A 72089-nucleotide genomic window follows, 5' to 3' on the forward strand; every position below is an offset into this window, starting at 1 on the left:
AACATGTACAGAAGTGTTTATGGGTATATGGTCTTGGGAGCTTGACTACAGAGGAACCCATACCTATGATCTTAAACTACAGGAATCAGATGCATATGGTCGAGAGAGCTTAACTACACAAGCTAGATACATATGGTCGGATGAGCTGTTAGAGCTGACAATAGAGTGTAGCCGTCTGGAGGTTGCCTGGTGGTGGTATACTGGCATGATCGAGTCTTGTGCAAGTGTCAACTGCCAAAAGGATCCGCGACTAAAGTTTGGAAATCGACGTGGCAGACACCCGCCGGCGGCAGGAATCATGACAAGAGCGAGCTGCCGGTGTCATAGGCGATTTGGACCGGGCAGCCGATCGGGGCCGGAGGTACTAATCGGCAGCTCTTTTACCCGCCGATTAGTTCCGAATTTTGTTGTGTGATGCGATCGTCACAGTCGATTTGTTCCGACCAGGCTTTGTTCCTTTTCAACCAATTGGCTCCTCCAAGTCAACCACACCCACAGAACAGATACAGTTGCCGATTTGAGAATCTCAAGTTGTTTAGAGAGTTGTATGCATTTTTTAGCATTCTTCCAATCAATTAAACATCCGGGGACGGCTGCTGTGTGGAGCCATGAAGCCCTATTCACAATGCGTGCTCCCTTTGTGCGCCTGTGCTATTCGGGGTGTGAACTTCGATATGTCCACCAATATGGCTGGTTTGTCTTGGTCTTCATAACCAAGCAAGAAATAGGATGGGATTGGCGACTAGGGTGATGGGGGGTACACACTGCTGCATGCTCTTCAAACCCCCAAAGTAATCAAATAGAAATCAATATGAATGTATCAATACAAGAAAACTAAGTCCAACAATAAGGCTGCCAAAAACACAGGAAACTCTCAGTGACACCTCATTGAGACACACACTATGCGCATATTTTTTTTTTTTTTTGGGGGGGGGGGTTGGGGCACGGGACCAGGGTAGTCGAAAAGGGAGGCAATATATGAAAATAAAAGGGAGAGAAAAAACGTAGAAAGAAGAGATCGCAAAAAATGGAGAAAAGTATATGAGAAAAAGGAAAAAAGGAAGAGGGAATAAAGGGGGGAAAAGGAAAATGAAAGGGGAAAAGAGCGGGAGATGAAATAATAATAATAATAAAAGAGCGTGCATGGGCGGGCCGGAATTTGAAGTTTGACCTAGCGAGGAGCAGAAATGATGCTCGACCTTTGGGGTGCCAATTTGATGTTTGACCGGGAGCGCATTCAAACTTAGGGGGCATCAACTTAACCCGTTATGAGGGGGCACCAAACTGACCTTAAGCTCGAGGGAGGGGGTGCTTTGGCGCGGATCCGGGGGGCACACCCGGCTCATGCCTACCCCCCCCCCCCCCCCTTTGAGAGCCACAAACAGTGGTCGAAAGTACCGTATATGTGCAAGTGCTTGCCTTTTTTTTTATTTGTGCTTGTCAAATTTTTCTGGACGAAAGTGCCCCCCTTGAAATTCCTGGATCTGCACCTGGCTGGCATTCAATAACACACATGTAGGCCCTATTTAAATATTGTGAATGAATTAATGACTCAAAATTGGTCGTATAGCTTCTCATTGGCGGCGGAAGCCAACAAATTTAGGGGGGGTCTACCTGGAATTTATGGTTGGACACAGGAAAATAATTTGACAGGCAAAAAAAAAAAATGGTAACAAACACAATTTCAGGGGGGACCATAACGATTTTGAACAATTTTAGGGCGGTCCACTTGAATTTAGGGGGGACGCAGGAAACAAAATTGAGAAGCAAAAAAAAAATTACTTAAAAAAAAAAAACCTAAAAAAAACACACCTCAAATGTTTAAAAACTAACGTTAGATTAGACCCTACTCCAAAAATGAGACGTGGTACAGTACGGTACATCGCATCGTGTACCGAGGGTATCGTCCGTAACGTACGAGGCTAAAATACCTCTTTTCTAGATCTACCTAGACCAATATTTTTAATTTTAGACCGAATTATATAAATAATTGTGATGAAATTACATTAAAAATCACACCAATATATTTCACCAAAGCAGATATTATAGAATATATTTACTACATTCGAACCTTTTGACGAATACGGAACCATACGGCGGCTTTCCGTTCGTCATGTTCGTATCGGCAAAAATTTCAACCAGTCTTTCCCGATCGGCTAGCGGTTTGGTACTGGCAGCCCAAATATACTAGCCGTTTTGGACTGGCGGGCCCCGGTCCAAATTTTCTACCACAGCGGTGGACCCCCACCTTTCCGCCAACGATTCCGTCACAATATATATATATATATATATATATACACACACACACACACACACATATATATATATATATATATATATATATATATATATATATATTATACAGTATATAGGTTTCCAAGAGTGCTTAATGACAAGTCAGCCATCAAAACTATCATGCAACATTTAACCGGCGGAAAACTATGGAATACTACTCACATTGGCAGGTAAGATGTATGCATTCTTGATAAAGGTTTTACCATACATCGTTCGTCTGTAAATCTGAAGCCGAAGAAGGCGTTCAATGAAATAGATGAAACCAGGCGCAATAAACCAGATCCAGAAATACTTGGAATGTAGGATGATCAAGGACCAGAAAACAATGCACAACTGATGGGTCCAGTAAAATACCTGGGTTGAATGATAGAGAAATTTATGGACGACACTTTAAAGGGATACTCCAGGTTGAGAATGTTTATATCTAAAAAAATCGGAGGAAATTAACGAAGTTATTGAATTAAAAAATTGAGCAATATTTTGTGAAAACAGTGACTATGCACGTCATCATAAATATTCATTAGGTGGGCTGATGGTGTCACATTCCCACTTTCCTTTTTCTTACGTCATTAGATGAAATTTAAATTGTTTCAATATGTGAATGATTTTGTCTTCCTTGTAATGAAATAGATTCCAGCAATGAATATCTAATGCACTAAATCAGTATATTCAATCCATTTTTTTTAGTTCTTGGCATAAATAAAATGAATAATCCTGATTTCATATAACAAAATACACAAGAACATTTAAGGATATGACATTATCGGTTTGCTTATTGAATGTCCATGAAGATATAGAACTTTTTCACCGGAACAATACAAATCTTTAAAATGCCATAGCTTTGTTTTTTATTGTCCGACTTTTTACATTTCATTTATTGAAGGGCCCTACTCACAAGCTCTGCTTTTTAGGGGCCCTCGAAACCCTCTCATATATGTTATTTATCTTTTGTGTATTATATGTTCCTTGATTTGTACTTATATGTCTGTTTTTTTAAATAAATTTAACTTGAACTTGAATTTTAATGACAATTTCAGTGTTTTGTTTGTCTGATTTTTCTGTATCTAAACATACTATTTTCACCCTGAAGTATCCCTTAATGCGGACCCTAGTTATTTAGTAATTTTATGCAATGATTAACCTTTCTGCTGACCTTATCATTTTCGATGTCTGTCGATATCAGTAAACATAATTTCTTGAGCAGAATAACATATATATACATAAAAGATTGAGCCGGATTCCATTTGAAAGTGTATTACAAATCAGGTCTTGGGCCATTTTTTACGATGCTTCAATACCTATTTTGATGAAATCGATGCGACCTAAATAGCAGTTTAAGCAAACTGGATTTGCTTACTGCCAGTTAAGGAGGTAATCTAGTATAAGCGTATCAAAATCTTACTTGGAAGTGTCCCTTTCTTCTGATAAACGGCATTGAACAGATGGTCATGATGATAAGTACGATGATGATCAGTATCCCTGTGATGATGCAGGAGCCTTCGACCAGACCAAGACCTGGGAAACGTCGGACGAAAACATCACGGGCCCAGTGAGGCGTAGGTCCACCTCTCTTCTCTACCTGATACAACAATGCTGTTTAAAAAGAAAAAAGTTCAAGAGCAGGAATATTGACAGAGTGGCATCATCTACAACTTGATGAACATAAAAAAGAAGTGTTAATATTATTAGAAACCTTATAGAGGAGGGTTTTCCTTTTAAAAATCGCAGCCAATATACCCCTCCCCATTTGGGACTGATATACTTTCTAAATATCCCCATTAATCATGATGTCAGATACGCATCAATCCTAACCATGATCTTTTTTAATTCCTTCAGGAACACTGATTAGAAGAACAAGACCAGTCATGGCAATCATGATAATGGTGCCAAATCAGGAAGCTTTAGCATGTCACACAAACAAAAATACATGTAAATAACATATTCGACTTCGCTGAAATTCGTTCTTAGCTATCGTTTAGAATGGACTCACCGAGGTTTGCAACGTGGGCAATCGTATGAACCGCAGACAAGATGATGATGATGAAGGATGCAACAATCTTATGACGAATCACGTGTTGATCAAGTGGAAGAACATTTGTTAAGAATGTCTTACGTAACGTGGTCAAGAGCTTCCGAAGCATCAGAACCAGAACAAAGCAGCAATTGAAGCTGAGACACCGTCCTGGAGTTGATATATATGATGTATTTAGTTTTTAGATACCCGGGGTACACAGTCATGAGAGTATGCACGGTGAATTATGTCTTCATACATCTTGGACGTGATGGTGAAAGAAGCAATATCGTCAGTTCTCATACTGGGTTTTACATGTTTATTGACCCTCTACATATCCAAGCAAACTTGGATGTAGAATCTGTAGAAATTATGTAAAATGCATTAGAATGGTATGGAACATGTATATTTTTTGTCAATTACAATTAGTCGAATGAAATACTAAAGAAGAATACAATATATGTTAATCAACCCGTGAATTTGTTTTACTTCACAAGAAAACTTTCCAGACATATCTGATATTGCTGAAGGTATTCAGGGACGGCAATATATAGTCTCGGGCGCTCTCTTTACATTACCAGAGGTTACAGCTCACACCCAAAACGTTTTTACATTTTAAACAAATGGACAACCATTTCAAAAACTAATTTGTGCAAAATGTTTGTGGAGTAAGCTTGAGGGTGCGTGCTGTTAATCTTCTATGAACCTACATATACTGTTTATATTGCACAAGATTTGGTCAGTACAACCAGGGACGTGAGAGCCCTCCTACGTCCCTGGTACAACCAATAAATTGTATCAAGTATCTCACTGCATTTTTTATGCTGTGTTTTGCAAAATTACCATGATTACATTACACATTTTAGATGAAGATACTTTTGTATGGGATCGATTAAATCAATTAGCTTTTTGCAAGGGTTGCAACTTTGGTTAATATTTCTACTACGCTTTTTTGTAATTGTTGGAGAAGGTCAATGACAGGTCAGATGGAGAGTCTTCCATTCTATTTCCTACCAAGGATATAAATTAAACGAGTTTATTATGGACAAGATATAATAATAATAATGGTATTTTATTCAAAGACTGTTCGCAGCAAGAGCTGAATTGTACAGAACTTTTACATTAAAAAAACAACATAAAACATAACAGTATCAAAATAGAATTATAAAAATACACAAAGCATGAAAAAATGTACTTTGGGGGTTAATATGAATCAACAGAATATTTTCAAATATAAGTAATTGCAGAGGTTTCAAAATTTGCTTAAGATATAGTACATGTATACGAGAAAGTGGATTGGAAGGATTTATGATGTAAGTGAATTGGATTGGATAAATTTGACTTGAGAATATCAATATTTCGAATTAGTAACGTATTCAGAGTATAAGGAGAAATGGAAGTGGGTAACAATGGGTAAATAATTAGAATAAAGTTTTATATACAGAGAGTTTTGTATACTTATTTCGTTTTACTGAAACATTACAGGTAGTCGCTGATTATTCTAATTCAATAATAATAATAAGTCACATTGCATGGTGAGATAGAGAAAGAATTGGAGAGAATGATGGATGAAGGGAAAGAGAGCGAGAGAAAGAGAAAGAGATGGAGATGGAGGGTGAGAAAGATAAAGAAGAAAGAGAGAGAGAGGAGATATGAAAAAAAAAGGATTTAGGAAGAGGTCATAATACAGATCACAACAAACTGATTGTCTTTTTTATCTAGGATTCATTCAATAAGCTAATTAGATATGGGATTGGACTAAGTTTGTACCTTTGTGTTCTGCATTTAATCTGATCGTAGGGAGCAATTCTTCGGAGTGATTTTGTGTTTAGTCTAGGATTAGGCAACCAGGATCTGAAGGTGGGTGAGTTTTGTAGGGACTTGGCAAATTTGATACACAAGTCCCGTCGTCTTAATTCGAGTGATTTCAGGTTTGTGATTTGTAGGGCATTCTCATAGGTGATGTACAGTGGGCCAAGAATAATTCGGAGAGATCGTTTCTGTATTCTTTCGATTTGTGCTCGCTGTTGGGTAGTCAGACCTGGGTGCCAAACTGGCACAGCATACTCCACCAAAGGCCTCACGTAACCAGTATAAATGGTCAGTAGATCACCCTGTTGGAGTTTAAAAGGTCTGAGCTGCCTCAACATGTAAATTCGCCTGTTAGCCTTAGCTATCATTGAACTAATGTGGTCATTCCATTTCAGGTCTGATTGGATAAGGATACCAAGTATTTTCATCACATTTACTTCGTTCAGGGTCTGGTTGCCTATTTCAACAATCAGTGGTGGGGGTGGATTCTTCCCAAAGTCCACTCTCATCACTTGACATTTACTGGCATTCAAGTTCATTTTATTTGTATTACACCATACATTTAGCTCATCAAGTGTGTCTTGTACCTCACTGGCTGCACCCCTCGTTTTCACTTCACCTAGTGTCATATCATCTACATATTTCCATAACTCCATTTTGGATGATGCTAGAGCATCGTTGATAAGAACTAGGAAGAGCACCGGGCCAAGCCGTGTACCTTGTGGTACACCTGCGCTCATAGGAGTAATGTCTGATATGACACCTTGGTAGCGGACGCACTGGGTACGACCAGTGAGGAAGTCTATGATCCATGGGATGATACATGGACGACAACAGAGATCAATAAGCTTCGAAATGACGATAGAATGGTCTACTCGGTCAAAAGCCTTTGAAAAGTCGGTTGTGACTAGTGTAACAGAAGTTGATAACTTATCGGTATGTTTGGCTAGGAAGTTCAAAATGTCAACAAGACAGTGGGTTGTTGATCTACCTGGCCTACTTCCAAACTGTTTCACATCAAGGACCGGTGATATATCAGTCATTAGCCACTTCGTGATGAACAATTCTGCAACCTTCGCGAAGTGGTCGGTGAGAGCTATGGGTCTCAGCTTGTCGATTCTGGCAGGTTGTTCTTTAGGAACTGGCACTACTATTGCCTGTTTCCATCTAGTAGGCACTACACCCTCCGCATACGAACTGTTCAGGATGCTGCATAATGGAGAACTGAGTTCACAGGCAAACATCTTGATCAATCTTGCAGGAATGCCATCTGGACCTGACGACTTTCCTGGTTTGATACGTTTAAGTTCACGATACACTTCCCACGGTTGGACAACAGGGGGCGCCGTTTGTGATGGGAGGAAGGTTGGTAATTTCGAAAGATCCAGTTGAGGAATGTCAGCAGCAACTTGAGAAAAGTGCCTGTTGATGGCGTTAGCTACCTTTACAGTTTCCAGCTGATTAATCCCTGGAGCTTGAATTATTTGACTGGACTTTTGTTGGGAGGTCATGACCTTGATATGTCTATACCAAGAAGCAGGGTCATCTGTCTTAAGTTGGGCAATACGATCATGGTAGAAACGAGCCTTTGCTACTTTGATGGATCTTATGACTCTGTTTCTGCAGGCTTTCCAGTCTTTCTCCGGGCCACTAGCAAAAAGGTGCTGACGTCTTGTTATGAGGGACTTGATCTCGGGTGTAACCCAAGGTTTATCCCTGACATGAATCTTTACCGTCTTCGAGGGCATGTACGCATCCATGGCTGAAAAGAGAGAGGAGTAAAAGGCCTCACATTTTTCTGATGCTGTCAAGGCGTCTGTAACACATGACCAGTCATTCGACGATATCCACTGGCCAAAAGCTGTCAGATCGGAGTCACGCATTGGTCTGACAACACGTATGGACATTTTGTTTGGCATATATTCACTTGTTGACGATGGTGTCCAAATGATAGAAATATGGTCGCTCATGCCAACAGGTGAGGTAATCACTGGTGAATCGTAGAACTTCGTCATATTCGTCAGTACCTTGTCGAGTATAGCTTCATCCCTCGTTGGTGAATTAACAACCTGGACAAGACTCGTGTTGGAGCAGATCACATCCGTATTAAGTCGGTTAAAATCGCCCATGATAGCAAAACCGGCATCTGGATGATGAGATGTCAACTCGTCAATAGTGCTGATGATGTGATCAACGAGCTCTTGCTCTTTGTCATTGTTGGGAGGTGAATATACAGCAGCGAGATACACTTCAGAAACATCTCTTGGAAGCCGAAAAGGGCGGATTTTACACCACACAACCTCTAAGTCTTCTGGGACGGGTATGGAAACAGTTCTCGGCTGCATGCCGTCACTAATGTACAGAGAGACACCCCCTCCTTTGCGATTAGTACGGCATTTTGAGAAATGTAAGAATCCATCCACATTGAAAGAGTTTGCTGTATCCGCTGTGAACCATGTCTCGGTAATGGCGCACACTTCCAGTTTGTTTATTTGGATCAAAGTTTCAAATTCGTCAAACTTGTTCGATAGAGACCTGAGATTAGACATGAAAATACGGGGGAAATCGTATTTTTCATGTTTCTTCTCTTTCTCATTTGTCACATGTAAGGGTGAGATGGATATCAAGTTCGATCGATCAATAGATGATCTCTTTTGGGAGGGATCTCTTAGTCCATCGTTTCGATAATTTACGCGAACGGGTATTTTTCGCAGTTTACGAGAGCCCCCTCTGCATCCTCGAGTTCTCGTAATCCCGTACTGCTTAGCAACCAACTTCGTTTGTGATGGCAACGGCACCTTTTGTTTGTTACGTAACCTATAAAGATCATTCACTGAGTACGTGAGGCGCCGAGGTAAGTCTATTGTCCGTTGCTCGATTAGAGTGGTCATTTTATCCTCAGTTTGACCAAACGACCTTCTTCCAAGTTCAAAGTCGTTTGAGAAGATAATACTCTTCGGTTTAACACACTGCAAACAGGTATACGTGGTAACAACACAAATGAAAAGCATCCAGAGTTTCATGAAACTTGAAAATACACCAAAAGCCATAGTTCAATATTGCACAAAAGTCAGTTCATAATGATTACAGATTCACATGCAACGAGACTTACTAGTACCTGAAAGAATAACTTTTCTTAGTCGTCTACGAAAGAAGAGAAATTTCAGCAACACAAATTGCTCTCTGCGCTAGGGAAACAGCGCCCTCTAAAAAATACCTGCACTTCTTGCAATGGCCAAAGCAGCTGGGTCCCTTGCATCCTTGACGCTCGCATAACCCTGGTATGCACCCCATCCTGCTAGTCCGACATTGATGATAACGAAGACGACCCAGAAGATGATGACGGAGAGGTGATTCTGGATTGTGCGATAACTGCAGCAAGTCTTTCTTGCTGGTTGCTGTTTGAGCTTCTTCTTTTTAGGATTAAGCCAATCGGCGGCGCTGTTAAGTGAAAAACAATTGAAGCGATTTTTCTTGCGACATTGGGTCACCAATATCGAATGTCATTGTGTAATATTTTTATATTATCTGGGCACTTAAAACTATAATTATAATTCTGGCATGGCCATATTACAACTTTCTTGCAAATAGGTTCATTATTGTGTAAAGTAACCGAGCACGTAGAAAACTTATATAACTTCTAATTTCTGCCTTCATCATAGGCCTTAAATATAGCTGAAATGGGCGTGATCTATAACTGAATGAAAACAATGTTTTGATAATTCGACTGGAACTATTAAATCGAGGATCCTCTCAACAATATTCACCGAACATTGCAGTATATCGGACCCACCTGAGACTAAGGTTAGCTGTAATTGCAGGGTATCGCTGTAGCTGTTGCGAAAGCTCCTCATAGCTCACTTGACCATTGCCATCGACATCGGCATAGTCGAAAAGTGTCTGGGTTAGTTCAGTCAAGGTTTCATCGCTAAGGGTCAACGCACTTTCAGTTGTGCAAAAGCGTATTACTGTCTTGAGCTTGTCGAAGTCTATGTACCCACTTCCTATTAAAGAATGTACGCATAATAATACACATCAGGTATTGAATATCTATTAATATCATTCCAAATATTTTAATACATGGGGAGACATCACTCAATATGCTTTACAATAAATCATTGTTCTTCGTCCCGTTTCACAATGGAGTTTTATTAAAAATTAATAATTTCTATAACAAACTTGCTTTCAGCCAATCGGATTGGTGTATTTCGGTAGCTAATTAACTTTAATGCAATTTTGGTATTCTAAGAGGTTTATAAAATGGGTTCCAGAATTACACAGAGGAGGGATACAAAAGATATTGAAAAAAGAATCGCGTAAGGGCTCTTTCAAGGTTCAGTGGCGCGATTCCAACATATTTTTATTCAGTGATTTGGCATTGATCTACGGGACACTTTTCATATTTTCCATTTGATTTCACACTCTTTCATTTTTATTTGTTTTATTCCAATGTTAATCTAGTGAGGATAATCCATCAAAGTGTATTCCAGACAACAATTGACTACAATGTCCTTCTTTGACGTAAAAACTTATATATCATGCAGAATCAGACAACATCGTATTCCTACCGTCTACGTCGTACACCCGGAAGAGAAAGTTGATTTTCTCTTCTTGAGTTCCATCGAACAGAAACCGGAGACCAGCTATGAGTTTATTCCGAGTGATACTCCCTGACTTGTCCGTGTCAATAAGCGCAAAGAACGACTGTAGATAGCAAAAGAAGAAACAGTCACGATTCATAAAATCCATTTATTTTTTACTTTACTCCTAATTTGCCAATATACACACTTGGAAAAAAAGTTTGTACCTTAACTTGATTACTGGCAGAAAGGTGGAGCCATCATGCGCCTCAAGTGAAAATTCTACAAAAAGCACACCGTCCCGAAAGTGCTATTGGATGTAGAGTGAGATAATTATTGCATTCAAACGGGTGGCAGTTTGTAACTCTGCACTCCTAAATGGTGCAAAATATAGCCTTTTAATGTAACCGTTAAGAATGCAAAATTCTTCTTGTGAAAAGAGAACAATATTATTCTGCACCATAAAAGGGTGCAAATGTAGCCTTTTAAATGACATCCTAATGTGCATTGTGTTTGTATATACATGTTTCAAACATTGATGTAAATTATAATCATTCATCCATACGTGCCCAGTATTAATTTTTAATGGAAATGCGACTAGTCACACGGATAGGACTGGGCAATTATTCCAAAGATTCCAAGCTGTACATGTGTTTCGCGCGCTAGGCATATTCCAGAGCAGGAGCACAAAATCTACACATCTCAAACGTTATTGCCTATATAAGGCAGTTTACCAGATAAACCAATGCAATGTTTCGCTCGCAACTTTCAGTCCGAGACCAACAGGGTAAACATCGCAATATTGCCCTCCCCGGGCCTTCTCCATTGGAATACTGTACAAAAACAAAGGGCAACATTTGCCATATTTCTGCTCTATTAGTTTGAATATCCATATCAAATGTTATCACAATTAATTTGAAATTCAAATCGCAACGAACCAAATAGTGTGAGACGGGCTTTAAGCAGAGCGCACACTTTGCGATCCGATGCGACGCGATTTTCTAATAATTCGCATATAGCTTCTAATGTGTAGGTTCCAAGAAGTAAAGTCATTTTATTTGATGTTTGACATTGTGTTAGGAATAATAAAATAATAATTTTGCTTTGCGACAAGTCATATGGTCGTAGTAAAGTCCAAATCTGTTTCACGTCGCAGCCGATGATGACGTCATTGCGATTTGAAATTCAGTTCGCTTTTATTCCTACAACTAGACTGAATTTCGATTTCAGTAGTCCTTACCACTATTCTCAACTCTGATCGCACAGATTTAATCGGCTTTAATGTTTATCTCAAATGTTATTACAATCTAAGATACTACAAGAGGAAGATCGGACACTTCGACGATTTTTTGAAACGCTCGATAAATGCTTAAGGGGAAGGGCGCCCAACAGCGTTGAGTAAGTAAACCTTCGCATATCGGCACGCGACTGTGGGGAAAATGAGAGAGGGGAGTTTGGAGAGGGCTCAAGGGTGGCACATGGGAATAGTTCCACGTTTTATTACCAAGAAACCTCTGAAATATATTCATCTCAAATTTTAGGGGGAAAAAATTGAATGAAATATATTTAAAATGTAAAAATCGTCTATTCCTTCACCCCTTCAGCATTTCTCTCATATGTTATGTACACAACCATCTCGCGATACGCAAGGGTAAAACAAGGTCGTTACTTACTCAACGCTGTAGGGCGCTCTTCCCGAGCGATTCATTACGCGGTCTATGTACTGTCCGATCTTCCCCTTGTAGTATCTTTGTTACAATTTCTTTGAAAATCGGATCGCATAGTGTGCGCCGAGATTATTATGTATGCGTGCGCCATGCATGATGCGCGATTGTGCGATGACAAATTACATCACAATTGCTTAGCAAGGATTACTTCGCCAAGTTCGTGAATAACCTGACATCAGAAGTAGTGATAAGCAAACGGGCATATAAATTGTTCCAAATAAAAGCTTGAATTGCATGATGTAGGTAATAATAATGACTGGTTCTCCTTTCAGGGAACATCAGTATATTTGTCACCCGCGACTATAGAAAATCTACATCAGCCTCAGGACTTGTCTCAAATTTGGGATGGGACCAGCTGCACACACGTCGTATCCTTGCACAAAGCACCATGCTCTATCAAATATACCACCAGCTTGTGAATATCCAGCTTCCACACTTCATAACCCAGGCTCCATACATCAGTAGAAGAGATCATATGCTAAAACTCTCTGTACCACAAGCAACGATTGATCCCGATTGATGCATACAAATTTTCATATTATCCCCGTACCATTCGTATCTGGAACCATCTACCAGCTAAAGCAGTTACTGCCCCATCAGTTGCTGTCTTCCGGGGGCTGCCCTTCCTGTCATCAGAGGGTTAAAGCCTCCTGTAGGTTCCAGGATGCTATAAGCACTAGGAGCATGATTTTTACTTGCACTTCACCAATTTTATTGTAAATAGAATTCCAACAAAATTGTCTGCACCATCACCTTCTGTCACAGCACATCCCATCCCAGTTTAGCTTGGAAGAGCTGCTTAAGGGATTATTCCTTCAAGGTTCAAGGTTCAAGGTTGCCCTCAAAAGAACCATATTTTCGCTTCATACATGTATATACGGTCTGAAAACCGTTTTATAGATAATGTGAAGCTCTTTTCAGCAATTGTTAGTAATTCATTTACTTAAGACTCTAATTGAATAAGTTTTGAAGTGCTGATAGATGTACACGGAGATAATGGAAAATATCGCATTTTTGAAAAACAGAAAAAAATGGCAAGAACGTGCTTTAAAAAAAAATTATACTTCAAACATTCAATAGCTTGATGAGTCGGACTGCGAGAAGCTGACACAGAAAACGTTTTATCAATGTACTATTACTGCGTAATAAAGTAAATCATGTATGCAACTTTGCCGTAGAAATTAATAAAATAATTAAAGAAATATTAGTATAAATTAATACTTGATAAAAAAAAACGTAGTCGACAGTTCTCCAATCATTCAATACAGATGGCGCTATGATCATGTTCAAACCATCACATATGAACTGGCGTAATAATCATTCTTTAGATTTAGATTTAGATTTATTTATTTCCGTTCAACAATTTGTTTTCAAGATATAATCAAAGTAACAATACATATTCAATATCGATAATACAGACATATCAATGAAATTTCGTAACAAATGTTGAATATAAATTAAACAAAATCTACAATTTGTTGCAATACTTTTATATATGAAAACAAATAGAAATGAACGGAGGGACTTGCCAAGAAAAGCAAAAGCTTGTAGAGAAGGCAAGCCCCTAAACTTAGCTTCAATACTAATTTTAAACAAACTATATATACTGTACAACTATATACAAAAATCGAGACGTACACAGGAGACAAACTTAAAACAAGTAATCCACAAATATCAAAATAAAACGAATAAGTGACAACCAAAAATAAGAGAAAGTAGTTCAAATAATAATAATTACAGTGGTAACACCCACAAAAAGTACTTACAAATTATAATAGGGAGGGAAAAGTGGCAAAGGAAAGAAAGAGGGAGATAAGGGAGGTGCAAATAAAAAGTGCAATTGAAAAGAGGAACATGGCAGGTGCACAGGTCGTAATGTATTGTATCATGTTGTAGTGTTGTTGTCTTTTTTAATAAGTAAAGTTTGACAAATTTATTGGTAGTTAAAGGTTAGGTTATTTTGTAGTTTTAGTTTAGGTTATGTGTTAGCTTGACTTGTTGGTGTTTCTTTCCTAAATTTACTTAAATTTTGGGCAACTTTCAGTATCTAACCAGGCGAGGCAGACTATAACTTTAAAAAAGAAAGCATAAAAACCTAGAAAAGGAAACAACAAAAACCCAAACAATACACAAGCATTAATGCTCCGAAATGCTCAATGAATATGATATCAACACAGAACCCTAATACCTTTCATCACAATTGGAGTGAAGAAAACATGCATTTAGGAATCTACAAAAATTTATGCGTACAGCGTATTTCATCAACTTTCCCGAAGGCGAAGTAAACTGTAATGTCTTTAGTGTTTTATTTTTTCCGTGGCTGTTTTTGTTTGTTATGTTGATCATGAAATCAATAAGATACCATTATGAATAGAAACACAATTATAAACTAGAATTGTAATTCGTCATGAAGACGAATTACGCGATCTGTCTCATGATCATGAATACGATCACCTTATCATTTCAGATCAATATATTCATCATGATGAAATCTGAACAGTTGGGCCTTTTCCGGAAATAATGTGTTGATAACTCTTAAAAAACGGGAAATAAGAAAGTTTTTTGTAAGATATAGGTAATAAACATATTATGAGAAAACAAAATTAATCTTTTTTTATTGTGCAATACTTTAACCTTTATACCTTGTAATGTTCATCAATGACCATGTGTGAAATGGTAAAAGAAAAAAATAAGAAAAAAAGAATTACTCAAGTTTTCACTGGGGCTCGAACCCGTGCACCCATGGCCGCTGGCGACGCAAGTCTGACGCCTAACCGATTGAGCTACACTATTTCCCACAGACTTTACTAGTAAGCAAATTACGAGAATCCTAAGTCCAATTTTGCAAGTAAAATGCGGGCATGATCCAAGCGGCAACATAGGCGATACAGCTACAGCATACTCAAAGCTCAGCGAAAACAGACAAGAAATAGGGGAGAAACGGCTCGCGAAATAAAGGAACGTAGAATCCAGTTTTGAGAAAAAAGTCATTTCCCATAGATATTGCACGCGAAATAGCGAAAATGACAGGCCTCTATAAATTGCCAATTTGATTAATCCGATTCTCAAAATGAAAAATTAAGCCAATATTTCAGAAAGAGTGTGACCTCAGCTACAACATATCGAAAACTGACGAAAATTTACCTATATTTACGGAGTTAAAGGAGAATGAAACCCTTGAAACCAGCTGAATCCATATCAAAGAGAAAAATCAAAGAAACATATTGTTGAAAGTTTGAGGAAGATTGAATGAATAATAAGAAAGTTATGAGCATTTTAATATTGAAATCACCAATGCCATGTAAATCCTCCCATTGGCAATGCGACCAAGATCTATGATGTCACACACGTACAACTTCCTCATTATTTTAGTACTTATTTCACTTATATTCTCACTTTTATAGAGTCTATCACAAGGTGAGGTGTTCTCTTTATGAGAGGACAAGTACAAAGGTTTCACAACATTATATCATTGATGAATCGTTTGTCATATGATTAGAATGAGCAAAAAGAGATGTTTTGGGGTACATTTTCAGTGTCCAAAAGGGGAGAGTTGTTCATCTGTGACATCATGGATCTTGGTCGCATTGCCAATGGGAGGATCTCCATAGCATTAGTGATCTCGACATTCAAATGCTCATAACTCTTCTATTGCTAGTCCTATTTTACTCAAACTTTGATTGATCTTATTCTTTGATTTTTCTGCTTTCACAAAAGCTAACTTGCTCCAAGAGTTTCATTCTCCTTTAAAGTCAAATTCGCATAAGTATAATGACGTCATAAGAAGCAAATTTGAAGTTTTGAGTTCCGACGCCATTTTGACGACGTCCTGATAACATATAGGGTCAAATATGAAATTAAATCATATCTCCCATATATAGGCCTACTCTATTCGAATATGAACAACAGACTTCTTGAAGAGCTAAAATGAATTTTGTATAGGCATGTTTTTGCACATATATTGCCTATGGTGGGCGCGCGCGCGTTCTGCAAATGTTGATTGTCGGATGAGGCTAATTGATTTATTACTGGTCCTAGAAGGTTGATCAAGATATCAAATTGCTCAGAATTATGTTACAAATGCACTGATAAAAAATAGATTCTATGTTGCGAAACGGCGTGACGCACAAAAACGTGCACGCATACGTGCACGAGCGCAAAGTTATGAATTGCTTACAATGAGCTAAAACGGCTAATCAGGTCAAACATGATTTTGAGTATTCTTTTTTATTTTGACGCGTGCGTCATGACCTCTGCATGACCTTTTCCCTGATGTTGAAATGATGTGAATATGATTGATTTTTGTCATAGATAATTAAGACATGAGTGATGATGGGATTTTCCAAAACGGCGCCTGACTGTTGGTGTTTCTAACAGACCTGACTCTTGCCGAATAGATATGACTTTAGAGAAAGTCTGGAATGCGTCGTTGACACTGCCAGTATCATCCCAAGTAGCCTGTGAACATTTATATCTTTGAACTCGTTTCAATCACATGGCATAATCATGATAATAGATCAGCATGAATGATAACATTATAAAGGAAATGGGTGGAGGAGTTTTGGGATTTTTTGCTAACAAGAAAAAGGTGAAAAAAAATAAAGAAATAAATAAATAATAAGTAAAAAAATAAAATTTCGTACGAAATTAATAGTTGATCTGTCAATTGACAGATCACCTAATGAAATAAAAATCCTAAAGGCTACTCGTCTTAGATCACTCGTCTTAGATCATTGCAGTGCAGGAACATTAACTCCTTAAAGCACTCATTACGAAAATGTCCCGTTAAAAGCTCTCCGAGTTAGCCCTGGCAAACTCGGAATTGAAACATTGACTTCTCTGCAGCACCCACAAGAAACCTTATCTTCCCCCAGACCGCAGAATGCCCTCGGGTGCGATAAGGGCTTGATAACCACAGAATATACAACTACTGAATTCCGACTGAGCTGCATGGTTGAATGAAACTCTCCTGTACCAAAAGTTGTCTCTTATAATGGAAAAGTTATTAACAAGAATTAGTATCCCAGAATAAGCTTTAAAGCATGTAAATTGAACAGGTAATAGATGAAATATACTCAAGAACCCTCTAAACACAGACATGATCAACTTACATTTCTAAGGGAGTAGCCAAAATGTGTTATTTACACAATAGCCCATCGCTGGTTCTTGGCTGTGGTTTTTAGTTTTACCGCAAGTGCAGATAAATCTGACTGGCTTGAATTTCTGGACATCATGATTCGTTTTCTTGTGAGTTATTTCATCTTCATTTTATGAATAGGACTTCTTAAATTGATAGCTATCCCAGATATAACTTTGAATGGCTGAAAAGGACCGAGTATAAGCCAAGATATGTTATATTCAGTGTATATGTCTCTCTGCTGAGCGTGCTGTCAACGCTCTTCATGTGTCCTTATCAAACGAACGCGTTTGGCCTCGTTTAAATTGAAACATTGACTTCCGAGTTTCCCATGTAGGCAATCTTCGGGAACTCGGAAGTCAGTGTTTCAATCTGAAAGACAGCAAACTCGTTATCATTGACTAGTCTAATTCATAGACCAGTATACTGTTCTATAAATGTATTTTTGGTTTCTTATGTAAATGAGAGTGGTGTAAATCTCTTCACAACTTTTAGGTTTAGCGTGGCGATGAAAATACTGATAAATAATATTTCTTAAAGTATGAAAAATTAGATCGCAATAGATATTAATGAGTGAGTAAGCACTCATTAATTGCACAGATGGAAAGTGGAGTCGATAGTGAAACAGATAGGAGAAGGGGGAAGAAGGGGGAAGAAGGAGGATCTGAGTCAGAAGGGAAGAAGAATTAAGAAGCAGAAGAGGAAGCAGAGGGAGAAGTAGATAAAGAAGAAAAAAGGGATCACGGACGACAAGCTTAAGAGTATAGAAGAAAGAGGAGAGAGGAAGAGAGAGTATGTTTATGGGATGGGGAGAGCCCGGGGGCGAGATGACAGGTAGGAGCAAAGAGAGAGAGCTAGATGATAAATCGCGCCTACAAAATGTCTGAGTACAAGACTATCCAACCTATTAAAGGGGTTTCATTGATGCGGTTAACTGTTGCCCACAAGGGACTACTTGTGTTTACTTTCTTCGATAAGCTTCTTGGAGTTGGAACTCTCCCCTCTTCCAAAGGCAATGACTCAAAGTTTAAACGAGAGGTTTTCGTCATGCTCGCAAAATGCACATAAAGCAATCATGACCACTAGCTCTGACTGCGTTCAGAGCTTCAGACACTTCAGGCAATTTGAATATTATTATCTGCATCAAATAGAGGAGCCAATATAGTTTTTAAAAAGTTTGGTTTGGAAGGAGAATCTCGAGACACGTGCACTCAACCAAATAATTAGTCAAATAAATGCGTGTCCAACCAAAGAAAATTTTCAATATCAACACAAAGTGTTAGAGATTTAAGCCATAAAATTGACAGAATTCAGTGGCTGTTCCAGGCGGGTGGACACATCCGATCTGTACAGACCCCCCCCCCCCCCCCTCTGCAAAATTTGGTTTAAAAGACATGGACTTCATTTTAACTGCGGAACGTCCATAAACAAATCGTTTCTCTTCAGATTTTTCGGAACAAACATGCACCCCCTTCGGAAACTCCAAAATCCGCCAACGATTAATTTTGATCTTGTTTTTAGACTGGACACATATCTACCGACGTATTGGTAAGTTTGGACAATGAAATTTAAGAGGGTGTGAATTAAACGTATAGCACATTTTCGTTCAAAACGAACGAATTGATTAGAGAGAAGTTTAAAAGGGGGACCATTGTAATTGTTTTAGTGAAATAATAACAATGAAGAGCACTGTAGCATGGTCTTTTAATTTCAGAAATATAGCCTGTAATCAGTGCTTCAGATGCAAGAGATATGATGACCATAGGCGGCGGAAGCGGGGGGGGGGGGACGGGGGGACCTGTCCCCCCTAAATTTGAGGTGGGGGGACGATCCCCCCCCCCTTAATTTTTAGTTGATAACCTTTTTTTTTTTTTTTTTTTTTTTTTTTGCTTGTCAAAAAATTTAGTTGGTCCCCCCCCTAAAATTTTGGTTGATAACTTTTTTTTTTTTTCCTTGTCAAAAATTTTTGGTGGTCCCCCCCTGAATTGTTTGGCTTCCGCCGCCACTGATGATGACAAGACATTGTAACAAATTCAGGTGAGTTGCACAAAATGTCACGTTTCGCGCATACCTTTTTGACTCTCAGTGCTTTCTTGAATTCATCCAAATCAATGAGGTTATCATCTCCTGCTATTTCTTGGAACTGCTGATCCAATTTCATTAGCCATTCATCATCTTTCCCTTGCCTTCTCGGGAAAAAAAATATAGAGAGAATTATCATCACCAAAATCTCATTATATTAATTAAAAGATAAACTTGTCACTTCAGCATAATTGTAAGTACCAATATTAATGGACGTTATTTATATTATTATTACGCTATTATTCATGATCAAAATTTCTTGGCGATGTGGCCCTCGAGGTAATAAATATTGCATCTTTGAAAATGACCACGGTGACCCCCCCCCCCCCCCTGTCAAACAAACACGCCATACTATATATATTATGTGTTTAAGAATAATTTCTCATTATCGCTATATACTTTTCTGATAGCTTGCAAATGTAAAAATAGAATGTACTTACGTCTCTGCCATTTTTCAGTGATCTGTAAAGTCCCTGGCTTTAAATGCCTTAATTGTGTAAAAAAGTAATACATGAATCCCTTTATGCCAAGCGGATAAGGAGGAATGATATCAGTGTTGAAGTAATTTTGTAAACAATTTCGTGTTTTAGACACAACCAATGAAATCGATGATCTGTTCATTGAACATTATTTGTTCCTACCCAAAGCTTCGTGGATAATCTTCAAGGCTAAGTCAAATACCTACTTACCTAGAGTAAATGGGAGGTACCACAAGGGGGTGGCGATCGTTCCCTTATATATTATTTTTCAACTGGAGGAATGAGGAGAAACCATTAAATAGGAAGAAAGGGGGGGAAAGAAATATATAATTCGATAATACGCCTAATTCATCTTAGAAAATTTGACTTTACCCCTAGGTCTCCGTGCACTCCTAAAAAAATGTACTGGCGTCGCCTCTGAAGAACCGCGTCACCCTCAGGAGAGGAACGGATATAATTGTAAGAGTTTAAAGGGGAACCCAGCCTTGGTCATGAAATATTATGTTGCAAAGGAGAAAACAAAATAAAGCATTAAGAAAGTTATGGCTGTTTTAAAATTGAGATCCCTAAGACTATGCAGATTTTGAATTAAAAACTGGGTAGGTAAATTTTGACAGGGGGCAAGGACAATTTTCCCTTAGGCTATGTACTTATTTATCAGGGATTTGTGATTTTCTCCAAAGTATCCATTCCCCTGGGGCAGTAATCTAAACATGACCCTAGTAGTATATTGTTTTAGGTCCTCATGAAAGAAAAATATAATTTGAAGTAACACTTCAAAATGACATTTTAGCCACATTATGTATTGGAGTACATGAAACAGTAGTCCTTGCCTTACATCACTATGACATCACATACGCGGTCAATTTGAAGTCTCCTTGGGTATAGTGATACCAATTTTTACAACCTTTTGGAAATTCATAACTTTCCTATTGTTTGTCCGATATTGTTCAAACTTTCACCTATTAGCTTGTCTGATTTTTCGTTTTCCTCTAAAACCAAGTTTTTATCTCGGTTGGATTCCCCTTTAAGAGAATCAGGTAAGAAGCTCACATCAATATGATGAATGATGTACGCATCAATGAAGATGCTACCCTGATCCCTTTGTGATAAGGCACTGAAGACAACATACTTTATAACCTACCAAATCCTGAAATCATGAAGTGTCAAATCTTCTCTTTGGGAAGCCAGTGACAGGGACAATCGTTGAAGTAGACGGGCGGCGGGGGTCACCACATTCAAAGAAGAAAATAGATCGGAATAAATAAGTTATTTCAACAATTATCTCATAAACATTATAAAGTTAGCCATCCTATTTAGTGACAAAACCCGGGTAACAGTACGTAGCACTTACATAGTACCATTCTCATTGTAAGTGCTACATGTATGTGATTTTTGCATCAATAGTTTCGTTCTTCGGCATTTTGGCTGATTATCGCTTTTATCATGAAAATGACGACATGGTCCATGCAATTAGTTGTTATGCAATTACAAGTACATTTATAATGTTTATCTCCCCTGTAATCCAATCTCGAAGTCTGCTCTACTCACCCTAAATCCTCTTCTCTGTACGTTTTTTTTATTTATTATTATTATCACTATTTAATACTTACGCTGTAATTAATTTATGTACAATTTGAGTGTCTTAGGGGGTGATGCAAGAAAATATTTGCAATCAATTGCAAATATTCTGTAGTAATTCTACAATCAATATACCAATTTTAACTGTCGCAAATCAGATTAAACTCCTTGTTTCAAGCAGCAGATTAGCAATCTATCACAAATTTGCAATTAATTGCGAGACATATGATTGATTTAGGGACTTGCAATTGGTCGCAAGTTTCTTGCAACACCCCATTAGTGGTCAGCGCTTCAACAAGCCTGGCATCACAACTGTTTTTTTTCTATTTTATTAATTTACACTATTTTCCTTTAAAGCCTGCACTCAATCATTCATACATTTTTGTTTTGTTCTTTCTACTAAAGAAATAATATGATATGAGTCTATTGTATTTCTATTGTATTGATATCACCTGTTTAAAACTGTAAGCTCATTGTTTGTGTTTTTTATACCTTTATACCGGATCTACTGGAAAAATACAGTTGTTTCTGCAGACAAGTTTCCAGGTCTATCTTGTATGTTGTCTTCCTATCTAGAGTATTAAATTTCTCATTCTGTGTCTGTGCCTGTGTGCTGTAACATGCAGTGAAAAAGGTCACTGTTCCCATGGGTGGACATAATGCAAGGAAGACCAAAACTTGTCTAGCTTCGTCTTGAAGCTATTGACTGTTGATGCTGTCACTACTTCAGATGGCAAAGAATTCCAATCATTGACCACTCTGACACTGAAAGTTTTCTGTCTCACATTCAGTCTACTCCTTTCCATAAACAGCTTGTATGGATGGCCACGTGTTGCTTGAGTTGTAGCTGATGTGAAGAATAGATCTCTATTCACATCATCAATGCCATGAATTATCTTATAGGTTTGTATCATGTCACCTCTTCTTAGTCTGTACATGATTGAAGGTAGTTTCATAGCACGAAGCCTTCTACCATATTCCATTTCCTTCAGGGTTGGTACTAGTTTGGTAGCTCGTCGCTGGACTTTTTCAATAGCCTTCAAGTCAGAAGCATATCTTGGGAACCATATTCCATTCGCGTATTCCAGAATAGGTCTCACAAGTGACTTGTATAACCTATTCACATTGTCTTTATCCCTGTACAAGAAAGTACGTCGAATTGTTGCAAGCACACGATTTGCTTTCAAGACTGCGCTGGCTACTTGGGAATGGAATTTCAGTTGAGAGTCCATAATGACTCCCAAGTCTCGTTCCTCTGAAACTTCTTCCAATACATCTCCATCTAGGTGATAATGATGATGATGACTCTGATGACCTACATGTATATGGAGGGATCTGCACTTTGTAGTATTAAACTGAAGCTGCCACTTCTTGGACCATTCAGTTAGATTGTCTAGGTCTGCTTGTAGCCTGTCACAGTCATCCTCAATTCTGATCTCTCTAAACAGTTTGGTGTCATCTGCATATATCTTTACTATGCTGTTTACTACCTCCGGTAGATCGTTGATAAATACAACAAAGACCATCGGTCCGAGAACACTACCTTGAGGCACGCCACTTCTAACAGGTAACCATTGTGATGATTTTCCATTGATGACAACTCTCTGCCTGCGGTGAGTCAAGAAACTATAAAGCCATTTCTCCAGACTACCTGCTATACCATAAGATCTGAGCTTGCTCATTAGTCGTTCATGTGGCACAGAGTCGAAAGCCTTACAGAAGTCAAGGTAGATGGCATCAATTTCACATCCTTTATCAAGAGAGGCAGTCCACAATTCCATGACTTCTAGCAGTTGTGTAATACAAGACCTTCCTGGAAGAAATCCATGTTGTGCATCACACAATAAATCATTCTGAATTAGTTGCTTGAGGATGGCGTCACGAACAACAGATTCCATTACCTTGCCGATAACTGAGGTCAGGCTTATCGGTCTGTAGTTTTCCACTGCATCCTTCTTTCCTTTCTTGTGAATAGGTGTGATGTTAGCATCTTTCCATGATTGTGGAAGACATCCTTCTTTCAGAGACTTTTTGAAGATTAGTGCAAGAGGAATGCAAATTGTTCCAGCAGTTTCTTTGAGAACTCTTGGGTGAAATCCATCAGGTCCAGCTGATTTTGTGCTCTTAAGCAGCTTCAGTTTGTTCTTTACAGTACTTATTGTTATGTCCAAGTCAGTTAACAGATTACCCTTGTGTCTAGCTTCTAACGTTGGAATCTGCTGCACATTTTCATCTGTGAATACGCTGCTAAAGAAGTGGTTGAAAAGTACTGCTTTTTCCTCATCATTCTCAGCAGCGATTCCACGTTTGTTTCTCATAATGCCAAAATTACTGCGACATCTCAGTGAGCTATTTGCATATTTCCAGAAAGCTTTGGGGTTGGACTTGATGTTAGTTGCAATGTCTTTTTCAAACTTCCTGCGAAGATTCCTTGTCATCTTTCGGAGTTTGGTGGCCTCTTCTCTTGATCGCAGATAGTCTACATCATCTCCACTTTCACGAAATCTTTTCCATAATCTATGCTTTTTCTTTTGCTGTCTGAGTGCTTCTTTTGTCATCCATAATTTCTTCTTCTTTAGTCTCATCCTTTTAGCTTTAGGGATGTGTTGGTCTATTGCTGTTTGATAGATTGTTGAGAATAGGTTCCATGACTCATCAATATTCATGGACTCAAGTTCACTGTACCAATCTATGTCAATGATGGTATCATTTATTGCCGGGTAGTCTCCTTTATGGTATCTAAAATTGTCCTCTTTTCTCACTATTTGTTCTGCATACAAGTTCACATCAATAAAGATGCATTGGTGATCACTTAAACCTAGGCCAGGCAAGTAGGATATATTGCCAATCATTCCTTCTTCATTGGTGATCAAAAGGTCCAGTATATGTGGTTGTTGTCCTGTCCGGTATCGTGTGTACTCATTTATATGCTGATGAAGGAAACAGTCACTGAGACAGTCTATGAACATCTGTTCGTGAGGATGATGGGATGACCAGTCTTCCCAGTTGATATTTGGGTAATTGAAGTCCCCCAAGATGATAAGGTGTGAAGGATTGCCATCTGTCACTTTACATAGCAAATCAGTTAAGATTTCTGTACTCGAAACATCTCTGTTTGGGGTAGGGCTGCGGTACATGCCCCCAAGAGTTAGGGAGTCCCTTCCTTTCAGTCTCAGATTTATCCATATACATTCACTGAAATTTGATTCAAAATTAATCTCCTTTACCAAACTTGCATAACGTTTATGCACATAGACTAGTACTCCTCTTACATTATCTTTATCCATGTTGAAAACAGGACAAAGTCTTCCAACTGGAAATTTTGTGCAGTTGGCTTGATTTCACAGTTTTTGGGTAAGCATTCACAGATGACGATAATATCTACTGTATATTGTTCCAACAGCAGGGAAAGTTCATCTAGTTTGTTGAGTAGACTGTCGCTATTGGTATACAAAATCTTTAATGGTCCATTATTAGAGTGAGTACCGCCTTTTCTGCGCTTCTCATCAGATTCTCCTTCTGTTTCTGCGTTAAAATCATCAGAGTCAGTTTCTCCTTCTGTTTCTGAATTATCATTTTCTCCATCTTCTGTACATGTACTTGTATCTGCATCATCTGAGATAGACTCTTCAGCATCTTTATCTACATTATCTGAGTCAATATCTCCTATTTCTGTATTGACAATATCACAGTCAATATCCTGATTTTCTGAAATTTTTTTGTCAGCATCTCCCACTTCTCTGTCTGTACCATAGACATCTACTGTACCTGCAGCATCTGAGTCTATTTCTCTCATTTCTGTGTTTGCAATGCCGGAGTCATTATATACAGTTTCTACAACTTTAGCAAATTTTGCTACAATTCCTCTATCAACACAAGCATACACATCATCTGAATTCACTCTATCTGCAGCAACTGAGTCTATTACTTTGATTTCTGTGTCTGCAATATCAGAGTCCATATCTCCATCCGAGTCGAATTTTCCAGTTTTTCTCTTTGCAGCATCAGTATCTACATGTATTCCTCCCTCTGTTTTGGCATCTGGACCCTCTAATTCTCCCTTCACTTCTGCATTTGATTCATCTAAACTGGCTTCTACCTCTGCTCCTTTTATTTGTGAAGATACTTCCAGGCATGAGGTCAGATTGTTTCTTTTCATTTCAAAATCACATAAATAAGCTGGAGAATTGCGATATCTATCTGCTTTTTCAAATACTGCACTACCAAGAGCATAGGTACTTAGTCACAGGCTATGTGCTCCACCCTCATCAAGAACATCAGAGCTAGACTCAGTAGTCATCTCACTGCCTAGTTTCCTACTATTACTCCTCAGAACTTCTGCACATTGTATATTGGAGTCAGTTTTAAGATCTGCACTTTTTTGTATGGCATGTAGTTGAGTGCTTTTCCCTAAGGCATCTGCTCCTCTTTCTGTTCTCTCACCGCCCTCTTGCCATCCACTAGGCACGCAATCATCTGACACATGCACTTCAATTTTTTGTTCATTAACTTCTTGAACCATTGCTTGTTTCCTATCTTGAGCATGTTCCTCACCTTCGCATGTATGCACTGATACAATTTTCTGACTATTTCCTTCTCCATTCACTTCTTGTCTAAACCCATTTTGGTTTTGCACAACACTTTCTTGGCCTTGCACTTGAAGACCCCCATCAGTTTTGTCAGTACCACCTTGTACATTTTCAGTTTGCATAGGAAGTTCTTGCAATTGAGTGCTTACTTGTTGGGTAGGCTTTTTGGATTGCTTGTTGGACTTCTTCCTGGACTGTATGATTTTGTCCAATATAATAACAATGTTTTGCTCGCCTGCCTCTCTCCTTCTTTTTAGCTCTGCACGGAGCTCCTTGTGCTGCAGTCTTTGTTGTAGGGTCCTATCCGGGTCTATATAAGCATTAGCCCACTTCTCAGAGTGACGCAGGTTTCTTGCCTGAGAGAGGATTTCCTCGCGGGATCCTTCAACTTCCACCAGAAGCAATCGAGGGTGATTTGCTCGGTTTTGGTTTATACCACCCAGCCTTACAGTTTTCTTGATTTCCACATCACCAATCTGCAGCTCTTCATTGATAATTGTTTGCATGATCTCTTTATCTTTCTGCTGTCTGATCTTGACATCTCTACTCTCACTTTCAGGAATGTTGTGGACGATGAGGTTATTACTCCTCTTTTCTCTATCAGCATATTCTTTAAGCAGACCCTCATGATCGATTTCTTTACGAGTTCCTTTGACAACTTCAGAGAAAAGCAAAGTCTTGTCCACTTGTGATGTTGATGGCTGCTTTTCTTCAAGTAAGTTTCCTTCCCTCTGGGCTACAGAGGTCTGCTTCTGATTATAAATTAACTTGTCACAGCTGATTTTTATTCCATCAACTTTTGTTTCCAAAGACAAGATGGCAGATTCAATGTTATATATATGCAAATTCTCCTCTCTTTCTGTTCTGTTGGAGACATCAGTCTGGGAGCTCCTGTGATTTTTGTCCAGGTTACAGTTTCTGAGCATTGCATTGACTTGATTTATGCATTTTCCACAGTACCAGTGCACATTGTTGAATTCCCCTATTTCATCAAACACTGCTTTTGAAAGATGAGAACATTTTCTGCAGTTCCAATTATCGCAGAAATTGCAGCCAACTAGAGCAGGTACAGAAGTTTTACATGTGCTACAGCTGAACTCAGAATTATTTACGATGGGATTCATACTCTTGAGTTTTGGTTGGGCTGGTACCTTCTTATCCTGATCCCTATCTGGGTTTGGTTTCGACTTTGGCTTAACCGCCCTTAATTCTCCCGTTTTCTTTTTTCGGTAAGTTTGACCGGGAAGATTTCCTTGCGAAATGTCATTTTCTGAGAATGTTGACATACTGTCACCCTCTTCACTAATCAAGCTTGCATTGGCGGCAGAGGTCTTTTTTGTCCTTGTTTTGTATTTGCCAGATGGCGAAAGTCTCTTTAAAAATGATGACATAGTGTACAGTAGCCTACTATCTATTTAGGCTGTAATGTAACTCACCATACAACTGGAAGTGATTCAGCTTTCAATCTAGTTTAAGGCAGGTATAACAACAAAAAGCAGTTTGAAGCAGTTTGAAGATGGGAGAAAGCAATATGGCAAATGATTTCACTGTGAGAATATTGTACACAGACAGTAGTTATACAGAAATATAATGTAGCAAATAGCACAATGACATTTCCACAGCAGCAAACTGAAGTGTAATTTATCCTTTTTTGATGAAAATCGCATCGACAATAACTAGTGAAGAATGCAATTTGCACATTGCTGGCATCAAGAATCAACTTGTGTTGTAATTTACAACAAACTGTTCAGATGCAGATCTACATGTATATGAGATCCATTCATCAATATCATGAACATGTAATACAAACAACAGAGTCTGTATCTGGGACCAGGATGAGCACAGTCCTCTGTGTAGATGAGAGTGACCTGAAATTAGGGCTCAAATTACCCCATTAGGAATTCACTATTCTCCTAAAAATTCCTGCCAAAGAGCCTTACTAATGCATGAAAACAAGTAGTAAGATATTACAATGTCACTAAGAGTAGGATTGCACAGGATTTTGATGAATTTTTTTTTCAAACAGATTCCACAACACAGCACAGCCACAGGCACACACTGATTTGCATTTCTTTTTTTCTTATGTGTATGTTGAAAATTGATAAAGGAATAAAAGAAACCAATACATTCAATTTCATATGACGAGGCCTACCGCCTGTTACAACAGATATAGAGTCATGACAGTATACACTTTTCGCTCAACGACGAAAACAGACATCTTCGACGCTATGGTTTTGGAAGAGAATTTCAGCTCGTCGGAAAAGACTGACCTGCAAATAATGCAATTTATATGACACGTGAAAATGTTGTTGTGATGTTGTAGATGCGAAACGCAGCAACGCGTAACGGGTCAGATGCATTGCTTTAAGCACAATCAATAGCTAGCCAAGCACAATATCATGCTTCAGCAATTGCTTTACTTCGTAGGCATACATAGGCGGCGGAAAGGGGGTAGGGGGACAAGTCCCTCTCCCTTAAATTTAAAAAGGAGGGGACGCCCCCCCCCCCTAAAAAGAGAAATAAAAAAGGAAAAGGAAAAGGAAGGAAGCAAGAAACGAATGAGGTAGAAATGAAGGAAGGAAGAAAGAAAGAATGACAAAAAGAAAGATTGAAAAAAAGCAGGAAAGATGAAACAAATAACAAGTGCACTGAACAGCTAAAACAATGAAATTTTCAAACCTCTATAAAATAGTGAAGAATGGCGGTTTTTACTATGAAAATACACAAATTTTGAACTTGTTCCCAATGCAATTTTGTTCAGAAAAACTTGACAGCCAACAGCCAAAATTATTTTCGCACCAAAATGAAGGAGATTATTAGGAAAGATTTCTCCGTGATAATAAGAACCAAATTTCAATAAACATCTCGGCGGTGACTCTAAGGAGATTTGTTAATTATCCTTCTGGGCATGTTACAAGAAATGTAAGGAATATTATTGAAAAGACTGGAAACGCAAAAATATTGAAATAAGTAGATTTAAGTCTGAAAATGCGCGCAAATGTCCAAGCTCACACTCTGCGCTTGCTCGCATTTCCTCATTATAAATCCCCCCAATTTTTCAAATTGACAATTTCAATTCAATTCGGTTATTGTTAATTATAAGACTTTGTTAAACAGTCCGGAGACAGGCACATACAAAGTTCACAGAATATAAAAATTATATGAAATAAACAAATAAGAAAAAAAAAAGTACGATTAAATATTGCATTTCAGGTATATATACATCGTCAGTGATGAATAAGTTTTTTCTTCAAATCTTATTGGTTGTCGTCTGGTCCTATATCTAAAAAACCAAAAATGTTCTAATTGGATTAACTTGGCAATTTTAGGAAATTGATTTCATATAAATATATACATTTTTTTATTTTACAACATGCCCTCTGGAGATATCACAATTATGAAGGTGCCTGGGGCTTTGCTTCCTCGACCTCACCCGCCAAAATCAGGAAGGGCCAATCGGGTGCAAAATCCTGTAAATGCGCCTGCCTTGTTAGATATCTCATCATGTTTGTAAGAAAAACTAAGATGTACTTAAAACTACAGATTTAAGTGTAGATTACCCCGTAAACAAAAAAATAAAAAAATAAAAAAGCTTTAAGCAGCCGACTGTCAAAATACGGGTGAAAATATTTTGTTCCGTCCCCCCTAAATGTGTATGCTTTTTCCGCCAATGTATGCATAGCCCTTTGCTTATGCTCGTACCCTTTTCTTTAATCCCTTCAGAAAGCAATTGCTAGCGGTTTGAACGATAGCAACGTAACGCTGGAGCAAACACGACTCACAGAAAAGGCAGGACTCGACATTGCTTGAAAATTGCTTGAATCCGCAAAAGCAATTGCTTCTTTTTTTATGCATCTGACCCATTGTCACACCAACGCATAGTGTAGCAGGAAATAAATGACACTGTGTCTGATGCATAAAAAGTATCAATTGCTTTTGCTAAGCTTTTGCTTGGCTTTTGCTTGTACCCGTATGCATGGGCGGAAATCCCATGGGGGGACAGGGGGACGTGTCCCCCCTACTCTAAATAGTAGGGGGGGACACAATATCAAATGTCCCCCTACTATTTTGTCTTTTATGATGGTAAGAAATGCATCATTCTAAATCGAAATAAAACATGTATTTTGGGACGAGATGACCGTACTTTTGGGATGATAACCTTTTTTTTGCTTGTCAAATTTTCCCGCCCTTGTCCCCATAGGCGGATCTAGGGGGCCGAGGCCCCCCCCCCCCCCCCCCCTATTGGCGGAGCAAAAAAGAAAAAAGGGAAAGAAAAAAAGGAAGGAAAAAGGAGGGAAAAGAGAGGAGGAAAAGAAGAGAAGGACGACGAGTGCATAAAATAAGATGAGGGGAAGACTTGGAAAATGAAAAGAATCTTTCGTGCCACTATATAAAATTTTCGCTTCGCGCTCGCATTGCCTGTTAGGTGATTTACATATCTTGTTCAATATGGAGCTCAAATATCAAGTTTGTAAGTCAATATACAAAACATATTTCACCTCGGAAATCGAGCTTTCATTATTTTGTGTGATTTACAAATTGATTTTAAAAAAGTGCTCTGTAAAATGTCAGTTTAATGGTTTAAATAATTTTATCAATATTTGCTGTTTGCGCTGCGCACTCGCAAATTTTGATTTATCAGGTAACTATTATTTTCGTGTATTCCATAAAGTTTCCAAAATGTCCCTTTTCAGGTCTGATTGTCAAGACGTATCAGCTAGCGCTGCACGCTGGCATTTTGATTGGTGAGTTATGTATTTTTCAATATTGATTATGCAACAAACTACTTAAAATCCCCTTTACATGACAGTTTATCAAAAATTTTAGCTCGCGATTTGCGCTCGCATTAATGGTTAAAAATATATCAACTGATGCATCCTATTCATAATTACAAAAGTGAAAAGTCCAGTTTTTATGCCATAATATCATCAGATTTCGCGCCCTCATTAGGCATTAATAAATATGATATTAATTTAATAGTTAAATTGTCCCTTTTGTTTCATTTCGCGCTTAGCAAGAGGAATAGGAAGATAGTCATCATTTTCATTACATGTCATAAGGATGTCCCTGTCCTATGTCAAAACTCAAAGTAATAATAATGAAAATTTTAGCTCTTTTTTTAAGTGCGATCCATATCCATCTTACAATTTTCCTACAAAATGCTTGAAATATAAAGCTGTAATTGACTTTTTTTTTCAGATCGGAATATCAAAGTTTCATGATTTTTATGATTAAAGATGTATTTAGAATGCCTAGATTCTTGGTCTAAATATGAAACACGCGCGCTCATGTTTATTCAAATACACAACTTGTTCTCTATTTAAATCATTATCCAGTTTCAGATCACAATATCAAAAAATTTCTGCTAGCGCTTTGTGGTCGCATTATTAATGTAGGAAAACCCCCTATAACCCATCCTTTTCATGATTTACAAAACATTGATTTTGATTAATTTATATTATTTAAACACGGTAAAAAGCCCTCGATCAGCCTATGGCTGTTTACAAAACATGAACAGAGTGGCCCATTTTTAGTCTAAATCTCGATTTTTTTTCTGCTTGCGCTTCGCGCTCGCATCAATTGTTGAATTATATAGCTACCCTGTTCACGATTACAAAAATTGATTAACATTTTTCATTCTTTCTTTAGAAATTTTCAAAAATTGTCAGCTCGCGCTTCGCGCTCGCATTTTTTGATTGTTGAAATATGTAACGCCTTCATGGCTAATTGCAAGCAGTCCTTAACAGGTACCTTTTCAACAGGTACCAGTTCAAACCGTATATAAAAATTTTCTGCTCGCGCTTTGCGCTCGCATTATTAATACTCATCCTTTTCATGATTTACAAAACATGAATAGAGTGTCTCGTTCAGTATATATTATAGGACTAAATCTCGAAATTTTCCGCTCGCGCTTCGCGCTCGCATCAATTGTCTTCTTATATACCTATTCTGCTTGAGTTACAAAAAGCGCTTAGAATTTATATTCTTTAGGTGAAAATGTAAAAATAAAATCAGCTCGCGCTTCGCGCTCGCATTATTTGATTGTTAAATGCTAACTGCACGCAGTCTTTAACAGGTATCTTATCCATCAGTTCATTTCTGCTCGCGCATTGCGTTCGTAGTAATTTTTTCAGGATAACAAACATTGCCCACAATGTTCAAATTTTAGGAAAAAATACATAAAATTTCCAAAAAAATAGCTCGCGCTCGCATCATATAAATAAGATATTATATATGAATTTATAAGAATAAAGCTAAAAAGTGACTAATGAGGACTACCCCTTCAAAGAAACAAACAAATCATCTTCGAGCTGCCGATCGGGGAAAATATGGCTGAAACAAAATTCCGCCCCCCTCCTATTGGCGAAGGCTGGATCCGCCCCTGTGTCCCCCCTACCTTTTGGGAGAGATTTCCACCCCTGCCCGTATGCATAAAAATGAGCGAGCAAATGCTTTTGCTAGTAAGTTCAAGCAACCGCTGACTTCTAGAATGTCATCGGCGCTTTAGCGATTGCTAAACAGAGTACAAAAGTATAAGCACTAAGCGAGCATTTTGGCTTGTGCGTTTAAGCACTTGGGTTTTTTTCAAGCTTCGTCAGAGCAACTTGAGTGCTTGCTTGATCAGGGTATTTGCGTGTTTTTAATATTGTTTATGCACTTAAGAGAGAACCCCAATGTGTAACCTACATGTATTTGTTTTCTTCCAAATAAGCACACACCAAATGCCACATGCATAAATTCATCAAAAATAAACGAGTTAGTTTGTCATCACATCTGAGGAAAAGATGTAAAGAAGCGGTAATTTGCACTGCCACACCTTTGTGTTCAATCGAGTCCTTTTCTGTGAGTTGTGTTCGCACCAGTGCAGCGTGACGTCGCTATTGTTCAAACCGCTAGCGAACCCTTTCTTAAAGGGATGATCCGGGCTGAAAATATTTATGTCTTAATACATAGAGTAGAATTCACTGAGCAAAATGCCGAAAATTTCATTAAAATCGGATAACAAATAATAAAGTTATTGAAGTTTAAATTTTAGCAATATTTTGTGAAAACAGTCGTCATGAATATTCATTAGGTGGGCTGATGATGTCACATCCCCACTTTCCGTGTTCTTATGTTAGTACACAAAATCATATTTTGTTCATTATTTCATACTTGTGTGATTAATTTGTCTCCCTTATAATGAAATAAGTTGCAGCAATAAATATCTAATGCACTAAATCAGTTGTCAATCCAATTTTTCTTGTTCTTGGAGGAAAACAATTGAATAAACCTAATTTCATATAATAAAATACAAAAGAACAATAACTTTGTTATTTGTTATCCGATTTTGATGAAATGTTCGGCATTTTGCTTAGTGGATTCTACTCTATTTATTAGGCTATAAATACTTTCAGACTGGACCATCCCTTTAAGTTACAAATTGATGCAGAGGTTCGAGGTTTGAGCACCGGTCACGTATTTCGGATGGTGACGTTAAAGGTCGGTCCCAGACGTAAATAATCATATCTGATTGATCCACGTCTGACAAAACTCAAATACACACACACATCCCTTTAAGGCCAGAAAAGTGTTCAAGCACTAACAAAGGGTTATGCATATGAAATAAAGCAATTGCTGAAGCATGATCTTTTGCTTGGATAGATATTGCTTGTGCTTGAAGCAATTGCTACTTTTTATGCATCTGACCAATTGGCGAAGTTATTCTAGAAATAAAATCGACTTAACGATACAATGAACTAAAAGTTTATTGAAACAGTGCTTACTTTTAATATATCAATCATTACATTATTATTTTATTACAAATGCCATAAATTTCCTTTAATATGAAGCTCAATCAAATTCTCGATTTTTTCTTTTGAAAAGAAAAAAAAATGTTTAAACCACTTGGTGACGCTATCTTTAAAGTCCATGAATAATGTTGTAACATCATTTACGAATAAAAAAGTGTTCCCCTGATAAACCCCTTTGCTACTATGGAGCTTAATAATAATAATAATAAATGTTATTTGTAATGCGCCAAATCCACTCTGGAGAGTACCCAAGGCGCAGTAAAAGAAAGAGAGAGAGAGAGAATAGTACAAATACAGATATAAATTAGAGAACAATTAAGAATAGGAAGCATTGAACAGACGCGTCTTAAGGCAGCGTTTAAATGTGTCAATGGAAGTGCAGTCACGGATAACCAGGGGAAGGTCAAAATAATCTACAAGCGTCCTAACACAGTATAAGACATAATACATAAAGATACACAACAATTGCAAAAACAAACAGAAAAGTGAGAGCTATGTGGAAGGGCCACCAGCAGGCGCACACAACCACCAACAAAGGAAAACACACAAAAAAAGACTCTTCACCGAAATTCAATTCCAATATGATATCAGTGGAATAATTGTAATCCGACAATATTATTCAGTCGAGAGGCAAAACACGGAACAGAATGAAGAAAAACAAAATAAATAAAAAAATACCTATTTATAAGAGAAATGGAAATAAGATTGTGATATATGGGTCTGATAAACAAAAATAACAGACAACAGACTCAATTTGACACTAAAAGGGGGGGGGGTGATTCCCAACCTATTGTTGTTTCACTTTTCCTATCTTTTCCCAACACAATTATTTCTATTGTTGTCGATGTTTTCAGGAGTCGGGTTTTAATCCACTCTGACTCATTCAGTATTAATTTCAAGGATGGTTTTAGCTTTGAATGTGCTTTCTTTCCCGTTTTTTTTTACTTTTCAACTTTATTTTGTTTATCATTATTTTTACAATGGGGGCATTTTGACACTTCCTCAGACATAAACATGATAGAAAAAATATATCTGTTCATGGGCACACAGTTTGCGAAACTCGCCTCTTAAAGAAATCATTGCAATAAAGAAATCAAAGAAATCATAGTACCCTTTTCAGATGTTGCTGTTTTCTTGTTTTGTAACCGGAAATTATTTGTGATGATTTTAGGCCTTTATGTATAAATTAATTAATTCTACTGAATCATTTATATACATGTACTTTCATTATTTGTCATTATTCTGTTTTGTCTTATCTATTTGTTATCCTTGGGGAACTTTGCCCTTCTTCATTTCAAATCTGACCAATTACAGGGTCGGACAGCATTTTATGTCATAATATCAATTTTAAATTAGTAAATGGACCCTTTATGCGTGTGAAGATTTCCATTTATTCTCTTCCTACTTACGTTGTTTACTACAGCATGACTCCATTTTAATATATCGTTGTTCTGTAAATCTTCTATATACCAAGTAGGTTTTAATACACACACCTAACAGATCACAAATGGTTGAAGGGAAACGATAGGAAGGGTTGTCAAAAGATATATTAATCATCGATATCAACAATGAAAACGTGGCTTTGATGACCTTTGTAAAATTGTTCTTGTATATTATAAGGATTTAAATCCGCTTCCGAAGGACGCAAGTCAATCGAGTCCTGACAATAAGATTTAGAACATGAAGAAAGGCAGAAATGAGACTTCGGAGTGAGTGAATTATAAATCCGATTTAAAAGGAAATGAAAAACTTGGAGCAAGTTAGCTTATGTAAAAGCAAAACATCCAGAGAATAAGTTCGACGAAAATTATGAGCATTTGTATGTTTAGCTATATGGAGGCCTTTTTTTTTGTTAATTCGTATGACATGAAACACAATTTAATGTTCTGTTACACGTTCTCTCATTTAAAAAAAAAGAAAACCTGGGGCCCGTTGCATAAATCTTTTGCCATAAAAAAAACTCTGGCAAATAAACGAAAACTCTGGCAAACAAAATTATGCCATTGAAAATTCCACATTACAAAACTCTGGCAAAAAAAGTTTTATGCAACGGGCCCCTGATCTTGCAATAGACTAGACATGGAATATGTACATCAAGTGAATCAAGTCAAGGTTGCACATTTGTGGCATCACGCTATTGGTTTCATTCTCGATTGAGAGGATCTGTGATCTTAATACCAATCTTCAACAAACTTGATCTGTTTCTGTGTTTGTTTTTTTCTCTTCTATGTCTGTCCAGTGGTTTCCAGGAATTCATTCTCCTGTATGAAAAAGGACCTTCAGGGAGACGCTATGGGTCATCGTGTGACTGTCAGAGACGTCATTTTACCAATTGGAGTAATACCTGGGTGGAGAGTGGCATACGTGGATTAATGTATCATCAAAGAGAGCTAGACCGCGAGGAGATTCGAACACAAGATTCTCTGTAGGCCTATTGTTGCATGCTTAAAGGACAAGTCCACCCCAACAAAAAGCTGATTTGAATAGAATGAGAAAAATCGAACAAGCATAACGCTGAAAATTTTATCAAAATCGGATGTAAAATAAGAAAGTAACAACATTTTCAAGTTTCGCTCAATTTCTCAAAACAGTTCTATGCATATCCTGTTCGGTATGCAAATGAGGGGACCGCTGACATCACCTACTCACTATTTCTTGTGTATTTTATTATATGAAATATTTTGATTTTCCCGTCATTGTCATGTGAAACAAAGTTTCATTCCTCCCTGAACACGTGGAATTCCATTATTTAACATTTTGTGGTTTAAGCAAGGGGGTCCTAATTGTCAAATTCGTAAAAATTGAAATATTGTCTAATTCAAACAATAAAAAACAAAAGAAATAATGAGTGAGTGACATCATCGACTCTCTCATTTGCATATCACTGAATTGAGCATAGAACTGTTTTGTGAAAAATAAGCGAAACTTTAAAAGGTCATAACTTTCTTATTTTACATCCGATTTTGATGAAGTTTTCAGCATTATTCATGTTTGATGTTTTTCTATTTATTTAAATCAACTTTTTCTTGGGGTGAACTTGACCTTAAAAGGTAAAAGAAAGTAGTTGCAGCAAGTGATTATTTCACGAGAAAGTCTTTCAAATCAAGGTTAAATGCCACCATATTATCATAAACATAGTTGTGCTAAATTGAAATAATCTTATCTTTGTGAAATAATTAAATTTTAGCTGAAAACTGATAATTCTGATGATCCCTGACACCACAAATAATAGTTATGTGGGACAGTGCATTAATATTGTTTGGAAAAATACCCGACGTTTTATGGAATTCCTTGCTTATTTTACTCATTTCTCAGAAATTACACATATTTTCCAGAGCCATTGGGCACATATTTGTTATTCATACATTCAAACACTTCGGTGGCCATTTTATTGGATTCTATTCGAACTCATTTTGAGATCATTACTACAACTGGTATTTATCTTTAAAATAATGTAAATTAGCATACATATATTTTCATCTCATTTATCACCGTTAATTTTTTGCTTGAGCGATATTGAACACACCGCCGCCCTTATACTATGTTCACAATCACATCAACCAACTGAAGCGTATGTCACTTGAGCATCTTTCTGATGATCTGACTTTAGATATGAACTTCATTCTTTATCGACTATTAAAGCAAAATTTAAGGCACAGGATTTCATCGAAAGTCGAAGTTTATCCCCTCTAAAGTACGAGTCTTCCTTTTTTTAGTAGATGGGAGGGATCATCAAACTCATGCATACTCTATTTTTTCGAACTTATCTCTACTATAGTCTAAATCAATGTTTTATTATTAGCCTCAACCCACAATTACTCGATGCTTTGTCATGTTTGTCGTTACTTATTATGACTACCACAAGCACCTCAACACAAACCCGAACACCAGTCCCTCAGTTTAACGAAATTCATCAATAATTTGCCTTTAACTGAAAAAGGATTATTGGGAGATTTCTTCTCTTTATTTCATATGAAAAAGTTTAAGATTTTTTTTTCTTTTTTTTTTGCAGTGGCACAATTGGTTGTCATGGACAAAAGGATAATCACTTGGGATTTGTTTCGATCAGGATGACAGATTAATCTGAATGTCCGTGATTTCAGAATAATGGTGCCTAATGAACTGAGCCTTTGAGCTATCATACTGTTATAGCCCGGTATAAGAGGTCAGAATGTATAATATCAGGTACCGTATATATTATGCAATATCACGGAGGTTACGATTCTTGTGTTACTGATTATCAAACCATCCCCTTGGAACCTGTCACCGTTGATAATAAATGAGGTTAAATGTAGCATGTTTGATAATGAAACTAAGTGATCTTTCACCACGTAGTGTACTGTTCTCATAAACCTCGTTTTAGTCAAGTAAAACCACAACATGACCGTCAAGTTGGGTATATATGTATTTTTAAAAATGAAAGTTGTAGTATAGGATGTCTAGTTCAAGAATCCGACGGGTGCCACTTGGGCACCCTTTGGCATTTTTTTGTAAATTGACGTCATAGGCCACGCCCACTTTTTACATACCTCTTAAATATTACTTTCATATTTTACGAAATAAACATGTCATGTTTATATGTAGCTTTTTTAAGTGTTGTAAATTGATCTACAGTGTAAACGCTATTATATAGTGTACTATGTATAGCGTTCCTAAATGCCTTTTTATTATTATGTTTATTATCAAATTAAAGCTATTGAAAAATCAAATGCAAATATATGGATCACTGGGCATTTAGATCATACTCATGTCAGTAAAGGTCAGTTAAGGTCATAAAAGGTCAAATTGCGTTGCAAATGTAAGTAATACATATAAGGCGAAAAATATCATGTTTTAAATAAGTTAGGTATTATATGCGTTTTTTTCTTAAAGGCAAAAAGAAGCTGCTGAAAACTGCTTATCTAATAAAAGAGAGCCAATGGAGTAAATTATAAAGTCAAAAAGGGGCCTAAGCTTTCGATCCTAGCATAATCTTCGTCGGAGGCAAAATGACAAACATATAAAGTGGAACAACCATAATATAGACCACAAACAAGCTACAGCAACACTAGAAACAAGGAGACAAAAGGGGCATTAGTGAGTAGAGAAGACCAATCAGGTTAGTGAAGGGGATGAAAGAAAAGGAGTAGGCAGACACAAAGGGAAGTTAGTGTAAGTAAGGCCAAGAGGGATTAAGATAATGAGGCAGGCAACATCAAACAGGATCTGGAACAAAACAGTGATAGAGGGATGAATAACTAGAGAATTAGTGAGAGGTGGGTCAAACAGGTTACAAAGAAAGGCTTAATAAACTGGTGCATAAGAGTGGGGGGAAAAAAGAAGAAAAAGAATGGGGAACAACTGATAATGTGCAAAAGACATATAAGTATATATGATAAAGCATTAAACAAACTAAGAGAAGAAGGTAAGTGTAAATATGTATCTATAAGTGATATGTATATAAATATATCCAAAAAAGAAATGTATATGAAAAAATATATAAATATATACACATATGGTGTAACTGATATGGTAATCCGCTAGGTGTGACGGGAAAAAACATAAGACTATATAGTAGGAAAGAAAAAAAATCTGTATATGTGAAAAAGAGGAAGCAAATTGCCTAAAAGGGTAAAAGCAAATATAGAAGAGAGGGGGTGTATTATGAAGAAAACCATAGTATACATGTAAATAAGCAAATGTGGTAAATCTAAAAGAGGTGAGTGGAGAAAAAACAAATATATATATATATATATATCGCCTGAATAAGGAAGGAAAAATTGGAGCTGAGCCTGTATGAGATATGGGAGGAAAGTAGAGTAAGAAACTATAATGTAACTATTCAAAAGAGCTGAGGGGAAAAATTATATGTATATATAAATTGAAAGTGGATAGGAAAGAAAAATCAGTCGTTCCCCTCTTGGATGTTCAGGCCATGAGGTTGGGTGGTGCGAAGTCGTCTCATCCAGAGCTTCTCCCTGCTAGTACGGACTGAGTCAGGACGGGTACCTAAAGATTCGATGCCCTGTAGCATCATGTCAGTGATGGAGTGGTTGGGGAGGTTAAAATGGCGGCCAACTGGAGTGTCCAGCTTTGCTGTGTTGACGGTGGATCTGTGCCCGTAGAATCGTTTCTTGAGTGTGGTCTTGGTTTCCCCTATGTATTGTACCCTACAAACTCTGCAAGTGATGAGATATACAACATTAGTGGTAGTGCATGTGATGTTGCCCTTGATTTGGTGAGACAGGCTGGTAGAGTTGCTGGTGAAAGTATCGCCCTCGTGAAGGTGTATTTCACATATGATGCACCTGTTGCTGGTGCATTTGAAGGTGCCATGCTGTATGGGAGAAGAATGGTTAGTTTTGGTTTTTTCCCCCCACTCTTATGCACCAGTTTTTGGTTTTTTCCCCCCACTCTTATGCACCAGTTTATTAAGCCTTTCTTTGTAACCTGTTTGACCCACCTCTCACTAATTCTCTAGTTATTCATCCCTCTATCACTGTTTTGTTCCAGATCCTGTTTGATGTTGCCTGCCTCATTATCTTAATCCCTCTTGGCCTTACTTACACTAACTTCCCTTTGTGTCTGCCTACTCCTTTTTTTCCATCCCCTTCACTAACCTGATTGGTCTTCTCTACTCACTAATGCCCCTTTTGTCTCCTTGTTTCTAGTGTTGCTGTAGCTTGTTTGTGGTCTATATTATGGTTGTTCCACTTTATATGTTTGTCATTTTGCCTCCGACGAAGATTCTGCTAGGATCGAAAGCTTAGGCCCCTTTTTGACTTTATAATTTTTTTCTTAAAGTTAAGTTGAGGGTGCGCATATTAAGAATCCGATGGGTGTGACCTTAGCATCTTGAGGAATTTTATTTACGTGACGTCATAAACCACACAAACTTTCTTACATTCCTCTTAATTGTTAATTTTCTATTGAGAGGAATAAACATGTCATGTTTGATATCAAATTAAAGCAAATGCAAAATCAAATCCACAAATATGAATCAAAGGCATTTGTATTGCGTTCAGACCAACCAAGGGTAATTTAAGGTCATGAAAGGTCAAGTTAGGGCACAAATGTAAGCATTGCAATTTATCATGCGGACTATCTCATGTTTGGAATACAAACAAGTTGGGAATCATATGTATTTTGGGCTTTAGGTTATGTTGAGGATGAGTATTATAAGAATCTGAAAGGGGCTACCGTGGTACCCTTGGGGCAACGTCATTTTCTGACGTCATAAACCACACCATCCTTTTCACATTGGACAACCTCTTAATTATGACTTATCTCTTATCTAGTGTATGGAATAAGCATATCATGTCTGGTATCAAATTAAAGTTTATGGAAAATGGAATGTACATTTATACAAAAATAAATCACGTGCCCAGGTCACCTTTAGGTCATTTCAGCTCATGAAAGGTCTAATGAAGGCGGGTGTTTATCAGTACTTAAAAAAGTGTAAATTCCTCAACGATCTCGACTGCATGCCTCTGCCTTAGCTTAGCTGTATACTTCGTCATGTTCGTTTCACACTTGCAGTATGAATTACAGAGGAGGTTCCCAAAGAAAATGTTGCCATATACGATGACATCTTTTTATGTTTCTGGAGCCCTTTTTTCTTTTTATTGCAGAAAACGAAATGAACCTTTTTTCATAATATAAACAAAGATAATAGTCCGGGTCATAATTGGGCAAGGTGCCACACGGAAAAGGAGAAATTTTCATATAGTGCTTCTAGACCAGTTTTTTACGCTGAATATGAATATATGAGGTAACCAGGCTGTATCCTGAAAATTAACCCGTGAGGGAGCTTTTTTCAAAATGGCCGCCAAATTTTCAGAACATTCGAATTTTCGTACATAGATTTTGACATAAAAGTTCCATTGCCACAAATTAGTGTCATATGAAAGATAAATAAATTTCCTATAATTTGGTACTATTTAGAGGGGATAAGTAGGTCATTTGGCTGAGATTTTAAGTAGAAAACTGCATTTTTTGCCATTTTCCCCAAAAATTGAAAATTTTGCAAATACATTATTTTTCATAATTCTAAGAAAAATGAATCAATTACCTTGAAATGTTCCAGAAAACTTTATTCTATTATTATGTGGATGAAATTTTAACTCCGTTTCATTCTTTTTAGCAAAATTATAAGGTATCAAACTTGAATACTTCATTTTCAGAAATGCCACTTTTTGTATGCATTTCCATAGACTAATACGTATAACATGTATCATACATGAATACTATAATGTATAGTTTAAAATTTAATGCAATTATCTCCGCTTTTTAACCACTTGGAGAGTTAAGAGTAGGCTTTTCTCTATCAGCTACATAAAAAAGTGTCGGCACATCAAGGTCTGACCCTCTCATGGGGGTGGGGATGTCGAAGTCACCCTTCCCCCCGCCCTTGGCTATATCATGTTGTTGTGTATTGCCTATTTGTTGGCAAAAAATACAGTTTTTTGGAGCGCCCATTGAGGCAAAAACAGGCATATCTATATACAGTACATCAACTTTGATTGCTTTGAAACTACTTGGAGAGGAAACAGTAGGCTTTGTTCTGCCAGCTACATATAAAGAAGTGGCACATCGAAGCCTACCCCTCTCTGGGGGGGGGTGGGGCTCTGTTTAATATTGCCAATTTATTTTAAAATTCACAATTTTTGACCCAACATTGAGGCCAAAAAGCGTTTGTGCTTTGTTGTACACCCCATTTTATTGATTTGAAACCACTTAGAGAGGAAAGAGTAGGGTTTGTTCTACCAGCTACATATAAATAAGCGCTGGCACATCGATCCCTAGCCCTCTCAGGGGCTGTCTAATTCACCCCCCCCCCCCTCTATATCGGTTCTAGGACAACTACCCCCTGGACAATCACCCCCCGGACAACTACCCCCCCGGACAATTACCCCCCAGACAATTACCTTCAGAAAATCCCCCCTTCTCTCCAGCATCAATGTTAAAATTAAGCGGGACCCATTGTAAGTTTTGGTCGGTGGCAAAGGTTTCCGAAATATTTTCTTCTTTATCTTACGTTAATAACTTTTTCTTTCTCTTTTATATTGCTCTTTCTCCTGTTCTCTCACTTTCTTCTTTTTTCCTTTTTAGTTTTTGTTTAGCGGCGCCTTCTGCATCATGAAAAATGCATATATACATTCAATTTGTAAACTGGCCCTCATTCTAAGTTTTCATAGAACAATTGAACACGATTAGTCATAATAATCACAAATGCTGAATATCTCTGATTCCAACGGATCTGATTTTTTAAATATTTATTTTGGGTTTAATTTCAGGTAAGAAATCAGGCAAATAGATAAAACGTAAAGAAGACACCTTTATAGGTAGAAATATTTAAAGTCGATAACGCAACTATCAACACTAACACTGTCAATTAGACCTATAAATCTGTTATTTTAAAACAGTTCAACTAACAAGAAGCTAAGAATTATGAAACAATTGGTGCACATTCCAGATTAAGATGTGGCTCTATAACTTAATACAGTAAGCTAAAAAACTTTATGCAAAGATAATACACACAAGAACACCTTGTAAATTACAAGGTGTTTTTGTGTGTATTATTCTTGGGTGAAAGTAATTAAACATTAAAGTAGGTAATTAAGTACCAAATTTACTAAATAGTAAACAATATGACATAATCAAATACAGTGTTTTTTCTATACAAATTGGCAATCATGATAGTATACAATTCGTTTAAGGTGCATTTTAAGGACGATTTGTAAGAATTTATAAAGAAGTAGGCCTATGCAAATCAAATAATGCGACCGAGCACCGTGAGCTGAAAATATTAATATTTAGACCATAAAACGGACATTTTACAGAGCACTTGAAACATCAATTTGTAAATTAAAAAATAATGAAAGCTCGATATCCGAGATGAAATATGTTTTGTATATTGACTTCAAAACTTGATATTTTAAGCTCCATATCAGCCTATATTGAGCAAGATATTAATCTCATTGAAAAAGCAATACGGGCGCGAAGCGCGAGCGGAAAATACTTGATATTCCGGTATGATAATGGTGAATTTGAGCACTATCTATAGCATTGTGTATGGTAATTGTGAAGTGGATGTGGAAAGCACTTAATACATGATGCGAGTGTGAAGCGCGAGCTGACATCTTGATTATTATTTTGACCTAGGACCTGGACATTCTAGGTCTAAGGACATTTTGTCATCATATGAAAATAATGACAACTTTCTTATTCCTCTTCCTGAGCGCGATATGAAACATATGAAACTGTGATATTGTCGATATTCTTTTCTGAAAAGGGACAATTTAATCATTAAGAATTCATGAAAATTTTATTATCATATTTATTAATGTAATAAGCCTAAATGAGTGAGTAAAATGTGTTGACACTGAGGCCTGAAAACTGGATATTTTAAGCACTTTTGTAATCATGAATATGATTTGTGAGTTGATATATTTTTAACAAAAATGCGAGCGCAAATCGTGAGACGAATTTTTTGGTAAACTGTCATAAAAGGGGGGTTTTAAGGAAGTTTGTTATATAATTTGGCAAATCAAATAATGCGAGCGCATAGCGCAAGCTGCAAGTTATATTCACACCATAAAACAGACATTAAACAGAGCACTTAAAAATCAGTTTGTAAATCAAACAAAATTATGAATAATGTCCGAGCTGAAATATGCTTTGTAATATCGACTTCAAAACTTGACATTTTAAGCCTATTTAGCAAGATGTGTATCTCATCGAACAGGCTATGCGAGCGCGAAGCGCGAGCGAAAAAATTAATAAAGTGACATGAAATATATTTTTAAATCATTTTCCAAGTCATCCCCTGACCTTTTTTTTTTGCACTCGTCTCCCTCCTCTTATTTTTTCTTTTTTTCTTTCTTTCCCCCTTTTTTTTTCATTTTTTTGCTCTGCCGATAGGGGGGGGGGGCCCTCGGCCCCCCTGGATCCGCCTATGGGTTGAGCTCAATTTTACAGCTTTCTTACGGCGTACGTTTGATTCCAAGATACTCGAGAATGCCTTTAGTACTTCTTACGTCAAACGTACGGCCGACGTATGACTCTGTGCACCCCTTTGTCTAGGGGGTAATTGTCCGGGGGGGTAGTTTTCCGGGGGGTAATTGTCCGGGGGGTAGTTGTCCGGGGGGTAGTTGTCCGGAGGTAATTGTCCGGGGGGTAATTGTCCGGGGGGTAATTGTCCGGGGGGTAATTGTCCTCGGGGGGTAGTTGTCCTCGGGGGGTAATTGTCCGGGGGGGTTATTGTCCGGGGGGTAATTGTCCTCGGGGGGTAATTGTCCGGGGGGTAGTTGTCCGGGGGGTGATTGTCGAGGGGGTAGTTGTCCTGATACCCTCTATATCATATATATTACCGATTTATTGGATATTTCACCATTTTGGATCATCCATTGAGGCAAAAGCGCGTTTATACTATATAGTACAGCCAATTTTATTTTCTTGCAATGACTTGGAGAGGAAAGTAGGCTTTGCTCTATCAGCTACATATAAAGAAGTAATGGTAAATCGAAGCTTATTCCCTTCAAATGTTCAGGGGGACTAGAATTTACCCCATCAATTTTCGGTATTTGACTATTTGTTGAAAAGTCACAATTTTGGAGCCCTAATTGAAGCAAAAAGGCGTCTCTGCCACTTTTATTGCATTGAAACCACTCAGAGAGGAAAGAACAGGCTTTGCTCTATCAGCTACATATAAAGATGTGCTGGCAAATAAAAGCGTACCCCCTTCTGGGGGCTGTCGAAATCACCCCTCCCCCTTTGCATTATTGCCTATCTATATATTTGATACTTGCGGCCTCAACATGATAAACAAACTTTCTGTGTTTTGATATTTCTTATGATGTAGAATTCGTGTAAATTGAGCTTTTTGATGTTGATTGTATTTTTATGTAAATCATCATCATCATCTGCTGAAATTTTCAGAGGGCTCTGCAGCCTATCTCGAAGATGATGGTAAATGGTTATGCAATTCAGCTTTTCAGCTTCTATAGATACCCTTGTTGAAATTAACCGTTTTGAATAAATAAATAAATAAATATCTATGGAAATTCACAATTTTTGAGCCCCCATTGAGGTAAAAAGGCATCTCTGATATATAGCAAAAAGGCGTCTCTGCCCTTTTATTGCCTGGAAACCACTTAGAGAGGAAAGAACAGACTTTACTCTATCAGCTACCTATAAAGAAGTGCTAGCACATTGAAGCTTACCCATCTTGGCGGCTGTCAAATCACCCGACCCTTTTGCATTATTGCCTAATTATTTGAAAATTCACAATTTTTGAGCCCCCATTGTGGCAATAAGCACTTCTGCTGTATGAAACACCCAATTTCATTTTCTTGAAACCAATTGGAAAGGAAACAGTAGGTTCCCCTCTTTCAGCTGTATATAACGAATTGCTGCCATATCGAAGCCTGTCCCACTTGAGGGGAATATAGATAATACCCCACTTTTTTTTTTGATTTTTGCCAATTCATTTGAAAAATCGCCATTTTGGAGCCCCCATTGAGGCAAAAAAGGTGTTTCTGGTATATAGTAGAGCCACTTCTTTATATGTAGCTGATAAAAGGAAGTCAACTCTTTCCTCTCCAAGTAGTTTCATTGCGGTAATAGTGGCAGAACTATATATCAGAACCGCCTTTTTGCCACAATGGGGGCTCCAAAATGGTGACTTTTCCAATAAATAAGCAATAATGAAAAAGGGGTGGGGGTGAATTCGACAGCCTCCTGTAGGGGGTAGGCTTTATTTTGCCGGCAATTCTTTATATGTGGCTGATAAAGCAAAGCCTATTCTTTTCTCTCCAAGTGGTTTCAAGGGTGAAAAAAGGCAGAACCATCATCAGAAACGCCTTTTTGCCTCAATAGGGGCTCCAAAATGATGAATTTCAAGGGGGGATTTCGACAGTCCCCTGAAGGGAGTAGGATTTTATTTGCCAGCTCATCTCTCTATGTAACTGATAGAGCAAAGCCTATTCTATCCCCTCCAAGTGGTTTCAAGGCAGTGAAAGTGGCAGAACTATATATCAGAAACGCCTTTTTGCCTAAATGGGGGCTCCAAAATTGGAAATTTTTCAATAAATAGGCAATAATGCAAAAGGGATGGGGTAATTTCGACAGCCTATCGGAGGGGGTAGGCTTTTATTTGCCAGCACCTGTTTATATGTAGCTGATAGAACAAAACCTACTCTTTCCTCTCCAAGTCATTGCTAGAAAATAAAATTGGCTGTACTATATAGAAGAAACGCCCTTTTGTCTCAATGGGTGATTCAAAATGGTGTAATTTCCAATGAATAAGCAATATACATGATATAGAGGGGGAGGGGTTAACTTAGACAGCCACTGGGAGGGTAGGTTTTGATGTGCCAGCGCTTCTTAATAATATGTAGCTGATAGAGCAAAGCCTACGCTTTCCTCTCCAATTAATTGCAAGAAAATAAAATTGGCTATATGATATTAGAAATGCCCTTATGCCTCAATGGGTGACACAAAATAATGAAATATCCAATAAATTGGTAAATTACATGATATAGAGGGGGGTTGACTTAGACAGCCCATGAGAGGGCTAGGGTTCGATGTGCCAACGCTTATTATGTAGCTGGTAGAACAAATCCTACTCTTTCCTCTCTAAGTGGTTTCAAATCAATAAAATGGGGTGTATAACAAAGCACAAACGCTTTCTGGCCTCAATGTTGTGTCCAAAATTGTGAATTTTCAAATAAATTGGCAATATTAAGCAAAGCCCCCCCCCCCCCCCGAGAGGGGTAGGCTTCGATGTGCCACTTCTTTAGATGTAGCTGGTGGAACAAAGCCTACTGTTTCCTCTCCAAGTAGTTTCAAGTTTCCAAGTGGCTGTACTGTATACAGCAGATATGCCTCTTGCCTCAATGGGTGCTCCAAAAACAGCATTTTTTCCCCAACAAATATACAACAACATGATATAGCCAAGGGCGGGGGGGGGGGGGAGGGGTGACTTCGACACCCCCACCCCCATGAGAGGGTCAGACCTTGATGTGTCAACATTTTTTTATGTAGCTTATAGAGAAAAGCCTACTCTTAACTCTCCAAGTGGTTTAAAGGGGAGATAATTGCATCAAATCTTTAACTATACATTATAGTATACATGTATGATACATGTTTTACGTATTAGTCTATGGAAATGCATACAAAAAGTGGCATTTCTGAAAATGAAGTATTCAAGTTTGATACTTTATAATTTTGCTAAAAAGAATGATACGGAGTTGGAATTTCATCCACATAATAATAGTATATAAATAAAGTTTTCTAGATGATTTCAAGGTAATTGATTCATTTTTCTTAGAATTATGTACAATTATGTATTCAAAATTTGTTAAATTTTTGGGAAAAAATGGCAAAAAATGCAGTTTTCTACTTAAAATCTCAGCCAAATGACCTACTTATCCCCCTTAAATAGTACCAAATTGTAGGAAATGTATTTGTCTTTCATATGACACTAATTTTGTGGCAATGGAATGTTTATGTCAAAATCTATGTATGAAAATTCGAATGTTCTGAAAATTTCGCGGCCATTTTGAAAAAAGCGCCCTCACGGGTTAATTTTCAGGATACAGCCTGGTTATCTCATATATTCATATTCAGCGTAAAAAACTGGTCTAGAAGCACTATATGAAAATTTCTCCTTTTCCGTGTGGCACCTTGCTCAATTATAACCCGGACTATAATACAAATCAAATTCTTTTCCATAATTGTATATAGTCTGCAATATAAGTCCTATTATGAATATCAGTCCTCGGAGCACTTAATTATAAATGGCGACTTCTATGTCAAACATCAATAATCATGACCTAGGTATATACCATATTTTAGGGGGGGGGTCACAAAATTAAATAGGCAAGAGAGTAAACCGATCGTAGGCTATAGGGTATTTCTTTTTTATTTTCAACTGAAAATGAATCAGGGCCCTGTTGCATAAAAGTTTATGTATTGATTTATGTCATGATTTATGTCACGATTTATGTCATATAGCATAAATCATCACATAAACACAAATATTGACATAAATCCGTTGCATAAAGCTTTATGTCTTAAATCACGACATAAAATCATGACATAAATCCATTTGAATGACATAAATTTATGTCGTGATTAAAATCAAGACATAAACGGCGGCTTTCCGCAATAAGTGACTTAAGGGAAATTTTACGATTATTTTTTATAATTATGCCCTTTGTAATTTGATGATATTTTGAGTTTTACTTGGGCCTGCGAAATAATTTTTGTGTCATTGGATAGCCTATGATGTATTCTTTCAATATTTAAAAAAATAATAATCGTAAATATTTCCCTTATTTTTATAAGCAAAGCTAGGCCTAAGCATAATAGTTAATGTGCTTGCTTAATTGAGGATTATACATTTTCCTTATAATAATATCATAATTTATTTCAACGTCGCATATTTTTCAAGCACCACCACCCTTCCCTCCCAAAATAATGATAATAACTTTGACTTTCAGTCAAGAATCGCCCCTTTTGTGCTAAATTCAGATGTGATTAAACAAGAAATTTGGTACACACATTGGATGATTTCAAGTCCGGTGTTGGCGTTGGTGTTGGAATTTGGATTGTTCCCCCCCCCGGGCTTCCCCTAGCTCCAAAACCTATTTTGTGTGTCAGAAATCATGTTGCCATGGTAACGGCATATGATATGACAAAAAATTGTTTTAAAAAATCAGGCTTTTAATTACTTCATCGATTTTCAACCAATTCTTGTAAAATTTGGTTCACACTTTGAGCATGTTGAGTTAGAGGTAAACGTGTGAAAGAGACATATTTTGTGTGTGTCGGAAATCGTGTTGCCATGGTTACAACATATTACAGGCCCAAAATTAGGTAAAAATCTATTGGTTCCAGCTACTTGATTAGTTTCCAACCAATTCTCATGAAAATTGGCTCACACATTTGTCTCGAGGTAAAAATGTACAGATATATTTTTGCATGTGTCGAAAATCGTGTTGCCATGGTAACACTATATATTATGTCAAAAATTAGGCATAAATCTTGCGGTTCAAACTACTTCATCAGTAATTATCATGACTTGCTCACACATACATCTTGGGTAAAGATGGGCAAGACATTTTTTCCACGTGTTGGAAACTGTTGCTATAGTAAAGGTACAGGGCAAGGGTATTAATCACCTTCATCGATAATTCTAGTTTAATTTACCCTTCCCCCAACCAAGTGCATATGGGGCTTGCCTCTTTTATTTCACCATCCTTTTTAATATCGCCTAATTTTGTTAATTTTCTTTATTCAGGTTCATGGTCTAAAATAGGCACTAGGCCTTGAGAACATACAAAAGAAATGCGAATTGTAATTTTAAAGAGGAAAGAAAAGGGAAATATCAAAAAGTCATCAAAATGAATGTATAAGAGGTCATCCCATTCTTTTCGAAAATCTCAGCTCGAGCTTAATTCGCGCCTGCATCATTGATCTAGTTCTCATAGTAGTCTTGTTGGAAAAAGAAAGGTATCATTATCATGAAAAATTCGTTCTGAAAAAAAAGAAAGGAAAAGAAAGAGTGAAATATGATATATGTTATAAAATACCATATCAACATCAATCACAAAATTATACTTTGTATAAAAAAATCAAAATGTTTGCTCGCTCGCAGTTTTTATAAATTTTGCCCTTTACATCATGTCTACCCCATAAAAATATGAGTTCGTAAAGCCACCCCTTTAAACAAAAAAAAAACTTCTTCACAGAGAACAATTTTGTGTCAGTCATCCCCAAACCATGAACACCGATTGACAACCATGCATAATCCCAGTAATGATTTGTTCATTATTTCATTTCTTTATAATTTCAATTGTGTATTTTATAAGCGTGTCATGGAACCCTCTTGCCTGTGCAGTTGGGGCGGGTTACAAATTTGGAAGCACAACGGGGCAATTTCGTCAAGAAAATAATTGACAGAGAAAATAAACAAATAAATAGGCCGAAATAAAAATGTTCCTCAATTCCGAACAAAGGTCTAATCAGATGGCTTGGTTTTTTTTTAGCTAGGACAAAGAGACGCGGTGTTTTCCTTGCACAAAACTTGCAATTGGAGATGAGGTGGGTGGAGTGGGTGTCCACTAAAAAAAATCCCACTTATTGCCCAAATACAAGGAGTGCACACGAGGGGCCACTACTCATCACAGCTTTGTGCCTAAATTGGGCCACATTCATGCATCTTTGTCCCTTGATCCATACCTCTGTCACCCATCATTTATATTTTTACATCTTTGAGCACCTGGCCATTTTCTTTCTATCTCTCTCTCATCAAATGAACCCCCCCAAAAAAAAAAAAAAAAAAAAAACCTGCTTTATCCTCGTTATCCCTTTTATTATCTTCCTCCCTCCGAGATTGGCCCACTATCATTCACGAAATTTATCTTTCCAATTCTCTATACATCTCTCTATATCTCTGTTTGAAAATGACTCCACATTTATACTTTTTCTTTTCCCTTTTCCATTCTAATTCACCTCGCCCCCCCCCCCTCTCTCATCATTCCTTATACATTGGAATCTTAGAATCTCTGGATCTTTCTCATTTTTATATGAAATTTCCTTTTCATTTCTCGCCATTGCTACTTCAAATGTTCATTTTTAATCAACTATTTTCCCAATTTGACAATTCATGGGACAATATTTAGCGTTCATAAAAATAATCCTACAATTTTCTACAAATATTAATTACTATATCTTTAGTAGGGAAACAAGTGTGTTCTGAGGGGCAAATCATATTTTAACCACACCCCACCCCTCCCGATTCAATGAAAGCAATTAAACAAAGAGATGAAGCAAAAGGAATGACATTTTATGTAAATTTATTACTTTTGAAATAAATGCACACTAAAATTTGTAAAACAATATAATCTTGTCACCTGTCCCATGTCCCCTACTCATGACTGTATAAACATGATTAAAAGAGGTATGTGGATTCAAATAAAATATATTATTCATATCCTAAATTAATACAATACCTCAATCAAGTGTACAACTACAAACATGGCACAATAATACATCTTAAAAAAACAAGAATAACTATATCACATTTTTATGCTTAAAGGACAAGTCCACCCCAACAAAAAGTTGGATCAAATAAAAAGAGATTAATCCAACAAGCATAACACTGAAAATTTCATCAAAATCGGATGTAAAATAAGAAAGTTATGGCATTTCGAAGTTTTGCTTAATTTCACAAAACAGTTATATGCACATCCTGGTCGGTATGCAAATGAGACTGATGACGTCATCCAGTCACTTTTTCTTTTGTATTTTATTGTATGAAATATTCTAATTTTCTCTTCATTGTCAAGTGAACAACCATTGATTCCTCTCTCAACATGTGGAATTAGCATTGTTTAATACTATATGGTTCAGTGAAGTTGGTCCTTATTGTCAAATTGGTAAGAAATGAAATATTGTATAATTCAAACAATAAAAAAAGAAATAGTGAGTGAGGGACATCATCGACTCTCTCATTTGCATGTCACTGGGTTGTGCATATCACTGTTTTGTGAAAAATAAGCGAAACTTTAAAATGTCATAACTTTCTTATTTTACATCCGCTTTTGATGAAATTTTCAGCGTTATGTTAGTTTGATTTTTCTCTATTTATTGAAATCAACATTTCTCTGGGGTGGACTTGGCCTTTAATCTACATTTACACAATAAATGGAGAAGTAGATAAAGTAAAAAGTCAGCAGCCATTCAAGATTACTATTCATACTCATACTCTATTTATTCAAATAAAAAAAATTTCTGGGGTGTACTTGAACTTTAATAAATATTTCCATTTAAAAGAGACAATGATTTCTGTTATCATGAATGAACTCGCAGTGATGCAATTTTTTTCTCCTCCTTTTCTCCTCTTCCACCCCTCCTCTTCTTTTTCTTCTTCATCATCTTCTTCTTTTCCTCCTCCTTCTTTGTCGTCTTCTTTTCTACTTATTTTTCATTTCTCTTATTATCACCTATCATCATTAACACTATAATAATATCCACAATGTCAATATAATGATTATCTTTGAAAAATGAAAATTAGCACTAATGTTAATTTTACTAAGGGTTTTGTGAATACTTCAGTGAAGTCATATAGTTCCCTTGCCAGGTGCAACCAGGTCCATGACGTCATGTATTCAACAGTCTTGACTCTTGAACAATCTGAAATAAGAAGAATCAATGCAAACAACTTTAGCAACTCAACTTGATAATAACAGTGTTCACATACATGTACATGTCTCTGAAAGATTATGAAAGAGCCTTTTGAGATTGCAATCACAGGTTTAAATTAAAAAAAAAATAATAATGTGAAATAAAAAAATGGGTTAATAGTCTCCGAATATTACCTTTGATACGCTTATATTGTAGTCAGAATATTTTCATTTTAATCAAATCATTGGAGAAAATGTCCATGTGCGGTGTTACTGAAGGAGGGCAAGGGTGCAGGGAAGGCAACTCACCTCTAGTAATGGGGGAAGTATATAAGAGAACTTAAAAAGAGGGGAAGAACAATGAATGGGGGGAAAATACAAGAACACAAAATTGAGGTCAAGGTCATGTTTACGTTACCAACTTCCCACCTGTCCTTTCTACTACTACCACTATCTTATTCTTGAATGCACTTATATTGTGCTTAAGCTTATAAGCTCAAATTGTTTGTCTCTGTTGAGAATCTAATAAACAAATATAAATCAACTGAATCTGAATCTCTTGCAAAAGTAAAGTGGAAAATAATTGTTACAATAGTATGGATCCAATAGTCTACCTAGATTTTGTTTTCATTTTAAAGAGTTACAAAGTTCTTGCTCTTACATATTTTTGAGAATGCATTCCATAATTATATTGTCATTGATTTAAATATTAAGAGGGCTCAGTTCTCAATTGAAACTTGACTTTCTATAAAAATTCACGAGATTGATATCCATTTTTGTGAGTAAATTTAAGATGAATTTATTACAAGATGTGGATGAATTGTAAAAAGAGATTCATATTTGAAAATTGATATAACAGTACATCACATTTACAACACTCTTAAGAGTAAAAAAAATAAAAAATGAATATTTCCAAACAGTATACTTGTATTTACAAGTAGAATGTTCAATAAACACAACTTTATATAAAAACTTACCTTCATACTAGCTTGACCCCCTAATCCAAAGAGAGATTTCTTGTTCAATGGCACACAGTGGCAGAGTGTCTGGACTTCCATCTCCTTCCAGTTGCTGTCCCCTCTCTCTTTCTACCTCTTCTCACCATTTGTGTGGTTCACCTGTTAGAAAAGTGAATACCAAATTTTTCATAGTAACAGAAGAGAATGAATTCATATTTGCAATTTGTATAAACAACAACTGAAGTCCCTTCTTTCAAAAAATAGTTTTATCATTACAGATTTTGTTAAATATATTTGACAGGAGTGTTGGTACAGTTTTTACTGGCTATTATCAGAACTGTGTAAAAATGAATTATATCCATGAGTGCATTGTAAATACACATCAAAGGCAAATAAGGTCTAGTCATTCAACCTTGAAATTGTTTGATGAACACACTAAAGATCGGGGTTCAAATTTGAACCTTAGGGGTTGATACAATAAGGGGTGATAATTAGAGCAATTATGCTCATGTATGCACCTTTATGTTAAGCACCATATAGGGCACAGATTTGAACCATGTAATAACGGTTTTAAAAATTGAACATTTTTTAATGTTTAAGTATTATGCACCTTAAAACGTAAAATGTTGCCCCTCTTATAGTGCAAACAAACATTTCTGGGTGCGAACAATAAGAACAAGGTCAATTTTGCACCTTTTATCACTTAGGGTGCAATATTACAAGGAGAGTACAAGTGTTTCATTTAGGCTTCAAATTTTTTTTTTTAATGTTAGAAAAACATATTAGAAAAATGATTAACACACGCAATATATGAATTCTTCTAATAAATATAGGTTTTGATAAATAAGAAAAATGTAGGCCCTATAATTCTATTATTTATACAAAAATTAGGGATTTTCTTTACTTCAAATTGCCAAGGTCTTTTTTTAGAAGCACCCCTTTAATAATTGATCTAAAAAAAAATCCTCTTTACAATAAATAGGTAAAAGAAACAAAATATAGTATGAGAAATTCTTGATAACAATCACCAAGATAATTTTCAATTATCACGGTTATTTTTATCCACAGATCAGAAACCAAATCCTGTAGTTACCGGTACCGGGTTATGGAAATGCCTTTTCTCCAAGCGTATTATTTGTGCACTGGTTTGAAAATTAATAGAAAAGGCATTTGATAAGGTTTTTAACCTGTAAAACAAATCAAAGAACTAAAATGTGCGCTTTATCCTCACAAGTATATTAAACTTATCAAACAGATAGCTTGTCTACAGGGCAGCGGCCAGCTCTCAGAGAATATATTCAAATCAGAAAACACAAAGGATACATAGATCCATTTTTTGTTGACTGCATGTTCAACTTATTGATTTTGTTAATAAATTGGAAGAGTCTAAAATATCCATCAAAGATGTACTTTAATATCTATATTAGATATTAACATACAATGTAGTCATCAGTCTCATCAGACAATTTTTTCGTGAAGTTACATGTCTTTTCAGTTCAGTGTTAAACTTAATTAGTTCAGTGTGTAATTCTTTTTTTTTTTTCCCCCCCCCCCCTTCTTTCCCTTTTTGTTCAGTAGTCTCCAGTCTTTGTTAACACAGAGGGTGACCCAGGATTTTCTAAATGATTTTATCGCCTTTATTACACACCAATCACTTCGGGTTTTTGTTTTCTTAATGGAGAGGGACCCCCCCAAAAAAAAAAATAATAATAAATAAATAGATTAAAAAATGTAAAGACAGTTTCAATTTTGGTCCCTAAAATAGACAAATAAATTACAAAATGCAAGCTCGCTCGTTCTGCCTGAGCTAGATCTATTCTACATCTCTTGTATTGCTATTGAAAGTACTAGATTAGGTCCCGAATTAGGTCTCGATTTTGATCTATAATAAAAGCATGAATGGAGGGGCCCCAAGCCAGACCCAGTCCAGGGGCAGGGCTGCACTACCTCATTCCCTGGCCAGGACCAAGGCCCAAACCAGGGTAGGCCTAGACCTAGTAAAGTAGTATTAGTAATACAATGGTAGGGCCAGCTCAGCTAACCAAGGCAAATTTAACTTAGTTAGAATTTCTTAGATCTAGTTTTAGACCTGGGAGGTCTAGTCTAAGTCTAACTTAGACCCTAGATAGAAAACTAGATCAGAAACGATCTACTGACTACTGTAAATCTAGACTAGAACTTAAAAGGGGCCAAGCTAGTATAGCTTGGGCCTGGCCCTGCCTACCTCAGGCGAGGGTTCGTATAGGCTCCAACACTTCACTACCGCTACCCCCTGCTCCACCTATCCAAGTGGATCGTAGCGGTAGTGAAGTGTAGTGGAGCCTATACAAACCGGCGCTTGAGGTAGGCCATGCCTAGACTCTATCCTAATTTTTTCCTAACATATGCTCATATCATAGCCTAACTTAATTATTAGGCCTGGGCTAGGCCCCTAACTTAGACTTAGACTAGTTAACTTTAGGGCCAGGCCCTAGGAAGTGACTCTAGCTCTAACTAGGCCTAGGGCCTGGCTCTGACGGTCAGTGACCGAGAGACAGAGCTGAATAGACTCTAGGCCAGGCCCAAACTAGTAGAGGGTCTAGTGACAAGTCTAGTCTTATCTAGGCCTAGCTAGCTCTAACTTGTTAACGTTAAAATTTAGACTCTAGAACTAACTTAGAAGTAGAAACACTACTCACTAGATTAATTTAATGTTAAGAATTTTCCAGAAGGGCGGGCCCGGGGTGCTCTAAAAAAAACCTTAAAATCAATGTCCAATGTCGTGAAGATTAATAAAATTGTTTTCTGTCGGTGTTTATTCCAAGCATTATCCATGTTCATCCGACACCGTAACCTTAAAAATCAATGTCCAATGTCGTGAAGATTAAAATTGTTTTCTGACGGTGTGGATTCCATGCATTATGTGTCTGTGTCAGACGCCGGAACCTCCGGCTAGCACTGCCGGCGTTGTACTGCTAAAAGCAGCCGGAGAGTATCCAAGCAATCATTGCATAAAATTGACGGCGATAATAATTCATTTAAACGATCTCTTCATACTTAGAAACTTAGAATTTTGGTCAGAACGTGAGATATATATACTATATATGATATATAACAATGAAAATTGGATACATACCAAAATATGCCTCTATCCCGTCAAAATGGGAAGCCGAAGACCCTTTTTCGCAAGAACTTGCTGTGGCTGAAAATGACAGCTTTTGCCAATTTTATGTCAACAGGCTCGTTCATGACTATTCAGTTTATGTAATGATGATTAAATCGCGTCATAAGCTAAAACAATACATAAATATTTTTATGCAACGAAATTTATGTCAAAGGCATAAGCTATGCATGATTTTATGTCATGATCAAAATTTATGTCATTATGACATAAATTTTTATGCAACAGGGCCCTGGTGTAATTTTCATATAGAAAGAAAAAATACATTTTATATGTAGTTTTCAAAAATTTGGAGAAATAATTAGCCCCCCCCCCCCCGTTACCCGTCATGAACAGTAAGGTCTTATAATTGCTTCTTTCAAAACAAACTGAACTTTCACCCCATCCCATCTCTCTCTCTCCGAAACTGACATAAGTATATGCATACAAGCAAATAATTATCCTGTCATTTTACTTTCTTTCCCACTCTTATCCTTATTTCTCTTGAATAATATTTTAATTGACAGTTGTTTGATGTCATGTAACAGTGGCATCATCACATTTCAGTACAGTGCAACATCTTGTGGCATTTGTGCATAACAGCTCAGTAGCAATATATCATCACACTTAATTGATAAATGAAAATTACCAAGATCAAAAAATTCAATTCAAAATTAACATGTTTATTAAGTAATCAATTTTCTAAAACATAGACATTAACATAAAAATAATAATTAGCGTCTACCAAGCATTAAATTGTATTTTAAAAATGAAGGCAATGCATAGCTAAAAAGGGAAAGTGGCACCCGTCGGATTATAGAAGTAGACACCCTACACTACAACTTTCAGCAAAAAATTGCATATATACCCAACTTGACGGTCATGCAATAATTTTGATCATATCTACCCGACTATTCGTTATCTCTCTTGAGATACAGGATTGTTGGTCGAACTGTAACCGAATTAAATATACACAATAAAACCACAGTTTAAATTTTTTAATACGCTGTTTATGTTATAAACCTTACAATAGTTGTTCAACAGTTTAAACAACCTTGCTTAATCTATTGAGAATTAATAATTAAAAAATAAACTTTATTATTTAGGTTTAAAATACTAAATAATTTTTAAGCTTCGACCAACATTGATGATAATTTAATGCATCACCTCCAACTGATGAAGGTTTTCTGTATTACTTATTCAAACTGTGTATACAACTACTGTATGGTTCATATACCATAGAAGTACAGTGACGTGATGGGGCAACGAAAAGTATGAGGGGCTCGATATGGCTTATCGCGTAAAATTTCGAAATTTTCATTACAAAATTCCAAGTTAGTAATAGATTTTGACGTAATATTCAGAAAATGATATCATATTTTCCCCTTATTCCTTTTCTTTTCTTTCATATTTCTTGGTCGTGAAACAGTCCCAGTGCTGTGGTAAACGGCATTGTGTATGCACTCTCCTAGCCAACATGATTATCGTGCGCGCTCCGTTAAAAGTCCCCCTGTACACTAGTTTCCTCAGATCGTCTGCTTGACCTGTTTTAATACCGAGCAAACGGCAATTTCTCCTCATAATGTCATCAATTTTATATGTATAATCATAATCATTTCCAAGAAGATGACGGACTCAAATTGTTTTTGATAGTTCAAATTCAAATTTAAATTTATTTATTTCACTTTCATCAAACAAAAACAAATTGTATACCATATATAAACATTAATATTTGTATCCGTTGCAAAAAAAAAAATTGATAACACATAAGTTGTGAAAAAAACACTTAGACAATTTGGGCAACACATTGTAGGTTTTAAATATGTATACTATTTTTCAATAGAAATTAAATTAAGATGGAAATGGAGGGACCCACTAAAAAGCAATGCTCGTACAATGTGGGCCCCACAAAAAATAGATAATAGTGATTATCATATTTCATTTCGTAGTTTAATAAGCATCGAATCGATCTACTGTATACAACGTAAACAATATTACAAGGCGAAAAAAAAATCTTCAAGTTTGTAAGTCGATGGATTGATAATCTTATAATAAACTGCAGTAAAGCATACAGTAAAGCATTAATAGGATAAATAATCGTAAAAACACCAGTAATTGATGAGTGTAAGTTAATTCACCACACTCCCCCTATGATAATTGTCTGCGTGCACCTATGAATGTTGGTTCCCTAATTAGACCCCGACTTTGTTGTTATGTTACTTTGTTTTATTATGAAAATGAAAAAACCAATAAATACAAATTCATTTCTTTTAAAAATCAATAAAATTGATTCAGGTTTATGAAAGAAGTCATTGTTTATTTGTTCTTTTTTTAAAATGTCCTCGCGATAACTTTAATATGTTGGAACAACGTTATACAATGGTTGAGAGAACTTTCATGTGATAAGTTTACATTTTTATCAAAAATTGTGTTCATTTGAAGTTTAGTGTGTTTTAAATACCATCCTATTAATCTCTCGCTTACATATATGTCAAATGAAAATGAATAATACATTACCAAATTTTGATTTCCTTAAAAGTGAAGATCAGAGATATTTTGTTCTCGAAAAGTGTATTTTTCTGAAATTTTATCATTGTTTATAAATTGTTTTATAAATAAGGAAGCATTAGTACCCTTTCATTAATTCCTTTAAATATGTCAGATTGTTTGTTTTGAAAATAAATGTTTAAACAATGTATGTTTGTTAAAGAGTCATGTACCATAATTTAATTCGTTATCATTATTGTTCATATTATGTAATATAGGTTCCTTTTGTTCTCTGGAATAAGAAAAGGAAAGAAAACCCAAATATGCTAAATTTCTTCGGAATCGGCTTTTGCTCTTTCATGCCACGTGCAGCGTATATAGAGTGATGCTCAATTATATGATGCAGTTAATATAACTTGTAATAAACTTTAAGGTGCGATTGTCAGGATCAAAAAGCGAATGCATATACTGTAGTGATTTATATTGAATACATGGACAACTATACATTCCCTCACCACGGAGATACAAAAGGATAATAAAGATATTAAAAAATGAAGCAAATATACAGCATTAATATCCGATATGTCGGGCAGTGGTACCTCAAAAGACACGCAAAAACTATAACACTTTGTTTGTGGATTTGCATTCGCCGTTAAAATTCATCCATTCATATAGTAACAGTCCAGTGTTATACACTCGGCAAAAAAAAGTTATTGGACACTTATAAAAGTTAAAATATCCCATATAGTTATTTGATTAAAGGCAAATTATTGAATGTTAACATGACCAGACAATATTCCTCTTCCAGTATGACATATCATTTTCATGTGAACAAAAAAAAAATGAAGGCAAATTATTGAATGTTAACATGACCAGACAATATTCCTCTTCCAGTATGACATATCATTTTCATGTGAACAAAAAAAATGAAGCGGAAGATGGTTTCTGACGAAATCCGTCACAAAGAGGAGGAACGACGTGTCGCTAAAGCAGTTGGCCTTGTGCAGCAGGGAGCTTGGTGTCGATGGGAGTGTGTAGAACCAAGGTCCCTATCCTGGAAAGACATATGGAAAATGGAATCAGGCACACTCAAATTTTTGTTACGAGCAACCTACGACGTTCTTCCTTCTCCTCATAACCTGAAGAAGTGGGCCAAGACTGAGAACGAGAATTGCCATAGATGTGGAAAGAAGGGTTCACTCAGACACATTCTATCAAATTGTCAGGTGTCTCTGGTAGAAGGCCTGTATACATGGAGGCACAATGAGATCTTGAAAGAACTGAGCAATGCCCTAAAGATCACTATTGAGAAAGCAAACCAGACAAAGCCATTAAAAGCTCCAGCGATGATCTCATTTGTGAAGGCTGGAACAAGTACTGGAGCCAACAGAAAAGCTAGACAACACACAAGTAGGCTCCTTTGTCTAGCAAGAGATTGGCAATTGGTCTCAGACTTGGATGAGCAGATGACCTTTCCCAGTGAGATTGCGACTACCAACATGCGACCAGTTATGGTAGTCTGGTCGAAGCAGTCCAAGTCTGTCATCCTCTGTGAACTGACTGTGCCATGGGAGGAGAACATTGAGACGGCCCATGAGTACAAGACGTCGAAATATGCCGGACTTATCCTATAATGTAAGGAGAGGGGATGGAAGGTAGACTACTACCCAGTAGAGATTGGCTGCAGAGGTTATGCGACAAAGTCTCTCCATTTCTTCCTCTCAAGAATGGGGACAACCAACAGAAGGAAGCTGGCTTTGGACTTAATGGAGATCGCCACAAGGTCCTCAGCCTGGATTTGGAATAAATATAAAGCCAACTTACCAAACAAGCAGCTGGAGGTGGCATCTTGTCTTGATGCTGCTGGCCCGCCTCCTGCCACATAGCCATATCGAGGATAATGGGCCGAAATGGCTGGCAGGAGGACCTCGACTGAGAATCCAGCTGTTCTGGAGGACATTTCTCTGCACAAGGTGTGTTTTGATTATCTCTATCATTTTCATGTGAACAGTCATGCATGGGTGGTTAAATGCTTTAATCAATAGCAATGTCAGTAAAAAAAAATTGCAAAAAATTGACCAATCAAATGATGATCATGGCCATCCTGTAGGCATACATTCAACAATTTCAACAGTTGGTTATCAGTTGAATTGAATGCTTAGGGATGCATCATGAGATGCATAATGCGATGGATCATTTGGACACTCACTTTCAAGATGAAGCTTTCCAACCAAGAGCGTGCAAGAGCAATAGAAATGTTGCAGTCTGGGCAGTCATTTAGACAAGTCTTGATATTTCCAAGTTTCACCAACAACAATTTTAAATTTGAACCAGCGGTATTTGGCTACTGATGAAGTTAGAGACCGCACTAGGAGTGGTCGACCTAGGGCCACCACCCCTGCAGAAGATACAATGTAGGAGGATAAGGTTAATTTTCTTTTGCTTATGCCAAGATAGTGAAATTTGACATTTTTTTTCATCAACTAACTTTGACTTAAAATTCCAGTGGAATAGTGATGCATTCAAGGTGGATAACTTTCTCTTCACTTATAGAGTGGTATTTGCCTTTATCGTTTAATGGATATTTATGCCACACAAACTTTCACAACTGAAAGAATGACTGATCGTTTTCTTGCAATTTTCTTTTATTGACATTGTTATTGTTTAAACCAGCCATGCACTGACTGATCCATTTCTTGCAATTTTCTTTTACTGACATTGATATTGTTTGAAGCATTTAACTGACCATGCATGACTGTTCACATGAAAATGTCATGTCATACTGGAAGAGGAATATTATCTGATCATGTTGACATACAGTAATTTGCCTTTAATCAAATATCTATATGGAATATTTTAACTTTTATAAGTGTCCTAGAACTTTTTTTGCTGAGTGTATTATAATTGGTCAGATTTTGGTTCTGAACGACAAATTACTTTCATGACACCTAATCACATGCAACAAGATTAAAGTCGATTTTCCCAACCTAATTATTTAGACAAATTTACAAATTCATAATATGCAATACAAATATATTGTTGAAAAACCCAAAGAAAGCACTATAAAACCACATAACTTGACATTATGGGCGTAAAAATACTTGTAAACACACAGGCCCGAATTCTGAACGCGGGTTTAAATTAAACCCTGGATTAAATACGTGGTTTAACTACGGAGAGCCAATTGGGTAACAATCTCTAACACTATACATATAATTCATATGACACCGAAATTGCTCATAATTGTCTGGGAATGATAACTGAAGTATTTTGAAGTATTTTTCCTTCATTATGAAAGCAAAGGAAAACAAAATAGTAAACATACGAAGTATACAATATAAACATTATTTTTGAATTTTTGGCTCCCCATAATTTTGGCACAGAGTTAGACCGTGGTCTAAGTTAAACCCGACATCAGAATACGAGCTACAGAATTGTACAATTTTTGGATTAAGAGCTTTCACAGTTGGATGGAGGAACTAGATACTGATGATTTGGGATAACAATATGAACGGAATCTTGTCAGAATGATCAAATTGTTATTTCAATATCACCCCCACAAAGAATAGTGTACTTCCAACACTGTACCCTATCCAAAATATTATATTCTCTGGATTTAGAAAAGAATACTATAATACTCTGAATGTTTCGACTTCTGCAGAACAATAAATATTTTGACTGAGGTAGTACTCATTATTGCATGATAAACTTGGGAGGGCTTTTTACCGACAGTTCTAGATCATTTTCTTTCATTTGTATCAAATTGTAATTGGAAACATATGAAATAAACATTCTATTCTCTGGATTTAGAGAAGAATACTATAATACTCTGGCTGTTTCGACTTCTGCAGAACAACAAATATTTTGACTGAGGTAGTACTCATTATTGCATGATAAACTGGGAGGGCTTTTTACCGACAGTTCTAGATAATTTTCTCTCATTTGTATCAAATTGTAATTGGAAACATTATATGAAACAAACATATCAAAATAGAAGACAAATCCCTGTCCGATACCAAGTAAAGTTATAAGCGTCAGAAAATAAATGCACAGATAAACAAATACATAACAGAAAGGGAAAAAGAATATCGGGGAGCTAGGCATATTCCATATTTTGCATGCATAAATTATAATTTTACTCATTTCACTTTACATTTTCCGTCAAAATAGTATAATCTAATTCTTCGAATAAATACGACACTTTCAATGAAGATGCTTATTCTTATTGCCATTCCAAACTAGAATGTTTTATTTATCTTTATAAATATGTTATATTTGAGTGAAAGTCCTTTTACTCCCTTCATTCATTTCCTTCATTTTGGGCTGCTATTCGGAGTGGATTGGATCTCTGTTGAAAACAGTAACCGGTAGTATATACGTGACTGATTCACCTCTAAAAGTTTTCCATTCTAAACTCCATTTGGTAACGTAGACATTTGGTGGAGAGGACTTTTCCGAGAGCAGGGGAACCACATAAAAATAAAATTATTTATTAGATATATGTATCAGATCTGGGCGTTGTGGCGTGCGCCTGTAATCCAAGCTGTGTGGAAGTTACAAATTGATGCAGAGGTTCGAGCCCTGGTCACGTCTTTCGGATGGTGACGTTAAAGGTCGGTCCCAGACGTAAATAATCATATCTGATTGATACACGTCTGACAAAACTCAAATACACACACACTCTTATTTTTCTTGCCAAATTTGCTTTGGCTGTGACAACTTTATTGTATAATAAGTCAGTTTGACTACATGTCTATGTATTATATACCATGTTTATTTACTGTTTTGTCTGAAAAATTGTAAATGTTTATATAGTGTAACTATGCTTTTTGAAAATAAAGAACCCTGTGGAAGGGGAAAAATGAAAAAAAAAATCAGGGGTGTCCTTCGTAATCATTTTCCATTCATGGCTAAAAATTGTCTTTGAAGCCCAGGCCGACAGTATTAATAAATCATAATATTACATAAATGTAATTATATTCTTTTTGAATTATCCGTTGAATTAACGGTATAGTTAATGATGACTGGTCAAGTTAAACTACCGATAACATCCAAACTGCAGTTATAAACGTCGGACCACATTTATGTAGGTTTCCTTTTTCAATTTCTTGAAAGAGGTAAGAAATAGCATAAACATAGTTTATGCAGAACTCCATACAGATCACGAGATTAAATAAAGGAAAATCTTTAATGATGGTCTGATTGTTTTGGTTTTCGTCTGTAAATTTTCCGCTAGTTTTGCTTACACCGTTGCTTGTTTGTACGTTTTATAACGTTACCAGTGGAATTTTTTTTTCTGTGTAAATTATTACCATATAAGCATAGACCATAGACGTGATAGAGGTCCGTTTTTATACCTCGACATTAATCGTATAAAGCATCGTGTATCTTGTTTCTTGCAATGACAATGAGGGAGAAAAGGAGAGCTCAAGAAGAAAGAGGGATATAAATAGAAAGGAAAGAAAGAAAGAAAGAAAGAAAGAAAGAAAGAAAGAAAGAAAGAAAGAAAGAAAGAAAGAAAGAAAGAAAGAAAGAAAGAAAGAGAGCGAGAGAGGGAGAGAGTGGGGGAGAGAGGGGGGTTGGGAGAGGGGAGGCAATAGAGGGAGAGAAACGGATATATAAAGGGAAAGATGTGGGCAGTAGAATCAGGGTACTAATGGATAATTCGTTTTTCATTCCCGATCATCGCAGAGCAAAAACGGAAGTCAACCTCATGGTTCGGTCTTTGAAAACACAAAAACGAAATCACAACGATAAAAACCTGTTGTGATTTCGTTTTTGGAGATCAAAAACAGAAGAATGAAATCAGAAATACTTTTGGGCTCTTTATGATACCTCATTCTATACTTGTGTTTGTTATATATCAAAAACAAAATCAGAACACGCTTTCTACCCCCTGATTCTGTTTGGAAAAACGCAGACAGCGAAAACGAAATCGGGTACTCGCTTTCCACTTCCTGCTCTGTGATTTTGTCTTTCGCACAGCCAACAGCCATATATCGAAATACACCGGCAGGGGGTTGGTTGGATGTTCGATATTCGATATTCAAACTGTGAAGTTGGTTTGATATTCAGGTTCGATATTCAAACACGTGTGAAGTTGGACCAATATTCGATATTCGATATTAAAAAATTAGGGGTCTTGAAAGCTAACTAGGGGGTTAAACAGGTGCAGCACGTCTCGGGCATCCATAACAACACTTGCCTGCCCTTGTAGGAGGACATTCAGGGGACAAACGTCAGTGAATAAAAGGGCAGAAATTTTTCTTTTTTTTATTTTTCTTTTCGAGGGGCCCCCAGGGATATCCCGACGGCCTACCCAGGGCAACCATGTATCCTATCTTGTAGAACTCGACTCGGGCAATCAGATAAACACTAGCTTGACCCGGCGCATGTACATTTAGGGGGCTCAAATTAACAAAATTAAAGGGAAAAAAGGAATATTTATCGCATTTTTTAAATTAAAATAAAGTATTTTTTCAAGGGGCCCCAGGGATATCCCGACGGCCTAGCCAGGGTAACCACGTATCCTAACTTGTAGAACTCGACTCGGGCAACCAGATAAACACTAGCTTGACCCGGTGCATGCACATTTAGGGGGCTCAAATTAACAAAATTAAAGGGAATAAAGGGCTATTTATCGCATTTTTAAAATTAAAAAAAATTATTTTTTCAAGGGGCCCCAAGGTATATCCCGACGGCCTAGCCAGGGTAACCACATATCCTAACTTGTAGAACTCGACTCGGGCAACCAGATAAACACTAGCTTGACCCGGTGCATGCACATTTAGGGGGCAACTGGTTAAAGCATCTCATGAGCAGATCTTATTCATATATTATACTGAGTCCTAATTCCTCCGCCAATAAAATAGTTCCGAAAGCTGAGTGACACCTGTATTTTTCTTTTATTTGCACAAAATATGTTCAATGGTTGCCCATTCTCTGTTTCTAGAATCAGTCTAATCATTATACATACTCTTTTTTGTAATCAACTTACAAATTAAAAAAAAATGAGAATGGGTTGGGTCGAATGAATATCTTCAGCCCTCTGTTGTAGATCGTCATCTCTTGGAGAAAAGATGGGGGCGTATATCGATAGAAAACGTATTGTCAAAATATAAAATATGAGTATAAAGCTCCTCTAATCTTCGAATAATTCTCATGAGACATTTTCTTTTGCACGTGTAGCCTTCAATTCAATTAATTAGCAAGGGTTGTACCCCTCCAATGAACTTTCATGAACTAAAATGTTTCTTTTAGACGATATCGCGTGACTAATTTCAAATCTATTGATTGATTGATTGATTGATCGACTAAATTTCCAAAGCGACTATCACATAATTAGAATTTAATTTCAAAATCATTTTAAAAGGCCAACATTTTCTGGCTCGCTTCGCTCGCTGGCGATTTTTTCAAATTATTCCACATTTGCTATGGTGTGCTGCCTCAAAATATTTCGTTTATTATCCGCAACTGCGTTGAACTTAATATAATATGTGATGTATGTACCCGCGATTTGATTTTAAAAAAAATGGCCATCTGCAATGTTTAAAAATATCACGAGGTTATGGGGGCGCCATCGAATGGGGAGGCCCCAGTGAGTTGCCCCCCCCCCCCGAAATTTGAAGAAACAAAATGTATAGTAAACGTTGTCACAATACTCCAAAAATGTTTTTTGTTCTTTAAATTTTAAAAATATTCTCATCCATTCACCGTTAGCATTTAGATCCCAACAATTTTGGTCACTAACATAAATCTTTCAGGCCATTATATAAAATTCAAAATGTAGCTCGCGCTACGCGCTCGCAGTTATTAATGATTATCTGTTCACATGGGGCTTAAAAATCAAATGTTATTAGAGTTTTCATTATTTGTTTTAGCGAGATACAAATCCTGCGTATTCATAATTTCCATAGAGGATATATTTTCAGCGAATTAGATAGCCATTCATTTTATAATTAAAAAAAAAGAAGCTTAGAACGGCCAGGTATCATCCCGGATATCAAAAATTTTCAGCTCACGCTTCGCGCTCGCATTATTTATTTGATGAGATATCATCTTCATGACCCAATTAATGCAAACAGCTGATTCTTAACAGTTCCCTTTTTAAATCAGTAGGGACTGCATTTGAAATAAAATTAGCTCGCGCTTCTCGCTCGATTTTTTAAAAAATGTGTGTCATCTCCCCAGCCCCAAAATATTTGTTTGCCTCCTCCTAGGTTAAAAACCCTGGTAACGTCATTGCCCCGGACCCGAACCGCATAGCACTGCCCCCCCCCCAAAAAAAAAAAAAAAAAAAAAAAAAAAGTTCTACAACCGAGAAAAAAAAAAAGAAATGATAAAAGGAAAGAAAGAAAAGGAAGATGAAAGATATGTCATTTTCTGCATACCATGTCAAAATCAATCTCAAAATTGAAGATTTTTTTTTTCTCGCTCGCTTCGCTCGCTGGAGACTAATTATTAAGCAAATTTTTGCTGCGTGCGCCATGGTGTGCCCCCTCTATTTTGTTCTCATCTCGCATTGAGCTTCGCACTAATGCTCGGGGCATAATCATAAAACATCCTGTTCATACAATGATATGACCCCTCCGTTCTCCCTTCTCTTTCTCTCCCGTTCCCACTCCTTTTCTTTCCTATCTCTCCCTTTCGCTTCTCTCTCTTCTATTTTGTCTTCTCTCTTTCCTTGTTGTTTTTTACTCTACCCATCGGCAGCACTAAGGGATGGGGGGAAAAGTCAGGACCGTGGTTCCCCATGCTTGGAAAAGCCCGTATTCCTTTACTTTTGTTAATTTTAGCCCCCAAAATGTGCATGCAACCAGTGGCGTAACAGGCGGGGGGGGGGGCAAGCTCCCCCCTTCCCCCTGGCGGAGTTCACCGTGAAAATGTTTTTAAAAAAACGGGAAAAGGAAAAAAATAAGGGGAGAAAGAAAGAAAGGGAAAGGAAAAGGAAAAGAAAAAAGATGAAAGGGGGAAAAGGAAGGGGAATAGAAAAGGGTAAGGGACAAGAAAACTAAGAAAAAAAAATAAAAAAGGGAAAACGGAAAGAATTTGGAAAAAGGAAGGAAAGAAGAACATGTGAGAAAGAACAATTTTCCCAGATATACAAATACATTAGCATGATTAGTAAGACAGGGAAATAAATTAAAGATGACAAAAAGGCAAACAAAAGCGGGAAATTAAGGTAGAATGGAATGAGGCAAAATCTAAATTGGAAAAAAAAAGGGACAAGATGGGCTGCTGAGGATTGAAGATAACGAGCGGGAAAAAAGATGGATGGTATATAGCATTATTTCGTATGAAAGTCTATTATAAACTTGCTAAATCTCCAAAGCTACCGGGGGCTCTGTCCTAGAGTCAAGACCCCGTGCAGTGGAGGCTCTTAACCTGTAACCTTTAAAGGGCTCTATAACGGCCCCCTATATGGATCCTTCCGTTGAAGCACTGGCGTACGGGGGGGGGGGGAGTGGTTCCACAGCCAAGGGGAAATAAAAGAAAATGAAGGAGGCAGCGAAATGAGATGAATAAAATACTAGAAAACATATATAAGACATGATATTTGCAATGATGTAAAAATCTATCACATAATTATGATTTTATTTCAAAATGCCATTTTTCTTCTGGCTCGCTTCGCTCGCTGGCGACTTTTTTTTTTCAAATTTTCACACATTTGCTATGGTATGCCCCCTCAAAATATTTGGATGATTACGGTACACAACTGCATTGATTGATTGATTGATTGATTGATCGACTAAATTTCCAAAGCGACTATCACATAATTAGAATTTAATTTCAAAATCATTTTAAAAGACAGGGAAATAAATTAAAGACGACAAAAAGGCAAACAAAAGCGAGTGAAGGTAGAATGGAATGAGGCAAAATCTAAATTGGAAAAAAAAAAAGGGACAAGATATTACTACCGGGCTGCTGAGCATTGAAGATAACGAGCGGGAAAAAAAGATGGATGGTATATAGCATAATTTCGTATGAAAGTCTATTATAAACTTGCTAAATATCCAAAGCTACCGGGGGCTCTGTCCAAGAGTCAAGACCCCGTGCAGTGGAGGCTCTTAACATACTATGAGGCGCCGAATGTACCAATATTATATAGAACAATTATTTGTTATATAATCATTATTTATTAAATAATAACTATTATTTATAGATAATTTACATTTTATTTGTAAATAACTACTATTATATAAAATATATATTATTTATATATAATTCCAAGTAATACTAAATTATTTGTAAATAATAATAGTTCGACATTCCATTATTTATAAATAATGATTATGTGTTTTTCATTATTTATAAATAATGATCATTTGTTTTTCATTATTTATAATTAATGATTATTTGTTTTTCATTATTTACAAATAATGATTATTTGTTTTTCATTATTTATAAATAATGATTATTTGTTTTTCATTATTTATAAATAATGATTATTTGTTTTTCATTATTTATAAATAATGATTATTTGTTTTTCATTATTTACAAATAATGATTATTTGTTTTTCATTATTTATAAATAATGATTATTTGTTTTTCATTATTTATAAATAATGATTATTTGTTTTTCATTATTTATAAATGATGATTACTTGTTTTTCATTATCTATAAATAATGATTATTTGTTTTTATATTATTTATAAATAATGACACTACATACTTCATTATTTATAAATAATTGCAATTCGTTTTTCCGTTATTTATAAATAAGTTTTCTATTATTTATAAATAATAATTATTTATTATCAATGCCAGTGCACATTTCTTTATTTATAAATAATTTGTTGAGTTTTCCATTATTTATAAATAATGATTATTTGTTAAATAATGAAAACGTCTACTTCATTATTTATAAATAATTTTTTTGAGTGCACCATTATTCTCATTATTTATAAATAATCATTATTTAATGTTCGAGTTTTCCATTATTTATAAATAAAGATTATTTGTTAAATAATGAAATATCTACTTCATTATTTATAAATAATAATTTAGTTTCAATATCCAATTATTTATAAATAATCATTATTTATAAACAATTTTTACAGTTTGCCATCATATACAAATAATCATTATTTATATACAAATAACCATTATTTATTAAATAATGCCATTATTTATTAAATAATGCCATTATTTATTAAATAATGGAAAACTCGCTATAACATGCAAATGTTGGACCGCCCATGATATGAATATTCATGATGCGATTTCCTTTTTCGTGATTTTTCTTCACAAATTTTTGTCCATTTCCTCTTCATAATGACATTTCTTGAAGCAATTTTCTAGGGATATGGTCTGATTGTAATATTCTTCATTTTCTATATAACTTCGTCTTCGTAGAAATATCAAAAAGTGTAATTTTATAAGATTTTTCCTACAGTTCACAATCCCCATAGGCGCGCGTGTATCGTAGGGACAACCGGTGAATCGACGGAGTGCTCTTCATCGAAATACTACGTTGGTTGGTCCCCGGAAGTGGCGGGCGGAATTTAGCCCGAATCCTCGATGGAAGTAGATCAAGTGCATATGAGCTGAGAGAGTGAAATATCAGTGTACAGGCCCTTCTACTTTTTATAAATATTTCTTGTTGCTTTTTTTGTTAAGTTAATTTTTCCTGGTGTAGAGATAAGTTTCAGTTCTAATAATGCACTTCAAATACATTTTGGAGTGTCTGTTTGAGGCGTTTGGGGCGATTTCACCCTGGCCCCAAAATGCTCTCAACGACAATACGGGGGCATGATGACCCCTAAATTTTTAAAAACTTATTTTTCTATTGAAAATTATCACAAAATTCACCAAAAGTGTGCACGAAAGCCTTCGTATTTCACTTTTAAAACTCCAAAAAGTGCCCAAATGACAAGCTTGGTCGCTTCGCTGTGTCGCTTTCAACTTGAGAAAGTTTACGCGTCTGCTTCCCCCCCCCCCCCCCTCCTCCGAAAGAAATTCTGTATACGGCCATGCTCTAAAGAGCCTGGCACATTGATTTATGTGTACTTCATTTTTATTATTTTTATCTCATTATCATCATGGCCTTACGCATAATTTTTTTCCGGGGGGGGGGGGGGAGCAGGACGCGCGTAAACTATTACTTGGAATTATATATAAATAATTAGAAATGATATTTTATATAATAGTAGTTATTTACAAATAAAATGTAAATTATATATAAATAATAGTTATTATTTAATGAATAATGATTATATAACAAATAATTGTTCTATATAATATTG

General features: G+C 36.5%; 1 protein-coding gene and 1 long non-coding RNA gene across 2 annotated transcripts; both read right to left on the reverse strand.

Annotated features, from left to right (window-relative positions):
- Positions 1-5360: 5360 nt before the first annotated feature.
- On the reverse strand, positions 5361-20259 carry LOC129271384 (NADPH oxidase 5-like). The gene is made up of 5 exons (XM_064106475.1): positions 20085-20259; positions 19634-19748; positions 10687-10822; positions 9912-10122; positions 5361-9559 (listed from the first exon to the last, which is right to left on the reverse strand). Exons 1-5 carry the CDS (start codon positions 20093-20095, stop codon positions 9325-9327), a joined length of 708 nt encoding a protein of 235 aa, XP_063962545.1. The 5' UTR covers positions 20096-20259; the 3' UTR covers positions 5361-9324.
- Positions 20260-53179: 32920 nt separating this feature from the next.
- LOC135155894 (uncharacterized) lies at positions 53180-57411 on the reverse strand. Its single transcript, XR_010295011.1, has 3 exons — positions 57333-57411; positions 54236-54376; positions 53180-53268 (listed from the first exon to the last, which is right to left on the reverse strand). It is a non-coding gene; the product is annotated as an uncharacterized LOC135155894 (long non-coding RNA).
- Between the last annotated feature and the right edge of the window lie 14678 nt (positions 57412-72089).

Source organism: Lytechinus pictus, chromosome 11, assembly GCF_037042905.1.
Source record: "Lytechinus pictus isolate F3 Inbred chromosome 11, Lp3.0, whole genome shotgun sequence".
Classification (NCBI taxonomy): Eukaryota; Metazoa; Echinodermata; class Echinoidea; order Temnopleuroida; family Toxopneustidae; genus Lytechinus; species Lytechinus pictus.

Coding starts and splice junctions, on each gene's coding strand:
- LOC129271384 (XM_064106475.1), bottom strand. Junction 10,823..19,633: donor AAGCACTGAGAGTCAAAAAG/GTATGCGCGAAA, acceptor TGCTATCTACAG/TCGTTCTTTGCGCTTATTGA. Junction 9,560..9,911: donor ACAGCTAACCTTAGTCTCAG/GTGGGTCCGATA, acceptor TTCACTTAACAG/CGCCGCCGATTGGCTTAATC.